At 45.8% G+C, this 72,089-nt stretch overlaps 1 protein-coding gene across 2 annotated transcripts; it reads left to right on the forward strand.

The window, feature by feature from the left end:
- Positions 1–13,411: 13,411 nt before the first annotated feature.
- On the forward strand, positions 13,412–39,712 carry LOC137418927 (CMP-N-acetylneuraminate-beta-galactosamide-alpha-2,3-sialyltransferase 1). Of its 2 annotated transcripts, XM_078773899.1 has the most exons (7): positions 13,412–13,441; positions 13,584–14,281; positions 22,492–22,688; positions 24,858–25,022; positions 33,647–33,692; positions 34,764–34,883; positions 38,699–39,712. In XM_078773899.1, the coding sequence occupies exons 2-7, from the start codon at positions 13,922–13,924 to the stop codon at positions 38,870–38,872; spliced, it is 1,062 nt and encodes a 353-aa protein (XP_078630025.1). In that variant the 5' UTR covers positions 13,412–13,441; positions 13,584–13,921; the 3' UTR covers positions 38,873–39,712. The 2 variants fall into 2 exon arrangements, with proteins under 2 accessions (XP_078630025.1, XP_067961179.1); XM_068105078.2 differs by having other exon boundaries at positions 13,419–14,281.
- The last annotated feature ends 32,377 nt before the right edge of the window (positions 39,713–72,089 follow it).

Consider the following 72,089-nt stretch of genomic DNA (forward strand, 5'->3'; position numbering starts at 1 on the left):
CTCCCTTAAAAGAGCTTTCTTTACAAGCAATAACCGGTAATTGGCGTCATTGTTTTCATGAGCCAATTTACTCTCCAATTGTAGAATATACAATTCCAACCGGGCCATTGTAATGTGCTTGTCGTTTGTGCTGTGTGATTGGAAACATTGACAAAAAACCCGAATTTGAGATTTCATGTTATCCCACCATATGCTGGATGAAGAAAAGGAAGATTTCTTTGCTACTAGACTTGCCCAGAAAACACGAAAGGCTTCTTTAAACATACCATCTTCTAGAAGTCTAACATTAAACTTCCAATAAGCGCTCCTATTTGCGGGTTGAGGAAAGGAAAGGTTTAGGGTTACCATATGATGGTCTGAAAACACGGAAGGAAAAAGATTTGAAGAAACCGCAGTATTTTTAAAGGGTACGTTGATGTACCATCTGTCAAGCCTTGCCAAGGATACTCGACTGTTGGCGCATCGACACCAGGTGTACTGGGATGTGTTTGGGTGGTGCAACCGCCAAACATCAACGAAGCCCATTGTGCTAAAAAAATTGGATAAGTGTACATGGGACTCAGGATGGGGTTCGACAGAGTTTCTGTCAACCGATGGGTCGAAGGTGCAATTGAAATCACCTCCGACACACACACAATGATCAAAATCAACCGATCTTAAGTGATTTATCATTGAGGTGAAGAAGGACTTACGCTCTACGCTATCACTTGGCGCATACACATTAAAAATGGTGTAATGGAAGTTATGGCTTACTAGTTTGAGAGAGCTAAGCCGACCATTTATTACCTCCTGAAAATGGCATGACTCACACACGAGGCCTGGCTTCAGCAAGAAGCCGATTCCAGCAGATGAAGCTGATAAATTGCTGAAATAGCATTGGCTCTTAAAAAGTTGATGCCAGTTATGTTCCACATTTGGTGTGATGTGAGTTTCTTGAAGTAAGATCACATCCACCTTTTTCCGTTGAAATATGTTTTTTACTTGAACCTGGCGGAGGTGGCTAGCACCACCACCGTAAATATTTAAAGTTGCAAGTTTTATAGTTTTCATCCTGTATTGATGAAATCAGCCTGTGGCTGGGAACACTCTACACCTGCACGTGTGATGAATTTTCTTAACCTGTGGTATTGTGACTTATTCAGGTCAAATTGTTCAGGCGTTTTAATTATGGATTTTGCAGTGTGGATGAATGCAACCAAATCGGCAAAATAGTCTTTAATGACTATGTTACGCTGTCTGTACGTTTCGGCTAGAAACGACACGATGTGTTGGGGGGGGTATCTGTGACTGAGATGCTGATGACTGTGACAGCTCAGTCACTTCCACCTCGTCCTCAGACTCTGACAGGTCTGATAATGTCCCACCTGGATCTTGGGCCTTACTTGCAGATCTCACGAGCTCCTCTGGATGCATCTCCTGAGATTTCGTTGGGTACTCTGGTACACACTCACGAGCAGACTGGTGCTTACTTTCTTTATGTGTGCTTTGGCAAATGGCTGCAGATCTCTGCGTAGCCGGGGTTACGATTTCTGTTTGTAAGACAGAGCAATTTGTTTGGTCACCAGTCCGCTCAGCTACTGGAGGGGGAACCGGTAGGGCTTCGCGTTCAGGCTCAAAAATGGCCGCATTGTTCGGATCAATGTAGGCTTTATTCTCAGAGCCTGGGAAATCAGTAACATCCTCTTTTCCACTTTGGCGTTCGATATTTTCGTTTGCTGTAAACGTTTTGCCCTCTTTTGCAGAGACAGTGTCTCTGCCCAAGACAGCCTTCTTTATCGCACCATCGGGGCTATTTGTTAGTGGTGGTTTCCGTTTTTTGGTCAGTATGACAAGTTCTTCATTCATGGGTTCGCCAGCAGTACTAGCATCACCAAGTGCCATCTCACTGGGTTTGGGTAGCACCGGGGCGTCGGGAAGCACGGTCGGGGCGTCGGGAAGCACAGTCGTGGCGTCGGGAAGCACAGTCGGGGCTTCGGGAAGCACGGTTGGGGCTTCGGGTAGCACGGTTGGGGCTTCAGGTAGCACGGTTGGGGCTTCGGGAAGCGTAGTCGGGACCTCGGGAAGCACAGTTGGGACATCAGGAAGCACAGTCGGGGCGTCGGGAAGCACGGTCGGGGCTTCAGGTAGCACGGTTTGAGCACCAGGAAGCACGGTTTGAGCGTCGGGGAGCACGGTTTGAGCGTCGGGGAGCACGGTCGAGGCGTGAGGAAGCACGGTCGAGGCGTGAGGAAGCACGGTCGAGGCGTGAGGAAGCACGGTCGAGGCGTGAGGAAGCACGGTCGAGGCGTGAGGAAGCACGGTCGGGGCGTTTTCTTTTTTACAGCCCACTTTGGTGTGTCCCAATTTGCCGCACTTCGTACAAGATGCTTTGGGACAAAACCTTTTAACGTGTCCGAAGGCTCCACAAAGGAAGCACGTTAAGGTGCCTGACGAAGCGTACATTTGATATTGACGATCATTTACCGAAATTTTAAACGAGATGTTTAGTCCTGTATCGTCGCCGCGATCAGGAAGCACCATGAATACTTGTCTCCGGAAACTCATAACATGTTTCACTCGTTCATCCCGACATCCTAAGGGAATCATCGAGATTCGGGAAACAACAGTTCCATACCGGGTCAGAACAGCCATTGGCATTAACTTATCATCTGTGATAAACGGAGCGACATTTGAAATAATAACTTTAATCGCCGGTGTGTCCATCGGAGAAACCATGACGAACTGCCCACCTTTCAATGACAGACCGGTACTAACAACATCATGCACGAACTTCTCGTCCGACACGAAAACAACAAACTTTTGGTTCATCCGCGACGCGGCGCGGACATTTCCATCGCCGATAACATTCCCTACAGCTAGGATAATGTCCTCGGTAGGAACACCTTCGGGAGGGACACACACGAAAGCATGCTTCCTTGTTAGGGTTTCAAACCCTTCCTGCCGTGCACGAACACTCGCCATAACGGCGATGTCTCACCTTTCCACCTTGACCAGGCGGAAAGGACACAAAATAAATAAAGTCGAAATGAAATAATGAATAATAAAGTTCTCACGACGCGAGTAAGGTAAACAGCACCGACGGAGCAGATAAACTGAACCGAACGGGTCTGCTCTCATCTTTGGGCTCTTCTCTCACTCTCTCTGTCTCAAGGGAGGGAAAGGGGCACAGGTGGTAAAGAAGGACACGACAAAGGCGCGATGGGAAAGGAAGGAATGGGGGGGTGGGGGGGGGGACAACACAACACAAGCATGGAGCTACAGCACACGAACACCAGTGCACGCCATCTTGCCACGCCCAACACACGAAAGAGAGAGAGAGAGAGAGAGAGAGAGAGAGAGAGAGAGAGAGAGACAGAGAGAGAGAGAGAGACAGAGAGAGAGAGACAGAGAGAGAGAGACAGAGAGAGACTTGACTTTTGTATCTTTTTATTATAAAAGTATAAAACCATTCCACAAAGCAGTGTTAAACCAAGCAACGAGTTCAAAGAAACATTGTATAAGGATCATAAACACACCAAAAAAGAACAAAGGATATTCAAAAGAAATCAGCAAGTATAAAAATTTTACCAACCAAAGGTGAGGACACAAACAGTAACCACAAACAATTTTAAAGGAAATGCTCACACAAGAACTATGAACACATCAAGAGCAAATTAAGCGTTTGATTAAATAAAGTGAAAAATTGAGAAAGGGAAAGAGAGGGGGGGAGAGAGAGAAGGGGAGAGAGAGAGGGGGAGAGAGGGAGGGGGAGAGAGAGAGAGGGAGAGAGACTTTTTTCTTTCTTTTTTTTTTTTTTCTTTTTTTTTATTGGTGATCCCAATGCGATCCAAATGGACAGACCAGGAGACAAACCTCGCACAACCAGTAGCCAGGAGCGACAGAGCATCTGTGTCCTTCCCAACCGTGTTCCTTTCTGAATGCACCATGTAACACGTCACCATGTTCACTGTTGGAGGAATGTTTGTGAACGCATTACATCATAACACTTTTCAGATATGTTTTCCTTGATGAACCTGGGGACTTGTGAGCCACTCCAGAGGTGTTGAAAAAAGGCCGATCATAATGGGCAGGTGCTCCATCTTGGAGGTGCTCCATCTTGGAGGTGCGCCATCTTGCAGGCACGCAATGTTGCAGGTTATTCATCTTGCAGGTCATCCATCTTGCAGGTGCCCCATCTTGTAGGTTCTCCATCTTACAGATGCTCCATTTGTATGAAGCTTTGGAGTTGCAAGCTTTCTGGGGCTACAGCGGTGATCAGTTCACTCATTTACCCCCGGGTCGAGCTGTAACCCCCCCCCCCCCCCCCCAAATTTGGAGAGAGAGAGGGGGAGAGAGAGAGAGAGAGAGAGAGAGAGGGCGAGGGGGAGAGAGAGGGAGAGAGAGAGAGAGAGAGAGAAACATTCGACATTTGTCCCCGTTTGTTGCCAGGAAAACATTGTTCACAGTGAAAACCCAAAAAAACAATTCAAGGCGATGGCTGTACAAGTTTAAAAAGGGAGACAAGATAAATCATAAATTCATTGCAAGAGAACCATCAGCCAGTTGACATAAGGATGCCTTGACACACCACCGTTGAGAACACTGTGCAATCATTCGATTGAAACTCGAGATTTACACGCGATGTGACGAAGGCTTTAAAGAGATGAACAGCATCATCAGCAGAATTACAGGCATTTTGCATCCTGTGTTTTCTCGACAAGTATATGGCAAGTTTTGCTTCAGAAGACAAATAGTTGGCTAAAAGGCACTCATCTTTACACAGGCGGGAAGTGGTGAAACCGAAGATAAAAACACAATGCGTAAAAATTAGGCCAAGCCCCCGGACCACACGCGATAAAACTGTAAAAAGGGGTGCCAACCGAGGACAATCAACAAAAATGTGAGAAATGGTTTCCGTCGCACCGCAAAACGGACATAATTCCGTGTTATCGGAACATATGCGATGCGATAAAACATTTGATGGTAAAATGTAGTGCGCCAGCCGCCATTGTAAGTCTCCGGAGCGCTTGGCGATGGGGGCCTTGTACATAGTAAGCCAATTGATGGTGGTGAAAGGAGTGGTCCGGAACATTCTCCCCCAGTGCGCTTGCGGTTCTGCGGGTCTATCATGAACAAGGGTTAAAACACACAAAGCATAAACACAAGATTTCTCCATCAAATGAAAAGAGGTGAAGCCCTGAAAATGAAGTAGAAGTATAGGAAAGAGAAATTCGGATAAAGAAGGGCTAGCTTCCGCCTGTGGGGCCCATTTTAGCCCGGTTCCCTTGAAAAAACGCAGGATCACAGAAAAGATCCTTCCTATGACTCGAATGGATCGAACTCCGGTGGCTACAGCAATGTCAGCAGCTGGCTTCCATTTGTAAGGAAAAGGGGTTCTGAGATGTTTAACCTTGATGCATCCAACGTCGATAAACTTTTGCATAAAAGCACGGTTACTGCAGACCCCTTCAAATATGGGGTTTAGAAAGATGGGCTCGTTTAAAAACAGCTCAAGAGAATAGTTCCTGTTGTCACGGCGAACAGGAACCGCTTGCCATGCCTTCAGCATACTCCTATAGAATAGAGGAACTGGTGTTACATCAACTTTCGTGGTGTCTATAAGGAACAGTTCTTGGTCGTAGTTGAGTTTCCCTGCTTGCTGAAGCAGGCAGTGAGCCGACGCTTTCCACGAGACGTCGGTGTACAGCAGCCTACGAAGTGAAAGGAGGCGAAAAGCCATCACTTTGCTAGAAACAGCAATCAGTCCATGTCCTCCCTGAGCAGCAGGCAGGCTGAGCACACCAGGTCGAAGCCAGTGCTTACCTCCCCAAAAAAAGTCGATAAAAGTAGCTTGTAGCTTTTTGAGAACGGGATCCGGGGGCTGCAGTGCCATTAAAACATGCCAAAGCATTGATGCCGCAAGATTATTTATAACAAGGGTTCGGCCTCGATAAGAAAGTTGACAGAGTAAACCCCTCCATTTCAGCAACCGTCTCTCAGTTTTGATTATAAGAGACTCCCAGTTTTTTTAAATGAAGTTTCCAGGGCCAAGAAAAACACCGAGATAAAGGATTCCATCCCTTGTCCATTCAAGTTGTTCGGGCAGAGTCGGAGGAATGGCTCCATTTTGTGGACCAAGGTAAAGAGCACTGCTCTTCTTCCAATTGACCTTTGCAGAGCTTGCCAAACTAAATTCATGGACACATTGGACCAAGGCTGAGACATCTTCATCCGAATGAACGATTACGCAAAGATCGTCCGCATAAGCGATCACCTTAACTGGGTGCGCCGTTGGTTGCGGAAGGAAACCGAGAAGACGTGCACGCAAGCGAACAAGCAAAGGTTCAAGTGCGAGGGAGTACAGGAGGCCAGACAAAGGACATCCTTGGCGAATGCCTCTACTGGCCGGGAAAGGTGGACATAAAATATTATTAACCTTGAGTAGACTAAAGATATTATTATACAGTAACTGTACGTGAGAGATAAAATTTTCTGGAAACCCAAACCCACGTAAAACCGAAAAAAGATAAAAGTGATCAATGGTGTCAAAGGCCTTTTCTTGGTCTAAAAAAACCAAACCAACATTTCTTTGTTTAAGATCACAGATATCAATTAAATCACGCACGATAAAAATACTGTCATGTATTGTCCTTTTCGGAACACAGTAGCATTGATCGGGGTGTATGATGTCGCCAATCACGGGCCTGAGCCGGTTGGTAAGAGCCTTGGAGAAAACTTTGTAATCCGTACAAAGCAGTGAGATGGGACGCCAATTTTGCGGTTGCTGGAGGTCTCCTTTCTTTGGGACCAGGGCGAGTACCGCCCTACGACAGCTTAGCGGCAGTAAGCCTAATCGTAGGCTGTCAACCAAAACTTCGAGTAACTCTGGTCCCAGGAGGTCCCAGAAAGCTTTGTAGAATTCTGCAGGTATCCCATCCAAGCCAGAGGCCTTACCTGAAGGTAAGGTTTGTAAAGCAGCATGGAGTTCTTCCATGGGTAGCTCCTTGTTCAGTTGCAGGCACGCAGACTCCGACAAGGTGGGTAACGAGGAAGTCAAGGATCCCGTGATCTCGTTATCGATTCCCTTAGCGCGATACAGGTCAGAGAAGTAGTTCTTGAGGGAATACCTGATGTCTTTTTGATCGTGTGTTATTCTTCCTTCCTTCGTCCTTACTGAAGTTATCTGCTGACCTCTCTTAGTTCGGACTTCCAGTGCAAAAAAGAACTTGGAGGAGGTATCCAAATGACGCAGGTTCTCCATTCGGAGACGAATCAGCGCTCCTCTAGCTTGCTTTGCACATAGATCAGCAAGAAGAGCTTTTTTCTTCGCCAGCAGAGAGTTCGTTCTCTCAGTACTAGAAGCCAAGAGGTTGGATTGCAAGGATAATATTTCCTTGGCAATCAGGGATTGAAGGGCAGAGTTGTGTTGAGTACGATAAGCTCCATATTGTTGGCAAAACAATCTCATCTGTACTTTGGCATTGTCCCACCACTGCCCAAAGCGGGGGAAGGATGGTTTACGTTGGAGCAAGGCCCTCCAGAATGAATGAAATGCATCAACAAACATTTTTTCTTCCAAAAGGCTCACATTAAAGGTCCAGTAGGCAGCACCACGATTCCGAACTGGTAGGCAAGCACAAAGCGTAACCATGTGATGATCTGAGAAGCCACTCGGGACAATGTCCGCGCCACTCACGATATTCAGAAAAATACTGTTAATATAGAACCGGTCCAATCTTGCGAGCGAGAGGCGACTCTTTGAGCACCGACACCACGTATATTGGCGGACAGAAAGATTGCGGATTCTCCACACGTCAACAAGGGAGAACTTGGACAAGGATCTTAACAGAGGCACTGCGCTTGCTGGGTGAGGCTCCTCTCCATTACGATCAAGGGCAGGGTCCACGGTACAGTTAAAATCTCCACCCAAACAGACAAGTCCATTAAAATCAATGTGCATGAGAGATGTTTCCAACTTAGTATAAAAGGCAAGTCTTTCTGTGCTATCACTAGGTGAGTAAATGTTCAGTACCGTGTGTTTAAAACCATTGTGTGTAAAAGTGACTGAAATTAAATACCCTTTGATTATGTCATTAAAAACTATATGAGAGCTACAGAAGGAAGGCTGTAAATAGACAGCTACCCCAGCCCTTGGGTGTTCCAGACTACTAAAAAACCATTTTCCTTTCATTATCCTTTGCCACTCCCCCATACAAGAGGGACTACATCTTGTCTCTTGTAGAAGTAGAATATCGATGCGATTTTCCTTAACAAATTGTTTAACTTCAATTTTCCTTAGGGAAGAACGTCCCCCATTAATATTCAAACTGGCGAAGGAGAAAGCCATGATATAAGGGTGTATATAACCGTGTCAAACAGCTTGGCTGGGCTACATCTGCAGCTCCTTCTTCGCTTTCAGGATACATTTCCAGAGACGATAGACCTGTGATTCAGTCATGCCAAGCTGTCCGGCTTTAACAAGCAGTCGCTTCGCAGAGACCACAAAGCCGATTAGGTCAGGGAAAAAATCTTTAATTTTTACCCGTTTCTTCCGAAAAGTGTCCTGGAGAAATTTTATGATCTCGGAGGGTGGAACACTGGTCTCACCCTCCAAATCTTGGGGAAAACCCGGGTCATTCCAAGCTTCGACACTCCCGGCAGAGGCGAGCGACGAGGTCCCGTCCGAATCACATTCCGAGTGTCGGTCCATGTCCATGACATCAGTTTCATGCTCCTGATATGGAGCTAGTGGCTTCACAAGGGAAACGTCACATTCCGCACCCAAAGCAGAAGGAAGAGGGGTATGTGGGGGAGGAGGAGGAGGGGGGGCGGGAGGAGAAAGAAGGGGGATGGGAGGAGGAAGAGGAGTGGGAGGAGGAAGGAGAGTGGGAGGAGGAAGGAGAGTGGGAGGAGGAGGGGGGTGGGAAGAGGGGGAGGAGCGGGAGGAGGAAGAGGGAGAGGAAGAGATGTACTATCAGGAGAAGTTTCACATTCTGCTGGGGGCAAACCCAGCACGTCATCAGCTGATGCCTTACACTCTGATTCACCTGGGCTCGAGGTTGTCTGCAACTCAGGAACGTCACACACCTCACCCCCAGCAGGAAGAGGGACAAGAGTGGACTCGGCGTTCACATACACGGTGCCTGTGACCATGGGAGTGGTCACATGCGCTTCCTGTTGCACCACACCAACTTCCTGTTCGAGTTCACCAACTCCACAAGCAGAAGCATTATCATCCTCCAGAGCAAGAACGTCGAACCGATTTTTGGTTTTAAAAACCTCAGATATTGCTGCTTCCAAACGGGACTCGTCATGTTCGTCAGCCGGTGCCATCTTTTTTGGACAGCTCGCTGCCACATCCTGACTGTTATCAGTTAAATGTTTTAATTTATGTTTCCTTTTATAAGGAACAACGGTAAACCCCTCACCATCTGCCTGGGGTTGAGCCACCCCCGCCGCCGACGGCTCAGGTAAATTACTCGTGTTTGAGGCATCACGAGGGTCCCCGACTCTAGATGGACCACTTTTTGTGTTAATGGTCTTCACCGGTATCGATGCATCACCGGCGGTATTCTTGGGGCAAACGTTTTTTAAATGCCCCGATTCACCACAATTAAAGCAAGTTATAGTTTCCGTTGCAATATAGATTTGATAATTGCGGTTTTTATATTTCAACGTCATAACTGCATTGAGTGATTGAGCGTTATCTTTTAAAATGATATAACAATGACGTCGGAACGACATAACATGCCGAACCGAGGCGTCAGTGCGAAGACGAAGCGGAACCATCGAGACCCGCGACACAACTGTGCCAAAAACACTTAGTGCAGAGACGATCTCTTCACTAGTGAAAAAAGGAGGAATATTGGACAGAGTTAACCGAACGGCCATTGTGTCCAAAGGATTAACGTTAACAAAAATATCCGGCGGGACGGTTAAACCGATTTCAACCGCCTGGGCCACGTGTCGCACGTCCGACAGGAAAACCACGATGCGATGATTCATTTTTGAAGCTGCAAGAACATTCTCGATTCCAACAAGGTCTCCTAAACCAATCACCACATTCTCAACACTAACTCCATCAGGTGGAGTAATTATCACTCCCTCCTTACGAGTGAGCGACTCGTACACACTATTGGACAAACGTCCGTTTGCCATAGCTGAAAAAAATATATAAGGGAAGTTTAAATTTAAACAAAAAGAAACCTGTCACAAGCAACCAGCAAGTGGAGGTAAAGGAAAAAGATAAGGAAAAGCAATATATAAATGAGGAATCGAAACCACCGACGAGCAGTTCGACCAGAAAAACAAGGCAAATGAAACGCAGGCCCAGAAACCGAAGGTTTCAACAACAACCTGCGAAAACACTTACCGTGCGCTCTCCCGCTCTCTCTCAAGTCTCAACACACACAGGAAACAAGGGGAAAACTTTACAATCAGAAACAGGGACACAATGGAGTGAATAAGGGAAATAGGAAACAGCCAACACAGAGCACTCACGACACGAAGCGAGCAGACGCCATGACACCGCACCCAACGCACTGACAGCCAGCAGATGGCGCGCGAGAGAGAGAGAGAGAGACAGAGAGAGAGAGACAGAGAGAGACAGAGAGAGAGACAGAGAGAGAGAGAGAGACAGAGAGAGACAGAGACAGAGAGAGACAGAGACAGAGAGAGAGAGACAGAGACAGAGACAGAGACAGAGACAGAGAGAGAGAGAGAGAGAGAGAGAGAGAGAGAGAGAGAGAGAGAGAGAGAGAGAGAGAGAGAGAGAGAGAGAGAGAGAGAGAGAAAATTCTCCCACCAAACGACGCGTCGTATTTGTGTCTGTAAAGTATAACTGTATTTTCGTGTAAATACTCTCTGCAAGATTAGTAATAAATCTCTATTTAAACTGAGTGAGTCTCGTGGAGTCTGCTTGACTTTTGGCTAAGAGGGGTGTCCAAAAGATGACACAACACCTTCCATGAGGTGAAGGCAAGTTGCTTCATGGCAAATGCCTCACCACAAGCTTCAGTATACCATGGACGGGTGGAAAGGTATGACAACTGAAGACTAGATGGGATAAATCTGTGCATGAGAGAGAGGAGTTTACTTTGGGAGAATTCCCAGGAAGAGTTGATGTCAGAGGCAGCAGAGATGGGAGACTAGTCCAGATGATTGATGGCTGCTTGAAGACCTTGCCAGTCAGCCTGAGTGAAATGCCAGACTCGTCGGCGCTGAGGAGGCTCTCTGAGAATGACCAGAGAGATATCCACTTTAACAAGGAAATGATCAGAAGAACCGAATGGTGCAGAAGAAGAGCAGCAGACATTTGCAGGGACGTTAGTCATAACCAAGTCTAGAAGAGAATATGCTCCGTTGACTGAGATCCGGGTCGGGAAATTGACAGATTGTGTCAGTCCTAATGAGTCGCATATGTCCTTTGCTGAGGTGCCATAGCTGGTGTGAGAGGAACCCACACTCAGCCAGCTGGCATGATGGCAGTTGAAGTCGCCAGTATATGAGGAAGAGAGAGTTGAGATGAGTGGATGGAAGTTGGTCCATGTTGCAGATGCAAATGGAGTCATCACTGTTTGGAGGACAGTACAGAACACATATGAACAAAAGGTGGGAGCAGAGAGGAAGCCATAGCCAGAGGTACTCCTGGGGGTGGGGTGGAGAGAGGGCAGTGCAAGGAGAGTGAGGAAGAGAGGTTTTGATAAAGATAGCAACCCCACCACCAGGACGAGGCTCAGGTCTATCATACCGGAGGAGATATTTTATAACCAGGAAGAGATATTAAAGAATCAGAGACATTTCGAAGGAGGAATGTTTCTGTTAAGTAGATTTCGTCTTGTTTGTCAGAAGCAACCTGTATGGAGAGATCAGTCAGGTTTAAGCGAAGGCCCCGGATGTTTGAGGTTCATACCGTTAAGGAAGAGGGAGGAGGATTATCGGGTACATGACAGGGGAGGGGAGGGGTAGGGTAAGATGAGGGGTGAGAGTGGGAAGTAGGGAGGGCTGTTGATAGTGTGTCGGAGATTGCAGAGAGAAAGGAGATGGGAGAAAGGGAAGGATGAGGAGGACAAAAGGTTTGATGGTGATGGGAAGAGGCACAGTGAGGTGTTGTTTTGTTGACCTTTTGGCCTATGTTGACCTCAAATATACTTGGTGGTTGAATTCAGTGACCAGATATGCAAGTCCTCTTCAAATTTCAAGTCAAACGGATGAAAATTGAGGATTTTAGAAATTTGGCCTATGTTGACCTTTTGGCCTATGTTGACCTCAAATATACTTGGTGTTTGAATTCAGTGACAAGACATGCAGGTCCTCTTCAAATTTCAAGTCAATCGGATGAAAATTGAGGATTTTAGAAATTTGGCAAAGTTGGTGACCTTTGGCCTATTTTGACCTTTTCACCCCAAAAAACAATATGCTTCTCAATTGGGACGACCTATACAACTTGATGAAGTTTCGTGACGATCGGTTTAGAATTGTGACCTGTAGGCCGCTGACAAACAAATAGACAGACAGACAGACAGAACCACAAACGCAACCAACCAATATCCCTGAAAATTTTTCGATTTTGCAAGTAACAAACGGACTCAAATGCAATACCCTGTCCTCTGGCGAGGGTAATAAAATAATGAGCGGAAATTTGACAAAGACACGAATGGGAAAACACTTAAACTTTGATGCCGTGCAGAGGTCGAAGTCGCTTCCTTGCTCAAGGGACCGGAAGCGGAGGTGAGGGTGTTTTGGGTCGAGAGGTCTTTTGGGTCTTCGGGGAAATTTGGTGGTTCAGGGTCTTTTCGGTCTTCGGGGTGTTTTGGGTCTATTGGGTATTCGGGGTCTTTAGATTATTTAGGGTCTTCATGGCTTTTGGGTCTTAAGGGTCTTTTGGTTCCTCAGAGTCTTTAAGGATCTTTTGGGTGTTTTGGGTCTTCTGGGTATTTTGGGTCTTCAGGGTCTTTAGGGTCTTTAAAGGTCTTTTGGGTCTTCGTGGTATTTTGGGTCTTTGCAATATTTAAGGGTATTTTGGGTCTTCAGGGGGTCTTGAAGGTCTTAAGGGGTTTGGGGGGCTTAAAGGGTCGTCAAAGGTCTGAGGGGTCTCAGCAGTCTGAAGGGTCAAAAGGTATACTCCAATAGTACAAGCAGTCGGGTACTAGTAGTAGTACGTCATTAAGAGTTCACGGATTGTGTTTTGGGTGTTAATTTTATTTGAAAAAGAAGAAGACGTTTTGTTCACAAATATACAAACGTACAAACAAACATCACCAAATACGTTTTCTCTATTATAATAAGATTTCCTTGACTCCAAACTAGTATAAAATTGTGGATCCAGATGCATGTAGTATTGTAATGAGCAAGAGCAGAAAAGTCGCCACGTCGTTATATTTTAATGTTCTGGCTGCTGTTCGTATAGTGAGGTTTGCATGCATGCATGCATGGTCGGTATTGCGCATGCGCGAGCTGGCAGGTACGTTGGCAAGTACGAGCTGGCAGGTACGTTGGCTCGTCGATATTGGACCGATGTCGCCTCGTTATGTAAAAGTGTGATGATTAAAAGCTGATGTTACAACAAAACCTTGAGGTGTTTCGCTTGGATATTCGCTCTGAAGGAAGGAGAGGAGTTTACCGTTACTGGTGTAGGGAGGGAGCGGTGACCAACACTTCAAAATGGCACACCGCAACTTCCTGATCCTCTCCACGCCATTGAGCACGTAATGGTGAAGGTGTTATGACGTGAACTGCAACATGGTCAGCCCGGATCTCTCAGTAACTTCTTTCCCCTGCAAGGATAACCGTTTTGTGCGGTTTGGTGAACGATTTATATATATATTTTTTTGAATCGTTACCTCGTAGATTAATAAATAAATTAATAAAACGAAGTTTAAACGATTTTTTTTTAATTGTGGTTATTTTCACGGTAATTCGTTCTACAGACTGTATAAGCGTCATGGCGATCAGAGTGAAACTGTTCTTTGGGATTTTGGCCATCGGCACCTTTTCCTGTAGTTTTCTCTTCTTGATGGTGAATCGATATTACGGGTTGAATATTTTGAACAATGCGATCGTGATGTCGATATCTGGAGAGAGAAACGACGAGACGGGATTTAGCGAGAGTAGCCCGACGGACATGACGAACTCATCTCACCTGTCCGGTTTCTTTAAACGGCTCTGCAACCGGGACACCTACGAGGAGATTCGCAATAACAGGTCGTCGCCCTGGTTCGTGAAGAGGTTCAACCCATCCATCCGGCCATTCTTGTCACCTCTCTCACAAGGAATCGCTCGGGAAGACTTCGACTGGTGGCAGGTAAGATTGTTTTCACTCCTTTAATGTACGAGTAATATGCCTGGAGTTTACTTGAAAATAATTATGGTACAAGTGTAGTGTGCGTCGATTATAACAAGTATAAATGGTGTGGATGGATTATAACGAGTATAAATGGAGTGTGCGTGGATTATAACTAGTATAAATGGAGTGTGCGTGGATTATAACGAGTATAAATGGGGTGTGCGTGGATTATAACTAGTATAAATGTCATATGGGTGGATTATAACTAGTATAAATGGAGTGTGCGTAGATTATAACTAGTATAAGTGTCATATGGGTGGATTATAACTAGTATAAATGGAGTGTGCGTGGATTATAACTAGTATAAGTGTCATATGGGTGGATTATAACTCGTATAAATGTCATATGGATGGATTATAACTAGTATAAATGTCATATGGGTGGATTATAACTAGTATAAATGGAGTGTGTGTGGATTATAACTAGTATAAATGGAGTGTGTGTGGATTATAACTCGTTTAAATGGAGTGTGGTGGATTATAACTCGTATATATAGCGAGTGGGATTGTGGGTGGATTATAACTTGCATAGAGTACAGGTGGATTATAACTCGCATAGTGTGCGGGTGGATTATAACTCGTATAGTGTGCGGGTGGATTATAACTCATATAAAGTGTGGGTGCATTATAACTCGTATAGAGTGGGTGTGGACAGGGCCGGATTTAGACATGTGGAGGACCCTGGGCAGCCTTCAGTAGTGGAGGCCCACCCTACCTTAGAATACTAAAAATGTGACAAGACATAGTTAGTCATCCCTAAAGTATATTTTTCAAGTACAAAGAATCTGAATAAGAATGTACATCTATAAACATCATGATCAATCTATATAAGAATCTAGTTCCTATGTTTCAAGCAGAAAGAATTTGAATAAGCAAGCAGGCACATCGATAAACATCATGATCAATCTATATAAGAATCTAGTTCCTATGTTTCAAGCAGAAAGAATTTGAATAAGCAAGCAGGCACATCTATAAACATCATGATCAATCTATATAAGAATCTAGTTCCTATGTTTCAAGCAGAAAGAATTTGAATAAGCAAGCAGGCACATCTTTAAACATCATGATCAATCTATATAAGAATCTACGAAGTTCCTATGTTTCAAGTATAAAGAATCTGAATAGTGAATAAGCAAGCAGGTCAATCATGATCAATCAGAAGAATCTAGTAAAGTACCTAATACCTATATTTACAGACCAGGCAATTTATGAGACTTGACCCTTGCAAAGTCTTGGATCAATTTGTCGAAGTCGATCTCTCTGAGAATGTCACATTCAATACTCATCAAGGCCAGGTGACGGAGGCTATCATGACACATTGTAGTACGGAGTCTGTTCTTGATGAACTTCATTTTACTGAATGAACGTTCTCCAGAACAGTTTGCGACCATGAGCACCAAGTACATCCGTAGCATTATCTCGACATTTGGAAATGTATCCGCAACTTTCTTGTCCATCAACAGTTTGTAAAGGAAATGTTCTGTCCCTATCTTATCATCTTCGTATTCCAGTAAATGAGTGAGGAAGGCTGCAAACTGCACAAGTTCAACACCAAGTGTTTGACTAGATCATCCTTGTACTCGGCAACCAATTTTGCTGCAGCCATTGGCGTACCTAAGGTATGGCAGGTATGGCACGTGCCCTGGACGCCACTTGAAGGGGGGCGCCACTGAGCAGTTTCTATTAAAGTCAGACAAGCCATCCTCGGATAGTGAAAAAAGAATTTTCTTCATATGTATGATCTGTCTTTGATTATCATGGCTGAGAAGCACGAGGATGGCTAGATTGTTAAACCACTTGTATAAATTATTAGGTAAAAATACAGTGCTGGGAGCTACATGACCACATACCTCACAGTACCACTGCTCAGTGCCAACTGGCAGTAAGACCATTCTCCTGCGCAAACTAGGGAGGTAGTCTAGAATTTTGTGCAAAATCTGTGAAATTTAATGTTCTTATTAAAAGTGCCATTTCCTTATTTCAGAGAATTGTGTAAGAAGACCATGAAACGTTTCTTCATGAAGAAGAAGGAAAGTGGAGCTGAAGGACGGAAGAGACGAAAGTTGGAGACAGAGGAAGCCAAGAAGTCGAGCAAGTTCTTCATGCCCTTCTTTGAAAAGCCCGGAACAAGTTGTTTGACACGTTCCATGGAGTCGCCTGCACCTGCTACAAGTTTGTTAGAATCCGAAGGTGGATCAAGTACAAAAGCGTCACAAGCTGAGGAGGAAGTCAAGTCAGATAAATCCGAGTATGATGAGATTAAAAGTGAGGCTGCCAGAGAGAACGTGGACATGACAGGAGGGGAAGACGATGGTGGTGGTGGTGATGTTGAGTTTATTGACGAGATTTTACCTGACGAGATTGAACCTGACGACACTGAACCTAGTGAACTGGATGGTGTCAAAGATCCTCGAACTGTCATACCAGAAGTGATTGAACAGCATGACATTGGACTTCTGAAGTTCGACAAGGATACTGGAAAAGCAATTCTACCTGACGCGTTGAGAACAGAAATAATAAAGCTGGGTTCGAAGTATTTCCAGAATCTTCGCATTGCTATTCAGATAATGCTAACCATCGCAGTTTCCATCGCCAGCTGTGAGAGATTATTCAGCAAGTTAAAACTAATACTTTCATATTTGAGAGCCTCAATGGGTCAAGGCAGACTCTGTGATCTTGCTCTGCTGAGTGTAGAAAGAGAAGAAACTGAAAAAACTGACTTTGAGCACATCATAGACCAATTTTCACCAGTGAAAGCAAGGAAGGTGCAGTTGTAATTTTCATGTAGTGCCATAATTTGTTAATTAAAAGATTAACGAGCTTGACTTGTATTTTTGAGCTGATTTTATGGTAACGTTATCTAAAAGATGGGTGTCAGATGTTTGGACAGGGGCACAATTTCAGTGCTTGCCATAGGTGCTACTTTCCATAGATACGCCCCTGGCTGCAGCTGCTTCGATTTCATCGCAGTCCAGTGATTCCAGTTTACGCAAGAAGCCGAAAAGAGAACAGGTGTTCTCATAGGCTTCCAATCGTTACTCCAATGAACTCAGAAACTGATAAATTACTGGAAGAAAATTCTGAACTCGAAATTTTCCGACAGTGAGAGTGCAGTTTCTTCTGATCGTCCATATGTGGAGGCCCACTGGTTGTGGAGGCCACTGGGCAACTGCCCAGCTTGCCCATTCCTAAATCTGGCCCAGGGTGTGGTTTATAACTATGATGGAGCTCACTGTGCTCTTGGGAACTTTCAGCACTCCAGAAATTGTTTTATACCCTTACCCAGATATGTGCCTCCTCACAATTCTATCTCTGAGTTATGCGAACAGTTCCATGGACTTCATGTTTTTGTTTCTGCTCTGACATGCACTGTCAACTGTCAACTGTGGGACTTTGTATAGAAAGGTTTTTTTTTTTTTTTTTTTTGGATACAAGATCGAGGCTCGTGAAAGAGCGAACATTAATCACACAGAAAGACAAACCGACACATAAAACAAATAACATCGGGAGCGGTAGACAAGATGGGGAGAGAGGGGGAAGGACACAAACACAACATTTGAGAGCAGGGACCGATGTCAAATCAATTGAATTGCCACAGATGGACTCCAATCAAGTTGCAGAGGCATCTCAAGGATGATTGCAGGAAATTGGATGCACTTGAGCTCAATTTGAAGGGTCATAGCAAAGGGGTTGAATTCTTATTGACTCAAGACATTCTTGGGAAAAATCCTAGCGGCATAGAAAAGACCCCTTTATATTGTTGCTTTTTGGGGAAACCGCTAAGAAGTAATGGTAACGACCATACAGGTTCCTTAGAATCGTTATTTCATAGCAGAACATTATCTTAGTCCCTTCCCCTTATGGGTAAGTATGTCGTTATGCATTGGGGAGGGAAAGACAGGCCCTCCACTCATAAGGGGATAATTTGCCAGGCAATGTATACAGGCTCAAAGGCACATCATCCAAGCACCAGGTAAAGTCCCTTTGAGAGGGCTTGTGGGGGCAGGGGAAGCAACACTCTACCAATCAGCAGCCCGGAGAACAGCCTCAAACAGCCCCCGCCTCTCGCCAGGGCTGGACAGAAAGGCCTGGGACTTTGTTCGCTCAGCACGTGTTTTTCGCTCTCTGTGCACGTGGCCTGCCGGCCAGTCTCTCTCTCTGCTCCCTCTGGCTGCACGTGTGCATGACGGAATCTTTCTGCATGAGGCCACGGCGTTCTCTTTACTCTCCACGAGATCATGACGTGCTTACTCCACATGTCCTTGGCACTCTTCCCTGCACGGTTTCTGACGCACTCACTCTGCTGAGTTCCTGACGCTTTTTTTACCTGCTCGAGTTCGTGCTGAGGATCGCCTTTACCCGCTCGGGGTGCTCGATGGTGACATTAAGACAAAGGTCGTCGTGAGGAAAAGCATCGGGTAACATTGTAACCATTTGGTAGCAGGATCCCGATGTTCGTTTTCCCCTCCCCTCCCCTGTGAATGTGTGCTAGGTGCCCTTGTTGTGTTTATTCGTAGTAATTGTCATAAGGCATAGATTAAGCTATGTTTCTACCTCTTGTCCCTTTTTCTTTCCGACCGATAAGTTGCACTGTACATATTTGTAAATAAATCAAATCGTTTAACGTTTCCTTTCCAATTGTCCGCGAATGTCCTTTCTTTCATTGGTCAGCCATTGCTCGTACCTAGAGTAATGATCGGTCATAACAAAATTAGCATCAACCCAGCGGGTACCAACGGTTGCTCGGCCGTCTAAATATCCATCCAGGAACAAAAGTGGTACACCGCCGTAGACAGGTATGTTCCCCGATTGGAACCGTCACATCGTACAGGTAAGCAGCGTCAGACGATTGGACCGTGCTATCGCGTGATGGACCAATTGGCATTTGTAGTTGCTGGTTTGCAACCTGCCGAAGTACGAAGTTATTCGTGCGTGGCAGCCTCAGGTCCGGTAAGTTCGGGAGGGAAAGGAGGCTAACCCTTTCCCTCAGGATACCCATACGTTTGGGGATAAGCTAACCCTTTCCCTTTATTTATCCCATCTCGTCTTCAGTTGTCTTACCCTTCCTCCCATTCATGGTACACTGAATCTTGTGGTGAGGCAATGGCCCTGAAACAACTTCCCTTTGCCTCTTGGAAGGCAAATCCAACTGAAGGCAATCTCAGTTCCTTCCACCAAGCTCGGAACAAGTGTGTGTCTACCCTCAGGAGTGCCAGGAAGCACTATCTCTCCACACTCAAGAATGAACTCTCAAACCTGTCTCCTTCCTCCAAATCCTGGTGGCGTCTGGTCAAAATCCGTTTCTGTCATTTGTTCCCCCTCCATCCCCTCCCTCACCTCAAATGGCTACACAGTTGACACCGCACGTGACAAAGCCGAATGCCTCAACTCTGTGTTTGCCTCAAAATCTTGTGTCCCAAACCCATATCTCTCTGTTCCCACCTTACCCAGTCGAACCCCACTGCTCCTGGACTCTGTGTCCTTCTCTCCTGACAAGGTGGAGAAGTTTTTGTCAAACCTCGACTCTGATTCTGCAACTGGACCAGTCGGCATCAGCCCACGAGTCCTAAAATCCTGCTCTTCCGCTCTATCTCACCCTCTCTCTGTTCTTTTCACCCTCTCTTTTGCTCAAGGTCATCTGCCAGCATCTTGGAAATCAGCAAACATTACTGCTTTACACAAAAAATGTGCAAAAACAGATCCTTGCAACTACAGACCAATCAGCCTGCTCCCAATTATCAGCAAAGTCATGGAATCCATCATTGCTTTGGATATCAAATCCTTCCTCTTCTCCAATGGCTTGATTTCCGATCATCAATTTGGATTCAGACCAGGTCATTCTACTCTGGACATGTTGCTTCTGCTGTCTCAACAATCGATGGAGGTCCTAAATGCCAAACAGGAAATCAGAGCTGTCTCCCTTGACATATCATGTGCCTTCGATACGGTCTGGCACCCAGCTCTGCTTACCAAACTCTCCTCCCATGGTATCCATGGAAATCTCCACGCTTGTCTTGCGGACTTCCTCTCTGGTCATAGTCAACGTATGGCCCTGAATGGATTTCTCTCATCGCCCCTTCCTCTTCTGGCTGGAGTTCCCCAAGGTAGTGTTCTGGGCCCTGTGCTTTTTCTGGTCTTCATCAATGATCTCTCTGACTCTCTGGAAAATCCTCTCTATCTCTTTGCTGATGACTCCACTCTCTGCCACTCCATTCCTCATCCCTCAGATCGGCAGTCTGCAGCCTCCTCGCTCTCTGCAGACCTGGACAAAATCACAGACTAGTCAAACAAGTGGAACATGTCTTTCAATCCTGACAAATCTCACACTCTTACTATGTCTCTCCGAAAAGACCGACTGGACAACCCTCCCATCTACTTTCTCAACAATCCTCTCCCAGAAGTTCTGTCGCTCAAGCTTTTGGGTCTCACTATCTGCCATGATCTTTCTTGGGAAAACCACATTTCCAAGCTGGCCTCCAAAGCCAGTCGCCGACTGCGCATCCTCCGTCGTGCGAAGTCGTTCCTTGGCACACCTGAGCTCCTCACCACATACAAGGCTTTCATCCACAGCTCAATGGAATACTGTTCCCCCCCCCCCCCCCCCCCTCTGGGCCTGTGCTCCTCCATCACACCTAGCTCGACTTCACGCTGTTGAAACCAAAGCTTTCAGAATCATTGGAATCTCCCAATAGCCAAGGAAACTGCTTCGGCAGCCCGATGCATCGTCACGGTGCAAAAAGGAATGGTCATCATCATCATCATCATCATCATCATCATCATCATCATCATCTGGTATGTACCATGTGGCAAACTATAGAAAAGAAGGGACATTCCATAGTTTGTAGAAAATGCCAAACAATAGAAAATAAGGGACATTCCATGGCTTGTGGAAAATGCCAGACGATAGAAAATATGGGACATTCAAGAAATCTCTTATGCATGCTGTAATACCCTTGTTCCTAGGAGGAACCAAGTAATGCTCTAGAAAAGTTTATATAAAGGGGCGCCCTACATCTGGCAAAGGAAATACATTTACTTCTTCATGCATCTGTATAAATCAAATTGGTGCACCTTTTTAAGTCATAAAATCTTTAATAATCACAATGACTAATACCAAGATACTTGGGAGGGTAGATGAATGAATGAATGATCGTTTTAAGGCCATTTTTCCCCGCTAGAGCGGGGGTTAGCCTTGCGGGCCCCATGACAATCATGGCTCCCTGTTTGAGGCAATGTTTTTATGGCCGGATACTCTTCCTGACGCCAATACCCTCAAAAATATATCATGAATCTTTAAAGCAGGGGTTCTTAACCTTTTTCCCTGTCAAGCCCCCCAACGGATTGTCCACGATGTCCCCATACCCCCTTCGTCAGACTGTTGACTGACCAAGGCGCACCTAAGGTGCGCATAGCTCGGGGGGCCTGGGGGCATGTCCCCCTAGAATTTTTTTGATTTTTAGGTGCTCTGTGGTGCATTCTGAGGGGTGTTTTTACTTTAATTGCCTATTTTTTTGGATGAAAATTGGTAACTTGTTACTCAGAAAATGGGCCACGTTCGGGGATCCGTGCCTGATTACCAGTCCCATTAGGTTCTAGTGTGACTTCAAAATATCTCAATAGCTTAGCTTAGTTATATATTTATTATATATTTAAAGTTGATATTTCATTGATTTTATTAAAATTTAATATTATAATTTATTACGAGTCCCATACCCCCAGATTTTGGTCCCCATACCCCCAAGGGGTATGGATACCCCAGGTTAAGGACCCCAGCTTTAAAGTGTAATTTGTACGATAAATATAAATTATTGATTTATGTTTCAAAAGCTTTGGATGTGTCTTGGAATATGAAATTGGTTTCTGAATGGTCAATGAGGTTATGCAAGAAGGTAGGTCATTGATACAAATGTTTATGGTTCTGGTGGGAGTTATGGATTTTAAAGTGTATTGAAATAAGTTCACTTTTGCATTATGTATTATTCTCTGATAATGACTATTATTTACTTGTTGCATACAATTTCTAGCCCGATAAAGCGATGGTAACTAGAGTATGCACATGGATCTAGATTGCATTGTATACAATGAAATATGATGAATTGTGCAAATACTGAATATTTGGGTGTTACCCTACCTCACCCCCTTTCTTTCCCCCTGCCCCCACGCACCCAGAGTTTGCAGGTACATGACATCAGCTATGAAGCATTTCTTGCTTTCCTAAGAAAATTGGACAAGCTTCTGCCAAACTCAGAACTGCTGTTCAAAGAGAAGACGCGCGAATGTATAAGTTGTGCCGTAGTAGGAAATTCTCAGAATCTAAATGGATCAGCTTTTGGAAACGCTATTGACTGCCATGACTACGTGTTCAGGTAGCTACCTATTATAGGGATAGCTAATATAGGGATTGGAAAATAGCTGTGATAGAAAGCATGATTTTCTGGGGTACCCGTCGTTGCTCGGGAAAAAAGTACCTAGTCACTTTAAATTATTTAGAAGATTATATGTATAAGAAGGCGAGGGTTTCATGATGCTATGGACATTGAAAACCTATGGAGCTATTGCCCTCATGGTAGTTACTTTTTGCCTGCTAGCTGGCAGCAGCACTACCTGAAGCCACATCCCATATACACTTTATAGCGGCTTTTGGTGGCCTTAAAACAGCCTTCATGGCCAACATGAGGCAGCTTTAAACATTGCCCAGATTCTGAAGTACTTTCACCCAAATTTGGGGCCTCAAGATTCCACGGTTCAGCTGTGAAAGAGTACCGCACAAACAAACACTTGAAAATATGTATATACAGGGTGTTCCAAAAAGACCTGGCCAACTTTGGTTGTTGATATATTTAGTACCATAAATGATGCAATAATATCCTTTGTTTTATATGATGCATAAACTCAAAAGTTTTCTTTCGTTTCAGGTTTGGTGGTTTAATGTAACATAAAATGGCGACGCCACAGGAGAAAGCTCCGTGCGTCGAATGGTTCATCGAGACGAGATCCGGCACGCAAGTTGAGCGTAATTTCCGTACAAGGTATGGAAGGAATCCACCATCATGGATTAGTATCAAAGAGTGGTAAAAGCGGTTTAAGGAGACTGGAAGTTGTCAGAAACAGAAAAGTATCGGTCGACCAAGCACAAGTGCAGCAGATGTTGAAGGAGAGCGTGAATCATTTCAACAAAATCACAGAAATCAATCCGACGTGCATCCAGAGGACTGGGATTACCAACCACCGCTGTACACAGGATTTTGCATAAAAGACTGAAGCTTTATGCCGATAAAGCTGCAGATTCTGCAGGAACTCAAACCAAACGACGGACCCAAATGCAAGGTGTTTTTTTTTTTTTTTGTATACAAGATCGAGGCTCGTGAAAGAGCGAACATTAATCACACAGAAAGACAAACCGACACATAAAACATACAACATCGGGAGCGGTAGACAAGATGGGGAGAGAGGGGGAAGGACACAAACACAACATTTGAGAGCAGGGACCGAGAGACATGGAGACATCGAGAGATCTGTGAGAGGGAGAGGGCTTTGGGGGGGGGCATGGGAAGGGGGGCATGGGAAGGGGGGGCATGGGAAGGGGGGGGGTGTTTGCCTTGGAAATGCTCAGTCACATAGAGCATGACGAAGATTACCCGAAAAAGGTCATGCTCGCAGACAAAGCTTGCTTTCTTGTATTGGGGAAGGTCAACCAGCACAATGTGAGGATCTGGGGTTCTGAAAACCCCATTGTGGTCATTGACTCCATGACTGTTTGGTGGGTCCTTTTTTTGTTTGTGGAAGATGCATTGACCTCAACAATTTACATGAACATGTTGGATGGATTCGCCTTCACACAGATTGAAGACCTGCAACCCAATATCATTTTTCAACAGAACGGCGCTCCCCTCATTGGGTCTTAGTCGTTTGAGCTGTCCTAAATGAAAAATTTCCATGACGCTGGATTGGCCAAGACAAACCAACCACCTTGCCCCCATGATCAGACATAACACCCCTTGATTTGTTTTCTTTGTGGGTTTGTCAAAGACGTTGTCTACAACACCAGGGTGGCAAATCTGCAGTATCTTCATTCTTGGATCACAGCCACATTTGCACTGGTGGACACAAACATGCTTAGCCGAACATGGCAAGAACTCATGTATCTCCTTGATGTCCTGCACACAGCAAACGGAGCTCATATTGAAGTGTATCGATGGTGTGCACAAAACTTTGAGTTTCTGTATCATACCAGAGGGTATCGTTATATCATTTGTAGTTCTGGGTCATTTGTAGTTCTAAATATTTTAACAACCAAAGTTGTCTGGGTCTTTTTGGAACACCCTGTAGATTGTGCTTCAATGCGTATGTCCAGGCCATATCATTTTTACAAATTGATATTTTATCATCAAATCTTAACAAACCTTTATTATGAAAATATGTTGAACACATGAATAAAATGTACAAAAAACTTTAATCTGTAGTTTTCATCAAGTTTTGTTCGAGTACAAAGCAGACGTGGACCGCCTTTACATTTCTATTTTTGTTTCATACAGAATAAACTTCGGTCCAGTCAAAGGCTTTGAGAATGATGTGGGGACCTTCACCACACATCGCTTTATGTTTCCTGGGACTGCCACAAACGTTGCCCAAGGAACAGGTCTCATCCTCGTCCCTTTCAAGATGGAGGATCTGAAATGGCTGAACAACACACTGACGAAGTACGCTGATGCTGACTGTATTCTCGAAAGTGAGAATGTTGTTTTCGATTTGCTGAAACTTGTAGAGCTGTTATAATTCAAGGCTCAAGATATTTTTTCTCAAAATCACAATATCTTGGGTTTCAATGTGTCTTTAAGGGTTCCGACAAAATGGGGGTAAATTATTCTATCAAAATTAGGAGAATTTACACAGAGCAGCACAAACATAATGGTGTTACGATTCTTGTCTTGGGGGTAAAATTGGATAGAGTAGAATCGTTATTTCTTCATGCATATCAGTGTAAGTGTACTGTAATTTCCTGTGACAGGTAAAGCATTTACGCAGCTCTTGTCCTTCCCACCCAAATTCCTGCTTCTGAGCCCCACTTCCCCCCACACCCCACATTTTTGAATCTTCCATAATGTTTCTGTCCATACATGGTGTTTTCCTTTCAGTGATCAGCCAATCGGGGCACCCCTCCATATCCTCCCTCCCACCCCACTCCCTGCCCCACGCCCCCTCGCTGGGGCAAGCGGCAGGATGCCAGACTAGATAAGTGGTACCAGATGATGGCATGCCTGGTGTGTGTCCAATCAGCACACAGCAGAAATGTGCTCAACCCGAGCGGCGGGACTATAAAAGGAGCAACCCAGCACAATATTGTGCCTGTAGTTCTGGGTGGTTGTGCTCTGGGCTTCCTGCTGTGTTTGTGGCTTTGCGGTTCTGCTATAGAGAGTTGGTGCTGGTTCTGTTCACGCTCTGATTCGGGCTGGTTCGGTCCTTGGTGCCTGTGCAACAGCGATCCCTCACAGCTCTCCGGTGCCTCCTCATAGCTCGGGTGTGGTTCTGTCTCTACCTGGCTGGCGCAGAGAGCATGGCGAGCCCAGCGCGGGAAGCGGCCTGCACGGACCACTGTAAAAAGCCACCACCATGTGGCAATCATTGCCATGTGGGGCAGGTTCCATTCTCTTGTCTATGTCATGTCTATCCCCGGCTGAGTCCCATGAATGCTTTGTCATTAACCCCACGCTCTTTTAAAGAACTAAAAAAAGAAGTACCATACTCTAGTCACAACCTGCAGACACAATCCAAGGATGGGCTGATTGGGAAATGCGCATTTAAAGCACTCTTAAAAGAAGAACAACCTGATTGGGAAACAAATTTAATGCACGATTAAAAGATTAACTCGACACCTCTTATCCATGTCACCCTCCCCGCAGTTATATCAGTACGAGCTGATTTGTCACATGGTCATGGATTGCTTTACCCCAATATAGGGCCATTCAAAAATTGTTATGCTATTTTGAAACTACATGTTATAGCCATGACAGTATAGTTATCAATAGCTTTTAAGTTGCTTTGCGTAACACAACGCTTGATTACGTAATGCTCGAGCTCGATTACCTTAATTTCGTCTCGTGCTATGGTGGGTGGAGTCAAGCGTCAGATGTGGGTGTGGTCCGGCAGCTGTCCGACCAATGGGTGCATATTTCAAAAATCGACCCCAGCATGAATCCCACCAACAGAAACGCGAAGCTCTTGTATACCTGTGACATGTCGCACGTAAAAACGGGAGGATATTGTAATAGGCTCCATCTGTCGGTCTGTCCACTCATCCATCTATCATGTTATCTCCTCCTAAATGGTTGTGCAGAAAATCATACTTGGTAGTTATGATCACCACATGGCAAGAAGGTGCAAGAACGGTATATTTTGGCTCCGTCTCCTGTGACCCTGGGGTGGAGTCAAAAGGTCAAATACCAAAAAATGCAAATACAGCCAAATTGTAAAACACTTTTAATGAAACTTTGTACATGCAATCATCATTAACCAACCATTCCTTTCACGTCTTGGGGTGAATTGGGCTACCGAGGCAGTTTAATTGGCTAAGGAGTACAATCCTGGATGGGTCGCCCCTCCCCACCCCCAAACCCTCATTCCCCCAACCGCTCCCCCGGTTCATTCTCTATGTGTTGGGGACCAGCTGTCAAAACGGAAGATCTTTTTTCAACTCAAAATTTGATGTAGTGTCATTCCTGGTGGAACATTTTGCCATCTTTCAATTCTACTACAAGTAGGGAGTGTGGGGATTTGTGATGGTGCGCCATCGACTTGACTCCAGTTCATTATTCGAGTTACCTCGTGGTTCCGAGGAGGCGTATTTGTTTTAGTATTCATTTGATCGTTTTGTTTTACCACATCAGTGGTCCTGTCTTCTTCATCCATGACCCATTTTCTTGTAAATAAATCTTGTTTGTTAGTGAGAACCTATGTGCTCATCGAGAAATAGGCTACATAGCGTATAGATAATTGGGGATTTATCCTTAACAGACAGTTGGGTCTCCCACTCTAACTGTGCACGGGCATTATAAGTCACTAGAAAAGCGAATTGTTTGACTGTTCATGTTTGGCCAAATTTGTCAGGCTAATTTGCCACAGTCTTGTGGTTTTGAAACACCGATTCATGCCCACATTATCTGGATGGACGTGGAGACCTCTCATCCCTTACCTGCGTGGCGGCACTAAGGTCTTTAAGACCCACGACTGTAACAACAATTTAAGAGGAGTTCCAATGAAAGTTGCTCTTTCATTAAAAGGACAGCCTGTTGTGTTTTTTGATTATCTCAACACACATCCTTCATGTGATAAATGTTTGTCCAATATATTGCTATGTGACCGAATAGAGATCTGCAGAGACGGTATGTGGCGAGACTGTCTTGGATAACTGTATAATTGTTTATTTATCAACCTTTGCAAAATAAAAACAGTTTATAAACAAGCTTTGAGCCAAAACACAATGTATAAACAAGAAAAAGAGCAATGAGAGATTGCAAACCCTCACCGGGATGTATTTTCAGTGGTTTATTTAAGGCTTTTGTGTTAAAACAAATATTGCGGCCGAACCACGTGACTGATGACGTCATTATTTTTCTCTAAACTAATTTATTCCTCGATTATTCTCAAGAAATTTCATCTTGATCGGATGAAGTTTTGTACTTGTCGAATTATGACGTCATAATGGAGGCACTTATGATATCATCTTTAACATATTTTATTCCCCATGGAGAGTTCTTTACAATGAGCCATGTCTCAATTTTTTATATTCAGCACTTTCAGAGATATAGAGGCGCAGAATTTTTCGGTTTTTCCAAGATGGCGGCCGAACCACGTGACCGATGACATCATCATTATTTTTCCCTCCACCAGTTTATGTCGACATGGCGCCACTGGCGTCACTGGGTGGGTGCGGGTGGTGCGGACCGCACCGGGTGACACTATCAGAGGGGGTGACACCAATTTTTTGCAGTGTCAAGGCTTTCCGATCTTGCGATATTATCAATTGTAAGTGAGTTGGCGTAAGGCATTGATTTCGATGAAGTGATTCACAAGTTCGCAGATTTGAAGGGCAGGAACGGAAAGTTCTGAATTAGTCGAGATGTTCACCAAGTGCTGAAATGCTGTGTATTTGTTCCTGTTTATTTTTATGGTATTATTTCATTATGAGTATATTTCCATATGCATTTGTCTACAAGTTCTACATTATTTGGGCCGTTATTGATTATTATGCAAACCTAATCCATTAATGTATCTCATGGAACAATAAAGTTTAACGTTAAAATCAACATAATTTTGATGTAGTTCTTAAACGTTTTTACTTCGAATTATATTGTTTTCTTACCGAATTTTCATTTTAACCACAAGAAACTATGTAAATGTAAATACATTTAGGCTGTGCGTATGATATTGTAATTTAAAGGTGTAATTTTAATTTTGCTCGTTGTTTATGTCACATCTATTGCCATTACATTCAGTGATTATACAGAAATTACGATTTACGAGTAACATTAGTACAAAAACATTACTAAGGATTCTGTAGGGTCTGGTATGGGAGGAGGTCCATGTAGTCAGGTTCATTATGTTTTTTCGTTCAAAATTTTGGGAGATTAGCAAAACTATACATTGTTTGGAACATTCAGAGCATGAGGAATCCGAAAATCAATGTTGGCATTTGCACAGACACCTGCATGGCCGCAATTTTGGATTTTCAAAATCCAAACAAATTTTTTCGGGAAAAAAATTTTTTTTCAACTTCAATTGTTTATAAAAGGTGATATCACGTATATTACAAATACATTTCTGCAAAATAATTGTTTGAATTATGATTGGTGTACACCATGACAAAACGGCAACTCGGGTACGGTCATTTATCGATATATCTACACATCTGGGCAGTGTCTGTGTTGTCACTTAACGACTCCCTCAAACTTTTGTTTCCGTGGTTGTGGTGTTTTTAAGAACGTGGTGGTGGTTTTCAATCACGTGGTGGTGAGGTATTTTTAATTATGTGGTGGTGAGGTGTTTTTAAATGATGTGGTGGTGAGGTGTTTTTAAACCACGTGGTGGTGAGGTATTTATAATTACGTGGTGGTGAGGTGTTTTTAATTATGTGGTGATGAGGTGGTGTTTTGAATTACTTGGTGGTGAGGTGTTTTCAATTATGTGGTGGTAAGGTGTTTTGAATTACTTGGTGGTGAGGTGTTTTGAATTACGTGGTGGTGAGGTGTTTCAAATTACTTGGTGGTGAGGTGTTTTTAATTATGTGGTGATGAGGTGTTTTGAATTACTTGGTGGTGAGGTGTTTTGAATTACGTGGTGGTGAGGTGTTTTGAATTACATGGTGGTGAGGTGTTTTTAATTATGTGGTGATGAGGTGTTTTGAATTACGTGGTGGTGAGGTGTTTTGAATTACTTGGTGGTGAGGTGTTTTTAATTTCGTGTTTCGTGGTTGTGAGGCGTTTTCAATTTCGTGGTGGTGAGGTGTTTTTAATTTTGTGGTGGTAAGGTGTTTTTATTACGTGTTTTATGGCTGAGGTGTTTTTAATTTTGTGGCTGTGAATTGTTTTTAATTTCGTGGTGGTGAGGTGTTTTTAATTTCGTGGTGGTGAGGTGTTTTTATTACGTCCGTGTTTTATGGCTGTGAGGTGTTTTTAAATGACGTGGTGGTGAGGTGTTTTTAACTTCGTGGCTGTGAGGTGTTTTTATTACGTGTTTTATGGCTGTGAGGTGTTTTCAATTTCGTGGTGGTGATGTGTTTTTAATTTCGTGGTGGTGAGGTGTTTTTATTACGTGATTTATGGATGTGAGGTGTTTTAAATTTTGTGGTGGTGAGGTGTTTTTAATTATGTGGTGGTGAGGTGTTTTTAATTATGTGGTGGTGAGGTGTTTTAAATTATGTGTGGTGAGGTGTTTTAAATTATGTGGTGGTGTGGTGAGGTGTTTTAAATTATGTAGTGGTGAGGTGTTTTAAATTATGTGGTGGTGAGGTGTTTTAAATTACGTGGTGGTGAAGTGTAATCGTTCCAAATTTCCAGTCTGCACCTACCCCTCCCCGATGTACGTGCTGAGGGGTTCTTTCTTGAAAAAAAACATTGAACCTAAATCTTCAACCTAAATTGCCTATAAAAATGTAATATCACAAACACTACAAATAAATTTGTGCAAAATAATTGTTTGTATTATGATTGGTGTAAATCATGACGACACAGCAACTCGGGTACAGTCATTATCCTCAGCTAAAATAAGCCCGTGCCTCAGTAACAACGCGTGGTGAGGCGAGCGCAGCGAGCCGAGCCAAGCTAGTATATATATATATATATGTATATATATATATATATATATATATATATATATATATATATATATATATATATATATATATATATATATATATATATATATATATATATATACATACATCAGTCACTATGCGACCCCCATATCATCAGTGGAGAACCGCCAGCAAGGTGTCCCATACAGCTGCTGCTGCACCTTGCTGGGAGCGATAAGCACCGCCTGCCACACGGTAACGTTATCTCTGGTATCCACTCATCATATGGAGTCGACCTGGTTGCGGTTGGGAGTTACTAATAATGGTATCTGTAATCTGGTTCTCCAACCTAATATATATATTTATTAGGGGGCTCCCATACCTAATTTGGTAGTTATTGAGACTAGTGAGATATCCGTGCTGCGCATGGGTGGGAGGCCAGAAGCAAACAGGCAATGCAGATACGGCGAATGCTAAAGCATGAAACCAATAAATTCCACATTCCTGTGGCACCCTCAGTCACACATCAGACATGGACAGCAAGTTTATTTTTATTTTTTGTTTTTTTTGTATACAGAGTCGAGGCTCGTGAAAGAGCTAACATTTATCAAACAAACAAATCAAACAAACAAGCAAACAAAGTATATAAAAAAGGGAGCGGTCGACAAGATGGGGAGAGAAGGGGAGGAAGTACACAAACACAACATTTGAGAGCAGGGACATCGGGAGATGTGTGGGAGGGAGAGGGCCTGGGGGGAGGCAGGATAGGTATAAAACGCAAGGACACCAAGGACTTCCAGGAAAGAAGTCGGCACCTCAAAAAAGTGGATTTGGGGTGAAATTAGCGGGGGTAGAAAAGATCAAGATTTTGGATTGGGGAAGATAAGAGATGGTGGTGAACAGCCGTTTTAAAGACCTGGAGGGAGGAGTGGGATTGAAGAGAGTGAGGGAGTTTGTTCCAGAGGCGGGAGAAAAGAGGAATGAAGGAGTGAAGGTGAGCAGAGAGTCTTGATTTTGGCAGTTTAACCATAAGAGGGTTGCAGGCAGATCTTGTGCGACCTGTAGGAATATTTGGGGGACAGAGCCCAGAGAGAGCTGGGGGAGCAAGGCCGGAGAGGAGTCGGTAGAAGACGGAAAGACCACCAAACTGCCTGCGGTGAGTAAGTGAAAGGCCCTCAGAGATAGCGTCATCGCGGGAGATTCCAATGATTCTGAACGCTTTGGTTTCAACAGCGTGAAGACGAGCTAGGTGTGAGGCAGGAGCACCAGCCCAGAGGAGAGAGCAGTACTCCATTGAGCTGCGGATGAAAGCCTTGTATGTGGTGAGGAGCTCAGGTGTGCCAAGGAAGGACTTCGCATGACGGAGGATGCCCAGTCGGCGACTGGCTTTGGAGGCCAGCTTGGAAATGTGGTTTTCCCAGGAAAGATCAGGCAGATAGTGAGACCCAAAAGCTTGCGTGACAGAACTTCTTGGAGAGGATTATTCAGAAAGTAGATGGGAGGGTTGTCCAGTCGGTCTTTTCGGAGAGACATCGTAAGAGTGTGAGATTTGTCAGGATTGAAAGACATGTTCCACTTGTTTGCCCAGTCTGTGATTTTTTCCAGGTCTGCAGAGAGTGAGGAGGCTGCAGACTGCCGATCTGAGGGATGAGGAATGGAGTGGCAGAGAGTGGAGTCATCAGCAAAGAGATAGAGAGGATTTTCAAGAGAGTCATAGAGATCATTGATGAAGACCAGAAAAAGCACAGGGCCCAAACACTGCCTTGGGGAACTCCAGCCTGAACAGGAAGAGGAGATGAGAGAAACCCATTCAGGGCCACACGTTGACTATGACTAGAGAGGAAGTTCGCCAGCCATGCGTGGAGATTGCCATGGATACCAAAGGAGGAGAGTTTGGTGAGCAGAGCGGGGTGCCAGACCGTAGCGAAGGCACGTGATATGTCGAGGGAGACAGCTCTAATTTCCTGTTTGGCATTGAGGACCTCCATCCATTGTTGAGACAGCAGAAGCAGCATGTCCAGAGTAGAGTGACCTGGTCTGAAACCAAATTGATGATCAGAGATCAAGCCATTGGAGAAGAGGAAAGATGAAGTTCGTGAAGGACTTCCATTAAAAACGTATAGAAACATCGATCGTGGGTCCGTGGCAAATCTGCATATGGTGATCCACAAAGTTCACGTTTAGGAAGTAGAAACCATCACGGCGTGTCGTCATTTACTTGAACTCGATATCTCTTTTTTCATTCCAAACAACATAATTCCAATTACAAATTAATCACCAAATAAACTTTTAACAACATTGTTGATGTTTCCTTCATTGTAAAAACTACCAAGTCAACAGTTAAAAGGATTTTGAGCCGATTTGTGTTACGGCCTTGGCAAGATCGATGGAGACAGCGATCTGTTGGCCTATACACCGCCCAAATAGCTCAGTGGAATTCTCTCATGTAGAGATTAAACTCACGTCGTTTGAACTTTGGCCAAGGTCATTATTTACTTTTAATGATGTTTATATACGAATCAAAAAGAAGATAATTGGTTTTGGGTCGTCCTTTCCGCATATCTCGTGGGATTGTGAGTTGGAGAGACGGCCGTGATGGCGGGGAGGGGTTTGGCATTCTCTCAAACAGGGATTCAACCCATGTCCTTATAAAAGGTCTTTGTCCGAGGTCACCGAGTCCGATCGGTGCAGCCGTGCAGCGATCGGTGCAGCCGTTTGTGCGGCACCTGGGAAAATAACATTATGCTGGAGTCCAAACCTGAAAATGCTGGAGGCCAAAGCTGAAATTCGATAAACAATATAGCCTATTTTACTCCAGGAGATCCCAGGATTACCCACCCAAAATATTGTTGGGATCGGTTCAGCCGTTTTTGCGGTACCTTCAAACGGACAGACAGACAGACAGACAGACGGACGGACGGACATTTGGTGAATTATAGTAAGATGACATGAACATCGTTAATACTCTTATAAAAATTGTTGTCACAAACCAGCCTTGTATGAAATGTCAGATTGAGAATGTGCTTTTGTTTGCAGAATGTCCAACAAAGAGAAGACTATTATCTCCACAGAAAGGAAAAAGGTGAAACACCAAAAGCTAAGCTTTCTGTCTCATAATGTATTGTCACGTCTGGGGTCATCACAAACGTGTTTGCCTCTGCACCAGAGGTCTTCTGAATGTCTCTGTGAATTTCGGAAACGTTCACTTACTGCTGCGTTCAGCGAAATTAATCCACTCTTTTCAGTTCCCCAAGGTCACCCAAATGAACTGAAATTGACGGCACACGCACAGGAGACAGATGGATGGAAGACGTTTTCTTACCTTTTTCGGGTTTATCTATGAAGAGTATAGGGGACTAAGGTGGACAGGACGAGCAATTTGAAACAGTGAAAGCTAAACAGAAGGACACAAACAGGGAAATGTGGACACACAAACCTATGTAAAATGATGAAATGAAATAAATAAAACCGAACCCACACGAGGCGCCACAGATCGCATTTTCACAAACAAGAGGATTGCATACGAGGACTTCACTTTGCGATGCTTTGAGCGTAGAGCGATGTTGCATCCCGATATGGAAGCATGATCGAGAAAACGATAGCCAGTGACGATGTGAGCCAGAGACGAGGAGCGAGAGGAAACAGAGCATGATGTTTTTTTTCCAAAAGGTCCCACTCTAACTCTGTACAGGCTTGCAAGACCCAGCCCTCATGTCCCTGTCCCTTGTCCACCGCTTTGCCTGCACACCGGGAGCTCTTGTGTGCTCTCCATACCCTTTATGTTGGCACTTTCCACTTTTTCAAACAAGTCCTTCTGGTCTGCCCTCGATCCGGTCTCAAAGCACTCCTTCAAGCTCCCCCTCCCTTCTGGGAGGAGTCCTCCCCAGGGCCGTCCTGACCAATAAAAATCGAAGTATATTTCCTCTTCTGGGTCACACAGCACACTATGCCATCATGGTTGGCACACACTGACCAGACAAATCGTGATGGTCCTTTTGGAGTGTGCAGCCTCCGCCCTGTTTTGGAGTGTCCTTTTGGAGGGGGGGGAGGGGTTGTTTTTTTCACTGTCAATATCTTTTTCATCATTGTGGAAGAGTCTGCTTTGATCATGCATGATTATAATTTTTTGAAAATTGAATGGGTGTCTCTGCAGGTGATTGTCTACAATCCAGCCTTCATTCACTATGTACACAACAACTGGGCAGAGAAAATAGGCCGCTACCCTTCCACAGGTTTTTTGGCTGTCGTTTTTGTTCTGCACTACTGTGATCAGGTGTGTACCCCAAAATGACCTCCGCCACCAAGGTGGATTGAAGTTATGTTTTCATCCCTGTCTGTCTGAGTTTCTGTCTTTCTTTGAGCGGAATATCTCAGAGGTCTACCGAGTGCCCTTTCTAGTTCTTATCTAAATTCCAAGCCCCATCCTATTCCTAAATATTGCATCGTATTATTATGGCCACCCAGTCGTCACAGTTGCCCGATTCAAATACAGCGAGTCACCTCAATGCGACTAACGGTCAACCGTTTTGGGGCCTTTCCCGCTGGATTACGTGTCTAATGCCACGATACCATATGGAATGGAAGCCTGAATCGGCACACAGCATTACGCCGATGAGGCATCTCACGTCTTTAGGCTGAATGAACTTGACACACAACAACAACAAACAACAACATGCATTTTAAAGGCCATTTTCCCTACTAGAGCGGGGGTTAGCCTTGCGGTCCCCATGACAATCTTCTCCATTTTGCCCTATTTTCTGCATCTCTCCTTGTTAACCCCCTTGCCCGCATTTCTTCTTCCACCATCTTCAGCCAAGTCTTTCTCGGTCTTCCCCATCCTCTACTTCCTTCTACATTCATTTCCATCACTCTTCTCAACCAGTCACTTTCATCCTTCCTCAACACATGACCAAACCATCTCAACCTGTTCCTCTTCACAGCATCAATCACAGGCTCTATTCCCATCATCTTTCGCAATTCATCATTTGTCTTCCTCTCTCTCAACGATACTCCGCACATCCGTCGAACCATTCGCATTTCCACCCTTTCCAACCTTCGTTGCTGCTCTACGTTCATTACCCATGTCTCGCTCCCATAAATCATAACACTTCTCACACATGCAACCCTCTTATGGTCAAACTGCCAAAATCAAGACGTTCTGCTCACCTTCACTCCTTCATTCCTCTTTTCTCCCGCCTCTGGAACAAACTCCCTCACTCTCTTGAATCCCACTCCACCCTCCAGGTCTTTAAAACAGCTGTTCACCACCATCTCTTATCTTCCCCCATCCAAAACCTTGATCTTTTCTACCCCCGCTAATGTCACCCCAATTCCACTTTTTTGAAATACCAACTTCTGTCCTGGAAGTCCTTGGTGTCCTTGTGTTTTCTACTTCTCCCTCCCTCCCTCCCCCCCCCCCCCTTCCCACGCCTCCTCCCCCCAAGCCCTCTCCCTTCCACACATCTCCCTGCTCTCAAATGTTGTGTTTGTGTGCTTCCCCTTCTCTCCCCATCTTGTTTTCCGCTCCCTCTTTTTATATATTTTGTTTGTCTGGTTGATTTGTTTGTGAAGTAAATGTTAGCTCTTTCACGAGCCTCGATTCAGTATACAAAAAATAAATAAATAAATAAATACACCTTTCCCTTCAGCTTCAACGACACTCCCCTCATCATCAGCACGCCACTCAGTTCCCGAAACTTCTTCCATGCACATCTCACTCTAGCAACCGTTGCCGAGTCTGATCCACCTTCTCCATTCAGCATGTCTCCGAGGTAGCAAAATGTTTTCACACCTTCCAGCTTCACGCCATCTCCAAGATTCAACTCAACATTTCCTCCATCTGCAGCTTCCTCTGTGCACACCTTACATTTGAATGTAGCTGCCACACTGGTTAATGACCCTCTCAGACCACTACATTTTTGATGAACCCACTCAGCGCACATTGTACACTGAATAGAGTTCACTCCGACACCCTTCCTACACACAGCACAGGGCCACTTCCCAGTTCTTTCCACCTCACCACATGCTTTACCAGTTGTAACCACTTGACACTTGTAACCACTTGTAACTTGTGACACTTGTAACCACTTGTAACTTGTGACACTTGTAACCACTTGTACCACTTGTAACTTGACACACAACGCGGTCTGCATATACAATTATATGCCGCCACCAATTATCCCTCAACGGGTCATTCTTCATCATTAAGGAGGAACCACAACAGGCAGAATTCACCTCCATTATTAGGTATATTTAATCGAAATAGCACATAAAGGGGAATATACAAGAAGCAATCAGTGTGTCGTGAATAAATGGTAACAACTTCTTACCCCTTACTGATACACTCCCACATACCAAACAAGCGAACGGAGATCTAAGTCCTTAGGGCCCAGTCAGACATTGTACAATAGATAGACAATTGCGGGGGGGGGGGGGGGGGGGGTGGGTGACGAGACGGAATAGAGTTGCGGACAGACCTGACAAAGTCTGGAGAATGGGTACATGCAGTGCCGGCACTCAAAAAGCGTGGACGTCTTGTTCCGCTGGCTGAGAGAGCGAGAACCAAGGAAGGCTCCAGCTCGGTGGGGGCGTGGCTTCTGTACAGAAACTATCAGTCAGATGCAACCTTCATCTCGGGGCCCCCGGGTTTTTCCTCCCACTTCCTTCATTGCCTCCACCTTTATGGACTTGAGCAGGCACGTCATGGATGACACTCCACGCCCTCTCCCTCCCATGCCTGGGTGGGAATACTCCTCCATGACATCTCATTCCGAAGCAAGATGTCTTGAAATTGCCAAAATCAAGACTCTCTGCTCACCTTCACTCTTTCATTCCTCTTTACTCCTGCCTCTGGAACAAACTCCCTCACTCTCTTCAATCCCACCACTCCCTCCAGGTCTTTAGAACAGCTGTTCACCACCATCTCTTATCTTCCCCCATCCAAAACCTTAATCTTTTCTACCCCCTTTAATTCACCCCAGATCCACTTTTTTGAAATACCAACTTCTTTCCTGGAAGTCCTAGCAGTGTCCATGTGTTTTATACCCCAATCCCCTCCCCCCAAGCCCTCTCCCTCCCACAGATCTTCCGATGTCCCTGTTCTCTGCTGTTGTACTTGTGTACTTCCCTCTCTCTCCCCATCTTGTCTCCCGCTCCCTTTATTATACGTTTTGTTTGTCCGATTGTTTTTTTTGTGATTGATGTTAGCTCTTACACGAGCCTCGATCTTGTATACAAAAAACAAACAAAATAAAAATGTGAACCACGACATCTCATTCCGAAGCAAGATGTCTGTGAGCTCATATCTGTGAACAAGATATCTCAAAATGTTGTGGACGGATTCTGACGAAATTTTGTGCAGAGGTTGCGTATGTGAAAAGGAAGAATTGATTCAATTTTGGTGGAGATTCGAATCCAGATCCGGATCAGAGAATTTTAAAAGTGATTCTTTACCATTGAGTGATAGGGCTAAAACCGACATATAGTAGGATATCTCAAAAAGTAATGGGCAGATTTGGACGAAACTTGGTGGACAGGTTGGGTGTGTGACAAGACTGAATCGATTCGATTTTGGTGAAGATCTGAATATGGATTCGGATATGACAGTTATTGAATTTTTAAAGTGATTCTTCACCATTAAGAGATCAGGTGAAAAGCGATATATAACATGATATTTCAGGATAACTCAAAGCAGAAAGTAGGATATTTCAGGATATTCAGACAGAGAGCAGGATATCTCAAAAAGTTATAGAAGAGTTATGACTAAACTTGGTGGACGAGTTGGTTTGGTGACAAGAACAAGCCGATTACATTTTGGTTCAGGTCCGAATCCAGATCCGGCCTATCAGTGGGATACAAAACAAACTGTTCACCAGGTGGAGGTATGCTCTCTACCGAGTACCATTCTAGTCTTTTTTTACCTTAATTATGTTATGCTAGCAACTGTCTTATTTTGCCTACAACTATTTTGCCTATTACTCTTTGCTAACAATAAAGTTGACTTTTCACTGAAATGTATGAAGGAAAAATGTTTTACAATATTGATTCTTCAATCTAACTTTGCCATTTTCATTTTGGTCTTACCTGCAGGTGGATTTGTTTGGATTTGGCCAGGACAGTCATGGAACGTGGCTACATTACTGGGACAAAAAGCACAAGGGAATAGGGCCAGAGCACAGTGCTAACAATGAAAGGGTAATGCTTGAGAGGATGAGGGATAACGGAATTATTCGTATATTCAGGAAACAGGAGAGCAGAAGATAAAATGGTTGCCATTTCAGATGATGAATGACATGGGCCAATATGCAAAAACAGGTCCACTAAAGGAGTATGACTACTTTGTCTGTTGTAAAATTTTAACTGCTACTAAATGTTAGGTATATATTATGTGAGGGGCATCGCCAGGGTGGATGTGGCTCCAGGAAGTGGTACAATTATTTATTTATTGGCTTTGATGGATGAAAACATGAATGTCAACTACAATACAACACAGGCTGGTTTCTGTGAATTTTTTAAATTATCAAATCGAATGTTTGACCTCAGGGTTCCAAGCTGATTTATGTGACACAAATGTAAAAGCGAATGTGATCATTTATAAATATCAAACAAAATTTTTGGGTTTCAAAAATCGATGAATGATCCAACATGCTCAAGACTTCTACGAATAATTCACTTTGGGAATAAATGTTTCGCAAAAGGTTAAAATTTCTCTTTGTCTGAATGTTTTTTTACAATTAAAATAACCTGAAACGCTTTCTTTTCAATGACTTGCATAATTCCAAGTGACCACTATTGTCTCCATCTTACTATAATTCACCAAATGTCTGTCCGTCTGTCTGTCCCAAGGTACCGCAAAAACGGCTGAACGCAATGAAATTTTGGGTGGGTAATCCTGGGACCCCCTGGAGTAAAATAGGCTATATTGTTTTCCCAATTTTCCAGTTTTTCCAAACACGATGGAATAATATTTACTGATATGAACAGTGATGTGGCTTTTATTGAAATTCTACAAATACTGTTTAGATTTTGATGATTTGCATGTGATATGATTTAGCAGATGTTTGTATAAATCGTTTAAAATAAAAAAAGCCTTCAATTTCTGATATTTTGCCTTTTCATTTTGGCCTCCCAATTGAAGCCCCACCCACCCGTAGGGCAGGTACTGTTACTAGTAACCATAAAACGAAAATCTGCTCACAGCAATCCTTATGACTATCCCTTGCATTAGCCAGGGAGGTCAGTATCTTACTGCAATGTAATGTAATCAAGATAACAAAGGAGAATAAGGTCAATGAGAAACATTTTCAAAGGAATCCTCATATGGGATCATACGGTAGAAACGCAACAACATGATTTCCTCTCACCTTAGTTAGCTCCTGTAAGACTTATTAGAACTGGTATGACCAATAAAATGAGATCATCGATTCCAAACACAGGTAGTATGGAGCATCAGTTCTCCCACAAATTTGTCACCTTTTGCAACAAAGATTGTCACAGATAATTTCTCAAATGTTTGCTCATCAGTGATGGTTACATTTTCTTTCATCGTAATTCTGAAGGGTTTAAATGTGAATTTGCTAATCTTCAGAATCAGTGTTTAGTTAGTGTGTACAGCACTCATGCTGCACATTTCAATGTCACATAAATATGCATCAGAGCAGATATTGTCATCTTTCAGGCATCTGCACGATATGATTATGTACTTGCACTATGTACCAGTGGTAGGGGCACCAGCCCAGAAGGGAGAGCAGTACTCCTTCAAGCTGTGGATGAAAGCCTTGTCGGTGGATAGGAGTTCTGGTGTGCCAAGGAAGGACCTTGTACAACGCAAGATGCCCATTCGGTAATTGGCTTTGAAGGCCAGCTTTAAACTAGGGTTTGCCCAAGAAATATTACCACACACGAGTTTGTGTGACTGACCTATTACATCAAGAGGATTGTTAAGAAAGTAGATTGGAGGGTTTGCTAGACGGTACTTTGAGAGGGAAAGCGAGAGCGAGAGAGCGAGACAGAGAGAGAGAGAGAGAGAGAGCCTTGACTTTCAGGGTCTTTTATTACAAAAGTATAAAAGCAAAACAAGTACTACAATAGCAGTCAACAAAAATAATTAAATCAAGGAACAGAAAGACATGAGATATTAATTAGAGCACCAAAAAAGTTCATCTCCCTCCACTTTACACAGGTCTTCAGCTTTGCACCATTTCTCAACAAAGTGATTAACCCGAGAAGTCTCTCGGTAAAAGTGAAATTCAGTTTTAAGACGGCAAACACAAAGCCTTTAAAGGCTAACAAAACACTGCATTCCTGTGAACTTATCCCAGAAACCCTTCTCTTCCATGTAATATATATCGCGAGTTTCGCCTCAGCAAGCAAGAAATTAACAATTTGAGATCCGACATTCTCATTAGATACAGGCATGCAGTACACAAAATGATAGAAGGAAAAACAAAAACCGAAATTCTGGAAAGTATATTTCAGGAGTTGAAAAAGTGGAGCCAGCCTTTGGCATCCGACATATGCATGGAAAGTGTCCTCGGAGTGATGGCCAAAAGGGCATTCATCAGATATCACGAGGTTCAGTCTTTTGAGAAACACGTTGGAAGGCAAGGAATAGTGTGCAAGCCTCCACTGTATGTCTCCGGCACGTTTAGACACAGGTGACGTGTACATCAAGGACCAGGTAGGAGAAGATGGAGCCCCTGCAGGCAGAAGCTCTTTCCAGTGGGTGGTCAGTGGGCTATTGGGGTTTTTTTTTTTTTTTTTTTTTTTGGCAGAAATAACAACATTAAGACATTGCACGTACAGAGTAGCCTTTGCACAGGCTTGTAGAGGCTTTGTGGAAAGAGCGCCAGAAAAACAAAAATCAGGGAAGTCAGGGTGCATCGTTTTTGTGTTTTGAACATCGTGCAGTAGAGGCCACGATAAATTAAGAGTTAAACACCTTAACAATTGAACGAAGAAGTTGTCCAATTAGTCAAGCTGAGGTAACATTGCAAACTTCCAAAATCTGGTTGGGGGTCTGCCATCCAGAATAAGTATGATTAACAAAATCCTTGACAAGAAAAAAACCAGATTCAATAAAGGATTGAATTAGGGACCTACTTTGGCAATCATGACAAAATAGGCTGTTGTAGAAAACGGGTTCACACATTAGGTTCCAAAATTTATACGTATCCTTGTTTCGCACTGGAAGGAGGCACTGACCGGCATTCACGAGACTTCGATAAAAGGAGGGCAGCAAGGAGAAGTCTATTCGCTGCAGATCAAGTAGAAAGAGCTCGGGGCCACACCTGAGCTTACCAGCTTGCTGCAACAAGCAAGAAGCCAGGGGCCGCCAAAACAGGACTTCCTTGTACAGAAGTTGGCACAAGGTGGTTCGTCGAAAAGCCAGTATTTTACTGGTAATGTCCACAAGTCCTTGACCCCCTTTATCCGGAGGGACACTTAGAAGATCAGCTCGAAGCCGGTGCATACCGTTCCAGAAAAAATTAACAAGGATACGCTGCAAGTTAATGACTAGCGATTTGGGCGGTTGTAAGACAGCCATCCGATGCCAGAGTTTGGAAGCAGCCAAGTTATTAATTATTATCAGCACTCGACCTCTATGAGACAGTAGGCTGGACAATCTTTTCCAACAATTAAGGATATGGGAGATGTGATCAACCATCTGATCCCAGTTCTTTAAGGAAAAGGTCTCATTCCCAAGAAACACACCGAGATGTTTAACACCATCATACCTCCACTGCAAAGCATGACAGGAGAGGTGGGACAAATAACCCAGAAGGACCAAGACACAAGGCTTTATTCTTACTCCAATTGACAGTAGCAGAAGATGCCAAATTGAATTCACATGGAACTCTTGTGAGGGCAACAATGTCAGACTGAGTGAGGGCAACAATGTCACAATCACACACAGATCGTCAGCATACGCAAGTGTCAAGAAACAACTCTTGGCTCTTAAAAGAAGTTCCACCAATAGCCTGAGGATGACGGTCTTTATTAAATACCAACTTATACAGATCCGGAGGAAGGCGAACATCTACAGCACGACTTGCCCTCATGCCACGTTCAGCCCTTCCTGAAGCACATTGATTCGCAGTCCGTATAAATAGGGACAAGTTTATCAGAAAATCTCCGAGAGAACAAAGCGACTGGCGAGAGTCCCTCACCGTCATCCTAGCCCCCACCGTCATCCGTCCCTTATCTGGACCAGATGTTTCTCTGGGCTCCGAGGAGACAGAAAATATAACTCATTAAAGGGAGGGTGCATTCTTTGGCTTCGATAAGGCCATAAAATATATGGGTTTGTTCAAATGAGTAATTCAAAGCATGTTTATACAGAGTCAAGCGTCGCTGTGATTAATACAAAATATATATGGTTTTAACGATAGGTTTATGTCTGCAATCTAATCATTCTACTAGCGTTACACAAAATCACGCGCATGTGAGCGTGATTTTACGACCGGCCTTATCTAGCCTCGAAAAAGCACACGTATACAATTGTCCAGCACGACCGAAGCGAGCCTTTCCTCATTTTAGACTAAAACGAAGCAAAAACCTTTTATTAACTTTATGAAAATAGCATTTTTAAACAACATTTAAATCATAACACATTAGCAACCAACGTCTATAACTGAACTTTAGGCAATAACAAATCTACGACTTGACATTCCTTCCTCTTGTCTCGTCGAGACAAAGTATCTTTAGAGACAACGTGCCACATCGGGCTTTATTGAAAGACAATCGTGTAATGCGGGTATCTCCCAAGGGCATACCGTGCGCCCATAGCGCCTCGCCCGTGCATTTAGGGAACGTGTCGTGTGGTGCGTGCTTTGAACCTGAGGGCTCAGAACATGAAAGTCCATTAACGTTTCGGATCCACAACGAAGACGTCTGGTCCAGATGAGGTTCTGCCCCGCCAGAGGGCCCACAACCTCCCCTGCGGAACTTGCTCCCCCCACCCTTTGCAGACGCAGTCCTTGCAGATCTTCGAAGTTAATCAACGGTCATGCCCATGAGGTCCCTCACGTGCTGCTGTTCTGGGGAATACAAAATGTCGTCAGTATCTTGTGTCTCAATTTCCTGATCAGGGTACAGAGCGTAAAAATCCGATTCACTTGAAGCATTTGAACTTGAAACATTTGGAGAAAAGAGAGGGACTTCCTTTATGTCAAAGTCTCCCATGGGCGCCTGGTCGGCTTGCGGGTCTAGGACATCCGCGTCGGGTCCCTCTACCGCCAGACCCAGTGTCGCAATCAGATCCATAGTTGGGTCGGAAGGGGGCGTGCAGCTGTCAGCTTGTAATACATAAGAGGCGTTAGCCAGTACACGCAAGGGGTTTTCAGCACAAGTATCACAGTCATCACAAACATCCATACAGGCAGCAGCCAGTTCCCACATGGGATCCACACAAGTATCACAGTCGTCACAAAATTCAATACAATTTTCTGGAGCGTTGGTCGCAACTGCCTTGTTGAAGGACCCGTTCAGGTCGACGGCCTCTGTGGTCAGAGCCATAGTCGTTGTCAGCGGCTTCTTCACTTTCCATCCTGTAAAATACTTTCTCATACAGAGGAGGACTAGAGATTTCATTAGTGCCCCCCAAATTACTACCCCGATTATCACAGCCAGTGCGGTCAATAACCACTTCACTATGGTGCCCGTCCATCCCCGGAACCAGTCAGTGAGCCAGCTAAATGTATAAGAATTTTTGCGCGCGATCCGATCGATCGTCAGGGCGTGGCTAGTTTCCCTTAGTCTCACTATTGCGGCTGACACTCCTTCAGATGGATCGGGTATGTAAGTGCAACATTTTCCCTCTATAATTCCGCATACCCCTCCTTTCTCTGCCAAGAGCATGTCCAAAGCCACCCGATTCTGCATCACCATTGTACGCATGTGAATTACCGTGTCCAATAGTATGTCATGAGCCGTGGCGGTGTCGTTTGCCACCTTTTCTAGGGCCAAAGCCAATTTGTCTATCCGGAAACTATCCATGACTGTGCCCGCTCCTGGGAAGAAGAAACCAAACACCTTTTCCCATAGGCTCCCGTGTAGTTTAGTGGTTCCATCTTCGTTCATGACTGACCTCTTATAACGCCTGTCCAAGGACTTTGGGTCTAGCTCATCCAGTATCTCAACGTCAGGAAGGACTGAACCCAGATAACATGTGCCCCCCCAATTATTTGGTAAATAGGGGTAAGCCTTGTCGCCGCATATAAACATTGTCCCATGGGGTGGGACCAGGTGGGTGGATAAGCACTGGAGTCCCCTTACCACCCCATTAATCCTACTAACCCCCCTAGAGAATGTTATAGCCGTTATGTTGTGGTTGTGTTTATCTTGCAGTACTATTCGTAATGTAATCCCCGAGCTCCCTTGTCCCAGCTTCCCCTAGCTACTGTTGCTATCAATAGTATCGCACCTATGATTAGGCCCATCCTTACTGTGGTTGCTGTGGTGTAGTGTCTGGTGCTTGTATGGCCAACTTACAGTGCGTGGCGTGGATCCACGAGGTCTTGCCCTCGCAAAAGACAGCCGTTGGTGTAGTCAGCAACACCTGGACTGGTCCCTTCCACCTTGGTTCCAAGGCGTTCTTGCAGGTGAAGTGCTCCACGAACACCTGGTCTTTTTCCTCTGGTGGAACACCTGGTCCACAAGTCTCCTGGGAACACCTGGTCTACAGGTCTCCAATTCATAGATTCAATTCATTCAATTCATAGTTTCATAGAACACCTTGTCTCCAATTTCCTAATCCACTTTTTTCAAGTGGATCCAATTTTATCCAATATTCAATTTTAAATTCAATCCCATTTAATCCAGTCCAATTCAAATTAAATTCAATCCTTCTCTCAGCATCCCATTACCTGTTTCCAACATCAATAAAAATAAAATTATAAAATAATAAAAATCAATCATCTCAAATCTCAAATCAAATCAAAAAATCAAAAATCAATCAAAATCATAAAAATCAATAAAATAATAAAAATAAACGAAAATTACTTCAGCTAGAGTTTCAACTAGAATTAACACAAACAAACCACCATTAACCTCCATTAACACAAACAAACCACCATTAACCTCCATTAACACAAACAAACCACCATTAACCTCCATTAACCTCCCCCTATTATTTATTTATTTTCACGAATAAACAAATAATAGAAATAACCTGGTCTACTTCCAATTTCAATTCTGGTCAGTTCTGGTGTCTGGTCACACACAATGTTTTCCTCACCCACTGTGATTCGCTCAAAATAGATTCTCACTGTTATGTCTGAAATTCGTCTCATGAAAACCCATTCAAGAGTCCGGTGTAACAGACAGCCAAACACATAGACACGCCGAAGACCCCAGGGTACCCATCAAACTAGCTTGTCCCCAGATCCACAACACAGCGAAACATGTAACTTTACTAAAACTAGAACGGGCACTCGGTAGAGCGCATACCTTCGCCGCAGCTACTTTTGTTGCCAAAATAAAAGACTACAAGATCTGTGTAGCAAAGCCACACCTACGTTGTCATGCGGGAAGATTTGTTTCAAATTAAACCATTCTATCCCGCCAAAAGTTTGATATTGTAATCACATCCATGACCTTTTCATGACCTTGACCTTGACCTTTGACCCGGTCGATTCCAAAATCTAATCAAATGGTTCCCGGATAATAACCTATCATCCCACCAAATTTCATGCGAATCGGTTGAATACCTTTTGAGTTATGCGAATAACATACACATACACACACACACACATACAAATAAATACACAGCGATCAAAACATAACCTTCCGCTTTTGCGAAGGTAATAATCACTTACTCATAACTAATACTCATAATAACTCATAATTACTTATGTAATTACTCATGCCAATACTTACTTAAAATAATGTAATATCCCAATCTTCACCCTTTATGCAAATCGAAGCACCCCGGACAATCCACAACCAATATCAACCACTGTAGCCGCCTTCCCGACTCCAGGCAGCCACACGCAGCCACATACATCTCCATCCACGTCACACAAGACAACAGCCAACGAGTGTGTCCACCACACAGAAACCTTTGGCAATGCAACAACCGAACTCCCAGACAACCAACAACAAAACCCAATCCATCTCCATGGCTCATCAAGCAGTTCCAACTTAATCCAGCTTCACATACCGATTTCCCCAAAAACTCGTGAAACTTCACCCCCATTCTGGAAAAACCCTGGACTAAACCCTGACACCCTAAATAACTTCAGACCCATCTCCAACCTACCCTTTCTGTCAAAAGTTTTGGAACGTGCTGTGGCCACTCAACTCAAACATCACCACTCTGGCTCCGGAATCCCAAAAGTACTCTTCTCTACAATAAACAATCTAAATAAACAAATAAATAAACAAACTCTACAACGTGAACAAACTCCTCAGCGCCCTGGATACCACCACCTTGCTCCACACACCTGTTGGTGCACACCTGTGCACTCACACCTGGTGCCACCTGCACCCTCCTTCCTTCCTGGACCATTCGGTCGATCCACCACCAGTCCTTCACAGTAGAAACTGCATTTCCTTTCTTGCATTCAAAGCAAAATTGACAGCATCTACAACAGCTTAATCACCACAATTCGCTCTATCCTGACAAACTGCATCACTGAAATAAAATCCTGGCTTCAGATCAGCAACCTCGAACTTAACTACGCTAAATCTGAATTAATCTTCATTACCCCCAAAACCGTTCACCGAATCCACCCATAACCTTCCCCCCAACATCGACGGTATCCCAGTATCCACATCCACTCACAACCGGAATCTTGGCACCATCTTTGACCAAACCCTCTCCTTCGACACTATATTGTGACATTTACAAAGTTTAAGAAATGCAAGCAAAAACTATTTTATCCTGTATATTATGACACATTAAAGAATTTCACAATTAAGCTAGAACAGCAGCATAAAGCATTATATTGTAGCAGACTATTATTTATACTACACAGTTAACTATTTTCAGTATAATAAATAACAAAACACCTTACGAACATAAATCTGTATTAACATTAATCATACAATCCAAAATTATTTTAACTCAACGCGATAGCATGTTTGACTGTCAAATAACAGACCTGGCCAACTGGTTCGTGAAAGACCTTGGACAAGCTTCCCCTTGGCCAACCCCACAATAATGGAGGAATAATTGTGCCCGTTAAAGAAGACGATAAAATGTTTGACTCATTTCAACATTTTATTGCAATTACAGTGTATATTGGTGGTGTTATACTTTAAGAGTATAACAGTGATGTATTAAGAGAATCGGTATACCCATCCTACCTGACTGACCTCCTCTCCAGACACACTGTAATTCACAGACAGACAGACAGATAACAGAGGCGTATCACAAGCCCCAGCAAAGGACATCACCTCTCCTGACAGGCACAATATAATCCACAGTATCGAAATGCCAGCTTCTACCTGGAGCCTCGCAAAGCCAAAAATCGGGCATGTTCACTGCATTTCAACCTCCAACCACACGGGGTGTTCCACCCTGCTCCATGTTCCATCATGCAACCCGATCTGTACTTGGTGCGCCCGGCGCCCCCTATAATCAGTGAGTTATAATAACCACAATACCTCTTGATACCACAGCTTAATCCATGTTACTTGCATCTCTTCATCCTCCCAAATGTCCTCCTCTTAACACGACTATCCCCACAGCTCGATCAAACACGTCACTGTGCTCGGCCCGGTTAAATTAAATTCCAAGCGTACTGTACCTGACGCTTCCACAACAACAAAAAACTCGATATTCTCTGTTCGCTAATTACGTACATGATTTCAGTTTTATCCAACAATATATGTCCCGATATTCTCTCCAGATTTAAGTTCTATATCCTGTCGTTAAAGCAACACCCTGTAGACTGACTCCACCTGTCGTTCTTCCAAGGTTAGTGAATTGCCTCTGACCTCTTACCCTTACATATCTCGAACAAAGGTCAAATAAACTTCGAAAGGTCAAACTTCAAATTGGGGTAACCAGCGCTTTATTATCCCACAAGTAATGCAAGTCCGGCGACAATGGACAAATGACCATTAATGTGGCTCTACATAGCATAATGCTAACTTCTACGAATCCAACAACCGTCACAATCCGCCCAGGAACGTCCGTACGAGGCGTGCTTTACAATGCAGCACCCTTGCTACCTGGTGCACCTTTCGCACATCCCTCCTCGTTCGCACAACGCTTCATCAACAAACCTCCTCGCGCCCACACAACTGCAACCCCCGTGTCCACCCAGAGTGCCCAATCTGCGACCCACAATCTTCTCGGGGCACACACCTCCTCCTTGAAATCCATGCCTCAGAAATATAACTCCACAGAACAGACAGCAATGAAACCACAACCTCCGACAACCATTCGACGTACCTTATTCACACATCTAGGTGTCTCCTTGCCCCCCGTCATTGCAAGAGCATCTTGTCTTGTACCTGGAACAATATCCTCCCAAGTACACTCATTCCGCTCCCATCCCACTCCTGACACTGGACAAATGGCTTCGTTACACACCTGACCACCGCACACCTTGGCACAAGCCACACCACATACCGACAGTTGAAACTGAACGTCCGACATCCAGCAAAGTCGAAATGACCCTCAATGCATTTGGGCACACATCCTCCTCTGAGAGTGGGCGAGTTATCGCCGGCACTCTGAGCAAATCTCATGCTCTGAACCCAATTCAACAAACTCAACAACAACTGCTCTTATTTCCCATCCTGACAACAACAATTACAACGACAACTGCCCAAAACCGAGAGCCCCCATTCAGCGCACACGTGACTCGCGGTTCGCTCGGCTCCTGCCCGAACGCACAATAACTCTACCCAAACTTCCACGGAGCCGCACGGCGGAAACACAGGTTTGTACCACACTTTAATTAAACGAACATCGCCAGGATTCTCGGATAGACGTTAATTTCACAACACACACGACAAAAATCCGATTTAAATTCAGAGATCGCCGATCGACCTGGCACAACCATCTCAACGCGACGACGCCTCGCCGCCCTCCGTCCTGGCGCGCACCCTCGTGCCTCCACACGAATCCCGACACTCCCAAACAGATGAAAATCCGGACTCAGTTCAGGACCTCACCTGTTCCCTCGGATAGTCGCTAGGGAATGTCAAGTAGACCACTTACAAAGCTTCACACCGAAACCCTCTGCTTTGCATATGTCATACAGACAAATACATTGGCCAGATACACACGTCAATTAACATCCCAATATACATTCATTCCTCATTCATGTTACGTCTCTCATTCAAGGAAAAGGATTTTTGGGACGGGTTGGACGGGGTGGGTTGAGGTGAAAAAGGGAAGGCAGGGCGGGGTGTTGGGGTGTTGCCTAGAGCCCCGGGACTGAGCTCAGGTCTTGGGGGGGTGGGGGGTGTTGCCTAGAGCCCCGGGACTGAGCTCAGGTCTTGGGGGGGTTGGGGGGTCTTGGTCTGGCATCTGGTCCAGCGGCATCAATCGCTGATTTACTTGCTTAACTGCTTACTTACTTGTCAAGCCTACCTACTGCGCGTTTTCCTTTTCCTGGCCATGTTCCTATGGCCCTCTAAGTTAGCCACAGCCCTTCGTTCCCTGGCATGCAATGGCATACCCCATCTTGTCTCTGGGCTGTTCCTTCCTGGAAAAATCTTGGCCACCTGGCTTCAACCTATATGGCTGTCCGACCTCATTTTCCCCTCCTGGTGCTAACTGTAACTTTAAGCTTACTGTTAAGTCCTTACTGGTATCCTGCGCAAAATCTATTCTTAGCTTTACCCTTAATGTTTATCCTGGCTTTAACAAAGCCACGTCATTCTGAGGCCTAAAATGAGCCTTTACTTACAATTTCTGTTCGAGTGCAGGCAGCGCGGATGACAGGGAAGCGGACTGAATCCGTTCGAGGAAGCAAGGTACAAATTTGGAAAGATAGCCCTCTGGTATAAAACAATTGCTCACCTTAATCAAATTAGAGTGCCAGCGTCCCGGCCTCGGGCAGCCTTCCTCCTGTCGCCCGGGTTCCGCTTCCCGTCCTCCGCGTCTGTTGCGACCCCACTCCTGGTACCATTTGTCAAGAAACAACTCTTGGCTCTTAAAAGAAGTTCCACCAATAGCCTGAGGATGACGGTCTTTATTAAATACCAACTTATACAGATCCGGAGGAAGGCGAACATCTACAGCACGACTTGCCCTCATGCCACGTTCAGCCCTTCCTGAAGCACATTGATTCGCAGTCCGTATAAATAGGGACAAGTTTATCAGAAAATCTCCGAGAGAACAAAGCGACTGGCGAGAGTCCCTCACCGTCATCCTAGCCCCCACCGTCATCCGTCCCTTATCTGGACCAGATGTTTCTCTGGGCTCCGAGGAGACAGAAAATATAACTCATTAAAGGGAGGGTGCATTCTTTGGCTTCGATAAGGCCATAAAATATATGGGTTTGTTCAAATGAGTAATTCAAAGCATGTTTATACAGAGTCAAGCGTCGCTGTGATTAATACAAAATATATATGGTTTTAACGATAGGTTTATGTCTGCAATCTAATCATTCTACTAGCGTTACACAAAATCACGCGCATGTGAGCGTGATTTTACGACCGGCCTTATCTAGCCTCGAAAAAGCACACGTATACAATTGTCCAGCACGACCGAAGCGAGCCTTTCCTCATTTTAGACTAAAACGAAGCAAAAACCTTTTATTAACTTTATGAAAATAGCATTTTTAAACAACATTTAAATCATAACACATTAGCAACCAACGTCTATAACTGAACTTTAGGCAATAACAAATCTACGACTTGACACAAGCACCTTAACAGGATTAGCAAGAGGTGTCATCGAGAACCCAGAAAGTTTGTGGCGTAAGTGAATCAGCAAGGGTTTATATTTGGTGTGTCTTTCAGGCCCACATGTAGAGACGTGGGTGTTCTTCTCAATTTTTTTGGTTGATGTTGCAAAATATGCAATATATGTGTCAGAAAATTAAAATAGATAATGGCTATGGCTCTGATGCTATTTCTATTTTTAAAGGGTTTGTCTCAACACGACAAGCTAGAATTTGATTTCTTCTTCAGTAATGGAAACGTCCAACTTTTTGAGAGAAAGTGGTGTATTGGCAATGTTTTGTGTTCAGTCGATGATTCAAAAGTGATAATTACTTTATAATCCCTGATTGATTTGACTTTTTCTTTGGAACTGATTGCTTCCACATATGTTTCTTCCTGTGTCCTTGAATACATTTATTTCTCTTTTTCTCTTTCTTTCTTTCTCTCTTCTCTTTCTCTCTACAAAGAAAGGAAAACACGGGGAAAACTCCACAAACACATACAAGACACAAAGGAAGTGGAATGGGGATAGGAAAGACCACCAACACAACACAGTACTCACAGCTCAACACACACAGCCGCCATGATTACCACACCCACGCACGACTCACCAACGTCCCAGGAGGGGCGAGAGAGAGAGAGAGAGAGAGAGAGAGAGAGAGAAAGAGAGAGAGAGAGAGAGAGAGAGAGGACTTTTGTGTGCTTTTATTATAAAAGTATCAAAACACACACGTAAAACACCACAAATTTTTTACCAGAAAAGGAAGTTGTGCAAGCAAAAAGGATGTATTTACATATATATGTGGACATTGAGCTTAAGTAAAATTTACAAAAGCAAACAACGCCTCATCTGTAAAAAAAAAAAATTGTCGTTCACACTGCCGAAACTCAAATGGTAAAACTGCTCTAATTTTATCCGGGCCGACACTATTCCTTTAAAGCAAAAAAGCACATTTTCATCTCTGCCACTCAATTTGATCTTCCTAGTTTTATAAATTGCAAGTTTAGCAATTCCGCACAGAAAATTCAAGAAAGAGACCGCTGTCTTGCTCTTGGTGCTCCTTTCAATACCATACACAAAAATTGGAACAGAAAAAACAAACTTAAATTTATAAAATAACTGTTGGAGGAAACAAAAAAGGGGTACCAATCTCCTACAATCCACGAAAGCATAGGTCACATTTTCACCCTCTTCACAAAAAGGACAAACGTTCTGTACAGGGAGATCAAACTTATGAAGTAAGTCTTGGGTGACCAGGGCCTGATGAACTAATCTCCAATTTAAGTCTCCGGTTCGACCTAAAGTTGGAGACCGATACATCTCTTCCCACACTGGAGATAGGAAAGAACTAGCCGGAATGATCTCCCACCGAATTTTTAAAGGTTTTGTGAAACCCGGTATAAGCACCTCTTGGCATATCCCATAAAGAACTTTTTTCCCCATCACATGAAACACACCGCAACCATCTGACTTTGAGAAGACACACTGTTGTTTTTTTGAGGTGATTTGGAGCTCGGGGAAATAGAGACGAGAGTCCACCACTTCATCTGCCCCAGTCCACCCAATATTTAATTCCCTGAAAGTTTTAATCACAACTCTCAATACTTTGTTCACCATTTTAGATGACCGAACACCCACTTTTGATGTGAGAGAGCCAGCAGATAACCATCCATTTAAGGAAGGCTTCATCAGGTCTCGCACTCTGTTTATTCCATTACAGGTGAAGCAATGCATAAATGACCTGGAGGTTGAAATTTCAGGGAATAAAGGATTCAGAACCAATGGCTCATGCATATATTTTTTGGCATCGTAGGACACCTCTAATCGTTGTATTCCAAGGACTTGCCAGGTATTCAAAAGGCTCTGATGAAACTCGGGGAGCAGAGTCGTGTTGACATGTCATACTTCAAATGCTCTCGGTCATACTTCAACCCATCTGCTTCTTGCAGCCAAGCATTTGTGAGAGGCCGCCACGGGACACACTCACAAAACAATAAGCACTTTATTGTCAACATGCGGAAAGCCATTATCCGACTCGGGACATGTATCAAGCTTTGGCCACCTGCATTTCGGGGTCTGCACACCACGTCTGGTCCAAGCCAATGGTGGCCTCCCCAGGAAAACTGAGTTAGAACCCTCTGAATGCCTGTGACCAAGTATCTAGGTGGTTGGAGGGGGATAACTTTATGCCAAATAAATGGAACCACCAGGTTATTTATTATTGTCACCCTTGCCTTAAGCGATAGAAGGTGGTGCAACCGTTTCCACCCAGTGAGTTTCTGCGTAATTCTTTCCAAGTGACCCTCCCATTTTTTTGTTCATATGCTTGGACTCCGAGAAATAACCCTAAATATTTAAACCCCTCTTTATTCCACTGCATTCCTCCTGGTAACACAGGCAGAGCTGAGGAAGGCAGACTGGGCCCCACCCATAAGGCAACACTTTTGTTCCAATTTACTTTTGCCGTGGAAGTGAGCTCAAACTGGGACAGACATCGAGAGACCTCACCCACATCATTTTGGCTGGAAACAGCAACACAAATGTCATCCGCATAAGCTGAAGTGACCATTTTGTAGTTTTTTGTTAAGGAGACTCCTTCCACTGAGTTGCGGAGCAAAGCTAGTAAAGGTTCGACCGAGAGACTGTAGAGCATACCTGAAAGCGGGCAGCCATGACGGATGCCTCGCTGAAAGGGAAAAGGGCGACATAAGCTGTTGTTTACCTTCAACAGACAGGATGCATTTTCATACAACAACTTAACATAGGAAACAAAATTTTGTCCGAAACCAGCTCTCCTTAATACAGCAATCAAAAAAGAATGGTCAACACTGTCAAAAGCTTTTTCTTGATCTAAAAGAACCAAATCAAAACCACGAGATGCAGTACGACAACACATGCACCAAACCAACATATCAGCCAAACCAACACATGCACCAAACCAACACATGCACCAAACCAACACATGCACAAACCCAACACATGTGCCAAACGAACATATCCACGAAAACAAAAGATCCGCCAAACCAACGCATCCGCCAAACCAACGCATCCGCCAAACCAACGCATGCGCCAAACCAACACATTCACCAAACCAACACATCTCCCAAACGAACACATGCGCCAAACCAATACATCTCCCAAACGAACACATGCGCCAAACCAATACATCTCCCAAACGAACACATGCGCCAAACCAACACATTAACCAAACTAACACATGCACCAAACCAACACATTCGCCAAACTAACACATGCACCAAACCAACACATGCACCAAACCAACACATTTGCCAAACTCGCACATGCGCCAAACCAACACATTCGCCAAACGAACACATGCGCCAAACCAACACATTCGCCAAACTAACACATTCGCCAAACTAACACATGCGCGAAACCAACACATTCGCCAAATTAACACATGCGCCAAGCTAACACATTCGCCAAACAAACACTTACGCCAAACCAACACATTCGCCAAACTCACACATGCGCCAAACCAACACATTCGCCAAACGAACACATGCGCCAAACCAACACATTCGCCAAACTAACACATGCGCGAAACCAACACATTCGCCAAATTAACACATGCGCCAAGCTAACACATTCGCCAAACAAACACTTACGCCAAACAAACACTTACGCCAAACCAACACATTCGCCAAACCAACACATTTGCCAAACCAACACATGCGCCAAACCAACACATGCGCCAAACCAACACATTCGCCAAACCAACACATTCGCCAAACCAACACATGCGCCAAACCAACACATTCACCAAACCAACACATTCGCCAAACCAAGACATCTGCCAAACCAACACATTCGCCAAACTAACACATGTGCCAAACCAATACATGCGCCAAACCAACACATTCGCCAAACCAACACATGCGCCAAACCAACACATTCGCCAAACCAAGACATGTGCCAAACCAACACATTTGCCAAACCAACACATTCGCCAAACAGCACATGCGCCAAACCAACACAGGAGAAACCGAGAGAGAGCAGAATACCATGGAAGCAGAGAGGAGACAGAATGCCAAGGAAGCCGAGAGGGAATGGCACACCAGGGAAGCTGAGAAGGAACAGGACATCAAGGAAGCCGAGAGGGAGCGAGATACCGGGGAAGCTGAGAGGAGGCAGAATGCCGGGGAAGGAGAGAGGAAGAGGGATGCCATGGAAGCCATGAGGGAGCGGAATGCCAAGGAAGCCACGAGGGAGCGGGATGCTGGGGAAGCCAAGAGGGTGGGCGATGTTGGGAAACTGAGAGTGAGGGTGAAGCCGAGAAGGAACGGGATGTCAAGGAAGCCGAGAGGAGGCGGAATGCTGGGGAAGCAGAGAAAAGGCGGAAAGCCAGGGAAAGAGAGAGAGGAGGCTTGGCATACCAAATTCGTCTTCTCTCCCTCCTAACCAATCAAATTTGCCATTTTCAACTGAACATCAAAATTTGCCATCACCAATTCATCATCAGTCCCTCCTAGGGAGGGAGAGATGGAATCACCCCAATGTCTCATCCACGTCGTGATGCGTCTCACAAATCCTCACAACAATTCTTACTTCCTGCAACACAAAACAAAGAAAACACAGGTGTGGAGTCATCATCATCACCACAGGTAAGTGGCTGCGTATGGTGCGACAGGTTCATTAATCCGAACTATTTCCTAAATGACTTTAACAACTTTACACTACCCGGGGTCTTTCTCCGGCCAAACCATTGGCCCTCTTACACTATGGGTTCTAAAAACCAATTCCCATTGGCCAAACTGTGGTGCTTTTCAATTTGGGGTCTCACTCCCCCGATTCATCTCCCGGTGCCCTCGTACAATTTCTGGGCTGCGACGTGTACCTCTCCCAGCGGGTCTACCCACCTGCACACCTCCACCACTGCAGTTGCCACCCGAGCTTACCTAGCTCCTCACCCTAACCTAACTACCTGGGGAAGGCCCTCTGGCACTCTCCCCACTCGGTGCCCTCTCTGGCACTGGGCTACCCGGGTCCGTCCTCCGGATCCTCGGGCCCCATCCACAACTCTACCGGCTCCCAGAGCCCACCTGCGGCCTCACCTGGCCGACATCCTCACAGTGGTGGAGTGCCCAACCAACTACACACACTAACAGGCTACACGCCCAGCCATTTCCACAACACTAATGCACCCATCCACAACACCATTCTGCAACCGCACCACAAATGCCAATATCCAACCACAATTTACCTGTACCCTCTACCTAACACTTACACTACCCGCCCCGGGTATCCGTGATGGGGGTCCACTCTTCCCCCATTCACACCTTCGCACCATGCACACCACTCCGTACCACTCACTCCAACTCTCTCCACACACCTGTACCTGCACACCTGTGCTCTCACACCTGGTGCCACCTGCACCCTTCTCTCCCCAAGCGCATTCGCGCTGATCCACACACTCACTACTCATACACTGCTCCACACACCTGTCCAGTTGCACACCGGTGCAATCACACCTGTTCAATTCTCACACACACGGCATCATCTCAGCTAACTACTCCCTTCTGAAACTTGCGCTTCCCAGTCGTCCCTTTAAACTATTGCGCTCCCACGTCATTATCATCCACACTAATCTACCTGCGTCCCCACTACAGGTATCAGTCACTAACTAACCTTAACGTTACCTAAGGTCATCTTCTCTAGATCCCTACACTATAACCTAACCCACCCGGGCTAGTTTTCACTGCCATACACCCCATAAGCTATTGCTCCTTTGCCCCCCCATGGGCAGGATGGTGGATTTGCCATCCCACCACATCGGGGGTCTCTCACTACCAATTTCGCACATCAAATTTCAACAAATTAAAAATTTGCCAATCACTACCCATCATCTGCCAATCACTACTGCCAATCCCTTGCCAATCATCAAATTTTGTTTTTCTCTAATTTCGGGGCCAAAACACTAACCTCATCACCCAGTCTACTCACTACTGCCTCTCGGTGCGCCAATTCCCGTCCAAAGCCCGGCTTCGTAAAGCCAAGCAATGGATGCTGGTTGTTTTGTGCCAGCGGCTGGATGCGTCCGGCACTCGGTGCAGGGACGGGGGCTTACCCGGGCCGAGATCCCACGCATCACCTCGGCGTGGAGCCATCCAATGTCCCGATCTCGACCTGCCGGCACGTCTCAACAAAACGTGGTCGCCATAACGACCCTTCCTATCCAGCCGCCCGCTCCGCCTAGTGGAGCACAGACGCGGCCGTTCAAAGCGAGGCCCAGCACGCACCGAGGGCCCGATTCGGCTATAAGTCGTTCTCAACTCTACCCCATCTAACGTCGATGCTTCACCTGGACGCTTACACCCCGCAGCCCGTTCCTTGCTCACACATCCAGCCGTTTCCATGCCCCTCGTACCTTTCCTTACACACCTCGGTACACCCATTCCACTCACAGCCTTGGTCACACACCTTTCTCGCGCACACTCTCCCGTTACACCCTCTGTAACACTCACCACAGGTGGACACTCTTCCTTACTTCTGACAGCGCACTCTTTCCTCATGCACCTGTCCGTCACACACCTTTCTCGCGCACACTCTCCCATTTCGCACACCAGACCTGTCGCACACTTCACCAACGGCCTCTCACGAACACCCGGGTCTATCTCGACCCCCAAGCTTATTAAATCCCCTGGCGCATCATACGCACGACCATATTGGTCACCACTTACACCGGGTCCTCTTCCTCTTCGCTTCTCCTCCATCACCTGCGAATCCCTCATCCGGTTAATGAGCACATCATCACGATCCGAACACAGACTTTGGACCAATTCTTTTATCTCTTCTTTTATCTCTTTCTTATCCCCTCTCCGTCGCTTCTTAATTTCGCTCATCCCTTCTTCCACTTCTTCTAATTTGTGCTTCACCTCTTTTATTCCCCGGTACGTCTCCTCAAGCTCGTCCTCCAAGGCTACCTTGACCGTTTCCATGTGCGTCCTCACCTGCCGGTCCTTCGTCTCCATTACCTCTACCACCTCGTCCAACCTCGTTGTCAGTCCCTCACGTACCATCTGACATTGCCTCTGTGTCGCTATCAAGTCGTTTTTAATTTCTTTTTGTGTCGCCTTTAAACCTCCTAATACCGCAGTGTTCCTTTGAACCTGCTCCACTAACTGCCATGGACGCCGAGGGGGAGAGAATGCCAGGAATACTGAGCGGGAGTGGGATGCTGGGGAAGCCGAGAGGGTGCAGGATGCCGGGGAAGCTGAAGGGAGTGGGATATCAAGGAGGCAGAGAGGGTGCAGGATGCCAGGGAGGCTGAGAGGGAGCCGGGCAATAAGGAAGCCGAGAGGGAGCGAGATGCCGAGATCGAGTGGGAAGCTGAGATGGAGTGGGATGCCAGGGAAGCTGAGAAGGACCGGGATGCCATGGTGGCCGAGACGGAGCGGGACACCAGGGCAACCAATAGGGAGCCGGACGCTGATGGACCAGGCTGCTGGGGAGGTCGAGAGGGAAATACAACAATGTAAGATATATATATATTAGGGTGGTGCAAAAATTTGAAGATTGGATTTTCATTTCTCCATAAGCCTGCCCCTATTCCTATTGAAGAAAGTAGTTTGTGGTGAAAATTTGAGCTTGATTGGACAATATTTAGAGGTTGCTCAAAATGTTGACAAATTTTAATGAATAATAAGATACAGAATTTTTGCATCATACATCAATTCATAGATAATTATCTATTTTCAATTACTCAAATTATTTGTTATTGTTATTGTTGTTGTTTGTTTGTAAACTAATAAATAATTATATACAATGTACCATTGTACAATGAACATGTATGTTCAATTGTTCATTGTTCATTGTTCAATGTTCATTCATATAGTCAAATTAAGATTAAAAACAAAACAATAGATTAAACATTCATGTATAAATTTGACAATAAATCATTTATTGGAATAAATAAATCATCCATCAGAAAATAGAAAATATATATCAGAGACAATAAAACAAATCTATCAGAACAATTAAAACAAAGTAAACATCAGAATACACATAATTTTAATGATTTTACGTAACATTGTTTTCAGAAACTTGTGTTTCAAAACATTGCCTACTTCTTTGACAAGATGGCTTTGGTTAACACTGGAAAGTTTTCACGATGAAGTTTCACAACTCTCAACACAAATTGCTTCTGCTCTTCATTCTTGGTCAGGGTGCATGGAAAGTTTGGATGAGAGCAACACCTCGCTCAGCACAGTCATTGATAACCTTCATGCTGCGTATCTTCTTCTCAAGCTCTTGGTATGAGTTGTCTGTATTCCAGAGGTGTGGCCCGTTTTCCAGAAAACTCAGTGATACTTCTTTGTCAGACTCTGAGATGACAACACCAAATAATTCAAGAGATCGACTTGTGATGTAGGTGTCCACTGAGTCAGAAGCCTGAAGGCTTTAGCATCTATCCTATGAAGATTGTTTGGCTTTGGAGCCCGCTTGAAGTTCTTCACCATCTTTGCCTTTGTCTCATCATCCACCTGGCTATCAAAAAGAGCTAATGCAGCAAGGTGTTCTGACAAATACCAGAGGTGTCTAGTGAATGCTTTGACAGCAGTTTCATGGACAACCATATCTGGGTAAGAATCAAGGGTTGAAAGAAGAAGCAAATCATTGAGAGGTGCCTTTGTAGGTAGCGGCGCCTCATGCCAGAATCTCGCACACACAAGTGCAACAAAAAGAGCAATCTGTGTGATTCCCTTCAATTCACGTGATGTTAGCTTTATTTGGTCTTTGAAGAGAACCATCTTGAGAGCATATATGGCTTTCATCATCCAGCGGGCATTGTGCATAGCTCCTGGGGCACGGAATTTCACCTTTCTGGCCTCACATCCACCCAGAAATGTATGGCATAGTCTCAGAAGTTCTTCATAGTCATCACGCGGGTGTTGTTCTTCGAGTGCAGCTGCATAAAAATGTATCATATTCTGACGTTCAACAAGGTTATCGGAAAATAATTTATCTTCTCCTACTTGGAACCTCTTCTTGTCAATTAAAGGCCACTGTTTCTGAAACCTCTTGAACAGTCTGATCTCAGGTCCGCTAGTGGGTCCTATGACTTCAGTTGTAACATCAGAGAGCATTACTTCAAACACATGATGACGACATGCAAACCAGACAAGCTTAGCATCCAAAGCTGCTTCAATGAGGGTACATGCTCTGTTTCTCAGCCCTGTGTTGGATGCAGTGGTGTCAAACATTATGCCTTTCACCAACTGTTTGACATTCCACTCCTCAAGAAGTTGTATGCACGCATTTGCTTGTGCTACACCAGTGCCTTGGGGAATTTTTGGGACTCCAAGCAACTTCTCGGTATTTATGCCAGTTACAAGTATCGCTACCCGATCAACAGATTCTTTGTGATTGCCAGTATAATCAGGGAGCAGTTTCCCATCCCAGTGTAGTAGGAGTGGGCTATTACATGAGAAATTTGCCTTTTCTTCAGTGGCCATTATTTCCCTTCCACGAATTCAGGTACGACGAATTCCACTGTGCGACAGAGAAATGTCTTCAATGGTATGACCAAGACATTGTGCAAAAGCACTGGCCACAAACATAGCACGCCGATCTGAGAGATTTACTCTGTCCAGAGTTGCCACTATTGCTGGAGTGAGCACCTTGATGCGAGCCTTTTTTGCCTGTTTGGCAGAAGATGGACTTTGGAGTTGAATTCATTGTCCCCTGAATCGGAGCTTTCAATCTCAGACTCATCATCATCATCATCATCAACCACAGCCGATGTTGATGGAACAGATTGCATTGCTGTTGGAGTCTCAGCACCATGCTTCTTCTTTCTTTTATATTCATTCTCAAGCCTGATACGCTTTCTGTTCTCCTTCACTGCCAGAGTGTTGTCCACAGATCCCATATGTGAACTTGAGGGATCCTCACGCTGCATGATAAGGAATGCTTTGTCTTCTTCATTCGTCATTTTCTCAAGCGCATCATTTGGTGAGATATTGAAGAGGGATTGAAGATCATCTTTGAACATCTGCTCCTTCACTCTATAGTTTTCGAATGTCTTGGTTCTAGTTTTCTTTACCAGTTTGTCGGCATCATACAACTTCAAAAGTTGGCGCTCACAGGAATCTACTCTCTGCACTGGAATTCGTGTTTTCTCCCAGTATGCACACACAGCTTGTACACTAAGTTTGGCACTTTAACAAACTGTATGGAGTTCTTATATGTGATGGTACACCATTTTCTGCAATGTGTGTCCTTTGGTTGGTAGTCCCCCACATATTATTTCCTTTTCAGACTTGCCCAGCAACCAAACTGTGGAAGAGCTGCGAGTTTCTGCCATCTGAAAAAAACATGATAAATTAACAATGTTATTTTTTGAGCAACCTCTAAATAAGTTCCAATTGAACTCATATTTGGTTCATATGATCTTTATAAACATAGGAACAAGGGCAGCCTTGTGGAGCATGGATTTTTAATAGTATTAAATATTACATACTAGCAGAAGTACCCGGCATTGCCGGGCGTGGGAGGGGAGGGGGAAGGGGAGGGGAGGGGAACGGGGGGGGAGGGGAGGAGAGGGGGGGAGGGGAGGAGAGGGGGGGAGGGGAGAAGAAGGGGGAGGGGAGGGGGGAGGGGGGAGGGGAGGGGGAGGGGAGGGGGAGGGGGAGGGGAGGGGGAGGGGGAGGGGGGAGGGGAGGGGGGAGGGGAGGGGGAGGGGGGAGGGGAGGGGGAGGGGGCGGGGGGAGGGGAGGGGGAGGGGGAGGGGGGAAGGGGAAAGGGAAGGGGGAAATGGAAGGGGGAGGGTAGGGGGAGGTGGAGGGGGAGGGGGAGGGGGAGGTGGAGGGGGAGGGGGAGGGGGAGGGGGAAGGGGAGTGGGAGGGGGGAGGGGAGTGGGAGGGGGGAGGGGAGGGGAAGGGGGGAGAGGAAGGGGGGAGGGGAGAGGAAGGGGGGAGGGGAGAGGGTAGGGTGGAGGGGGAAGGGAGGGTGGAGGGGGGAGGGTAGGGGGAGGGGGAGGGGGAGGGGGAGGGGGAGGGGGAGGGGGAAGGGTTGGGGGGAAAGGAAGGGGTAGGGGGGAAGGGAGGGGTAGGGGGGAAAGGGAGGGGTATGGGGGAAAGGGGGAGGGGAGGGGGAGGGAAGAAGGGGAAGGGGAAGGGGTATGGGGGAGGGGAGAGGGAAGGGGAGGGGAAGGGGGAAAAGGGAGTGGGAGGGGGAGGGGAGAAGGGGAGGGGGTAGGGCGGAGGTGGAATGGAGGGGGGAGGGGGAAGGAGGGAAGGGGAGGACGGAGGGGGGAGGGGGAAGGGGAGGGGGAAGGGGGAGGGAAGGGGAGGGGGAAGGGGGAGGGAAGGGGAGGGCCAGTCAACAATGACGTTGCAGTTCTCATGGTAGGAGAGCAGCACAACAATCGCGACATCGTCCTGCATCTTCTCAACAGCACGAAGCGGCTTTGGAGACTCACCGATCCTGTGACGCCCTTCAGTACCGGCGTTGCCGGGTGGGGGAAGGGAGACCCGTACATTCCCAACCCGTACATTCGCCCTCTCGACTCAAGCTCACTCGGACAAAAGCCTCGCACAAATTACACCGTGAAGGCCCAATGGCCATTTATGTGCCACAAATCAAGTACGTGAGCGAGTCGGGCGCACTGAATTGAAAATATATAGAACGCTCATACTCCGTGAAATGTGAAGCCGCCGTGTCGCCATCTTGGTTAGCACGACTCGACCAACTCGCTTCGCAGATCTCGTTTGTTTTGAACGTGTCCCAGATTTTAAAAGCCAGACAACTGTTAAAATGCCATTTTGTGCGGCAATAAATTGCTTCAATCGGTTACGGAAGGGTTGTGGAAAGACGTATCACAGCTGTTTCAAAGACATTTAATTCATATCGCACAAAATCGACAAAAATCGACACAAAACACGATCGCATAAAATGTGAAAAAACGCAATCGCTTTTTGCTCTGAATTACGTGCAAACGTGTGACGGAAATCACCATCGCCCAGCATCGAGTGCCAACCAAGATGGCGCCCGGTAGCGGCATCTCCACCTATGTGGTGTGAATGGCAATGGTCATTCGTTCTATTTTCAGTTCAGTGGTCTGGCGGCGGGGATGGAACATCACGTGATCGCTCTGAGCGAATCAGCGAGCTGCTCTGGCACCGGCTGAGATTCCGTGTATAATGTTCCTCGCTGAAATGCGCTGAGGTAAATATGAATAAAAAATATGGATCTCGTCAAATATTTTTCGGTCGGCCATGTTCGTCCCAGGCTCAATGGCCATGTCTATGCCAAATATCAAGCACGTGAGCCTCTCCGTTTAGGAGTCTATCGGTAACATTACACACACACAAACTGTGTTTTATATATATAGATATCTGTGGACCACCCCAATATATATATATATATATATATATATATATATATATATATATATACATACATACATACTGTATATTTATATTGTTGCGGATCTCTGCGCCGGCCTTTTCCCTTTACCAAGGGGGGATCAATCCCCTTGTCTTTGACTAGCCGACGGGACCCGGGACCTATGACGTCCTTCCCGGCCAGCGTTAAATAGGGTTTTAGGACTAAGAATTCGCTATTACCTAAGTACTAACGCTGCCCAGAAACGAGGAAATACGCCCCGCCCGAATCACTGGTGTTGGTGGATACGCCGAGCGGTAGCGAACCCGTGACCCGAGCCGTTATCAATGACTAAACCCGATCCAAGCGGTTATTAATCGTGCCACACTTACCCAATGGAGGAAATCACGGAAACGGTCGAATTTGGAAGAAAAGGAATAACAAGGTTTATTTACACTTTGTACAATAATCAGAAGAAGAAAACACAGTGCAGCCTTAAACAGTCTTATACTTATCCTCTGGACAAACGGGCCCGTTCACACTCAGACACACTCACACGGGGTTGCAGGCGAACAGGTTGATGGTCCAGGGATGGCGTCCGGGCAGCTCGCTCTCCGGTCCCCAACTTGCACTGCGAAGCAGATGAAACAGACGGCAGGAGCTCTCCGCGTGTCGTTTTAGTGCACGGGCTTATTACAGGGCGAACGGTAGGGCTGGCTTTGGCGGTTACACTTGCGGCTGCGGCCGCATACGTAATAAGCGGATAGTTCAATATGCGCTCACAATGCGCTCTTCAATTCCCCGAAACTGTCGTGTGCACGCCGGCCCTCTGAATACAGTTCTCTTGCACAAGTTCTCACAAGCGCCTCTCCCTTCTCAACCGGGTCAGTCCTTGTAAGGGCAGTCCTTTTCCAGCCAGTCCTTTTGCATCAGTCCTGTTCAAGGGCTTTGTGCATTGTGCAGTGACTTATATAACCCTGCCCAGTGAACCCTCTGGAACTTACTAGACGCGTCTTGCCACGCCCTATCATGCCATGCCTTCCGAGCCCTGGTTGGCTGATGGCTCTTACCGTCACCGCCTCTGACGTGATGCTTGTCGCGGCCACACCTCGACCCTCGTGCTCCTCCCTCTTCAGAGGTCTACCTCGTGGTACCCGACTAGTTTCGAGCAAAACCAAGGGCAGCGAACACTGCTGGCAGCCAAAGCGTAACAAACTTGAGGGATGCCAAATGGGGCGCGGGATCGAGTTTGCCCATGATGTAATTGGAGGGTGGCCGCAAAATGAAAAGGACCTAAGCTCATTTCTTTACACAACGCAGATGTCACTAGGGAAATGGCCTACTCTTACACATACTATGACATAACTAAAACTCTACGTGGGCCTACGTGTTGCTTGTGGACTAACTATGGGGGGCAAACATTTAACCTTTAATGATGTTATATGTACAATCTCAAAACCGCAACAATATATATATACATACTGTATATATATATATATATATATATATTGTGACGGAATCCAGAGTATGGCACTCCCCTTACTGAGGGGGGTTTAATCCCCTCGTCGTTAAGCTGGCCGTCTCCGTTCCTGGACCCACCCCGCTCCTTTGTGGGATAGGATTGGCCAAGGTGATTGGTCAAGGGATTCCCGGACACCTCCGCCAATCCCTCCACAAAGCAGGTGGGTGGCCCCGCTCGAATCCCGGACAAGATGGTAATTGCCGAGCGGTTTAGCAATCCGGAATCCGAGCCGTTAGCCATTGACTAACCAGATTCATAAGCGGTTCTGCCGAAATCGTGCCACCGGTACTCAATTATTGAAAGAAATCACGAAAGCGATTGGACAAGAATGAAAACCAAACGGGTAAGAAAGAACAGGGATTTATTAATTATTTACACAAAAACCAAAACCAAGGAAGAAACGAAGGTAATTTACAGAAGAGAAGACACAGTGCAATCCTTATACAAGCTTACTTATTCCCACAGGACAACACAAACAGACTCACACGAATAGGGAATTGCAGGCAGGAACGAATGGCTGGAAGGAGAAGGTTCAGGTGGGACACAGGGCAGGAAGGTCCAGGCAAAATGCGCAGCAAAGAGGTCCGCTCCAGGTTCACTGTTCGGAAGCGAACAGCCGGCGTCTCCACACGGCAGGGCTTTCTGCAGCAGCAGGTCTCTCCTTACTCGCCGCACCTCCTTGATGGTTACGGAATCGGAAAATGCCACAAAATGCCACAAATGAAAATGTGCCTCCTTCCACAGAACTCTCAAGCACCTCCCTCCACAGAACTCTCAATTCATGCTCCCTCACTCATCTGCCGTGGGGGCTTCGCGCAATGGGTTTTATAACCCCGCCCTTGGAACCCTCCCGAACCTGCCAGATCTTTCGCTCCACGCCCTCTCAAGCCATGCCCACTGATTCCTGGTTGGTCGTAAGGGTTGGCTGACCCCACCTTTGGTGACGAGGTGGGGTCATGCCTGTGCTTCTGGTAGCTCCTCCCCCTTCTTCTCCGAGATGGAGCACATGGGCAATGGCGTCTTGGAGCGAGCGGTAAGGCGGCTGCGGCTGGCAGAGGCGCTTTGGGGAAATTGAAAAGGGGAACTATCTTATTTGTTTGATGCAACGCAGAGTCAATTATTGGACACACAGCCTTATCTGGAACACAGAATAATGAAATAACTACGAAAGGGCCTATGATTTGCTACTTGTTGCAATGTGGACTAACTAAGGTGCACTTATTTCAATTAACAGCCAATTAAGGGGAAATGTACACAGGGGTTATTTATAAGGAAATTTACTACTAAATTGACAAAGTGAAGGTTCTAAAAACCGCAACAATATATATATATTGTTATGAATTTGGTAATGCAACATCTAGAGCTAGGTAGATCTGAATAGGTAGGTATTCGGCTGTCGTGACAGGGACTCTACATGTAATAAGTTATTGATGTTCAGGCGGTTGTCGGGGTAAGATGTATGAGTGTGGATCTACCTGGAGATTCGAGTGTTAAATAGTGAGGGATTAAAGGTAACGCCCCTGTGAGTATCACCTAGTAATCAAACCTTTGTCCTTTATGGCACTGCAAACCACATAAACATTAGTTAGGTCCTTAGTGCAACATTAAATAATTCCCTTTCCCTGACATTGACTTCGTAATAAATGGGCACCACCAGGCCAAGAACACCGCCACAATACACCGCCACCGTTTACACCTCCAAGGCCTACAAACCTCGCCTGCGCACCTCAAAGGCCTACCAACCTCGCTGGCACGTGTTACACCAGGACCGCGGGGTCACGGACGGGAGATGTCAGGAGTCGCATGCCGCAGAGGGCGTGACCTGGGCGAGTTGGGAGGCTATGATTGGCTGAGGAGCGCGCCAATGTGACGTCATCGGCCACCAATATAGGCGACGGTCGGACGCCATTTCGGGAGTTCGAGTGGAGTCCAGAGTTGAGAGAGTTGAGTCGCAGAGTTCGTTGTTACAGTTCCGTACCAGAGTTCGTGGCAGTTGGCACAGGACACGGTTCGTTGCACAGTTCGTCGGAGTTGGCACAGGACACGGTTCGTTGAACATTCGTGACCACAGCTCGTTGCAGTTGGCAGTTGGCACTTGGTTTTGGTTGCTTCGTGCAGCCCTGCGGTGGACCGTTGGAGCAAAGGAGCTCGTGGTGTGTGTGGGCCGTTGGACCGACGAGGCCTGGTGGCGCTTGGAGGCGGACGCAGAGGGCCGTGGAACTTGGAGCGAGGTGTGCGATCGGGCCGAAAGGAGCGGTGTTGGACGGCAGCCACAAAGACGACGAAAGACCAGATAAGCCCGAATCCGCGTACATTTTGAACGACGTGACGTGTTCTTTTCGTAATTAATCTCCCTCGTTTTGTGTTTGATATCAGTCGTGTGGGGACGTCCCGATTTAGTTATTAGTATTACCGGCGCGTGTTTTTTTTTCACTGTTATTACTTTTCAATAATAAATCCTTATATTATTTTCTGTACATATTTGAACGCAGTTTCCTGGGTGTTTCATTTTAATAGATAAGGCTGTGGAGCTCGTTGCGTCTGGCCTCCCGCGCGTTTAACTTTGTGTTGAGCTTGAATCCGCCATTGAGTTTTCGCCTCGGGAGTGTAAAGTCTCGCAATCGGTCATCCGTGTTACCCTACGGTGTTCACCAAGGGTAGGCACGCGACAAGTGGTGTCAGGAGTGGGATTTGAACCCGTCGGACAAATTTTTTTGTCCGCGGCGAGACATCGACACGGTCGGACAAATTTTTTTGTCCGCGGGGAGACATCGACACGGTCGGGCGTACATTGCGCCCGACGTTCGAACGCAAAATTTTTATAGTTGAGGCGGAGAAATTTGATAATCAATTGGGCAAACGGAGCGCGATATCGCGTCTTCGTCAAATTTAAATTGTGTTTCAGGAATTATTAAAATAAATACGCGCGCGGGGAACGACCTTCCGAAAAGCGGATGTCGGAGGTCGACGAGATGGAAGTACGCAGCGAGGCCTCCGTCAGCGTCGGGAGTGAGCCGGAAATAGGGGAATTTGATGCAGAGGTGAGCCTTGGAGCTTCCCTCGTCCCGAGCACCAACTTATGCCCCTCCCCTACCGGGGAGTCGGGAACAAATGGGACGACCCCGAGAGACTACCAGGCTATAATCAAATTTTTTAAGGAATTAATGGATGCTCAGAGTGATCGATTGAGGGAAGGAATGAAGGAAATGAGTGATCGATTGAGTATTAAAATTAATGGGCTGGCAAATAAAATGGGGGCACAGGAGAAGCCAAAGGTGGCAAAAATTGAATCGGAACGGGGGGAAGCTAGATTGGGAACAGGAGAGAGTACGGCCCATGCAGATGTGCACGGGGCTCAGGAGCCGGGAATGGCAAAATTGGGAATTGCACAGGGAATGGCAATTGAAGTAAATGGGGAGACCGCAGGTCCACAGGTGGATGGGGAATGTCCACAGGTGGATGGGGAATGTCCACAGGTGGATGGGGAATGTCCACAGGTGGATGGGGAATGTGTACAGGTAGAGGGGGAATGCCTGCAGGTAAACGTGGAGTGTCCACAGGTGAGCGGGGAAGGAAATTTGGAATGTGAGAGTTGTAATGGGGAATGTTTCCCACATTCTGGCCTGGTTGTTTATCGGGACCGTGTGGATGTCACAACACCCCAACCGGGGGATGAATTTGGAATTGTGCAGCACCAGGGCGGTGGTGCGGAGCAAGAGGGGGTAGAGTTTTTGGGGGTCCGTGCAATGGAGCCGGACCAGGTATTTATTGGGGATATTGATCAAAGCCTGGCGGGGCCAGGAATGATTTGTAATGATGAGGATGATTTGATCCAGCGGCTGGAGACCTGTGACAGTCCCATGGAGGTAGAGCTTGTTCAGGCCCAAAGGAGGCTGGGTGATGAGGTGGTTGGAATGACCGAGGGGACGCTCACTGTACACTGCTATTTGGAAACAGAGGTTCCAAAATTGGACAACCAGTTGGGGGAGTGTGTTGGCTCCGGGCTGGATTTGGATCTTGGAGGATCGGGAGATAGAGCTTCTGGAGATTTGGTCCCTGTAAGGAATTTGGATCAACTGCAGGGAGGGGCAGAACAACCGGTGGTAGAGGTTGTTCCCTGCAGCTGCGGTTTGGCAGTGGGAATGAAAATTTGTAAAAGAAAATTTAAAATAAAATTACAATGGGAAATTGATTTGGAGCAGCCATGGTGGGGATTGGTCCCCGGGCTGCGGGATCTGGACATGGAGAGGTCATGGGTGATGGCCTCGGGCAAAAGTTGCCCCTTTCAAACTTTGGGTATGCCAGCCAGCTGGGGGGCTGTGATGGCGAGATTTGGACGTGGGGTCCAGCCTTGGGTGTCGAGGTACGACCTGGGTCCCACGGGGGGTCTGGTGGAGTGTGGCGTCCCTTGTCCGTCGGGGCGCCGTCCGAGCTGGTGGCTCGGGCCGGCAGGGTCACCGGACCCTGGTGGGGGTTAAGACCTCCAGGGAGGTCCGAGGTGGTTTCTCAAGCCTGGGATGGCAAATATTGAGGACCACTAGGGGGAGGTGTTGTGGGTCGCGCTTTGGTGGTGGCACTGTGGACGGCCAACTTGGGACTGATGTGGTGACCACCCGGGCATGCGGCCTGGCACTCTCCTCCAGGGACTCTGGGACAACCAGCATGTGGTGACCTGGCATGGTGGTTGGTCTATGGACGCGGGTCAAACCGAATGGACAGGGATGGAGACAGCCTGCCGGACAACCATTGGGGCATCTGTGGAACGTGATGGTGTGAGTGACCTTCCACAGATGCTCCGTTGTGATTTATGGACTCTCGGGTTGGGAAGAGAGCCATGGGGATGTGAATCGGGAGATGTGTAACGACGAGCCGAGCATATGGGCCATGCTCGGCTGGCATGTGTATGGCAAAGCATCCTTCTTTGGTGAGGTGAGTGAAATGTGACAAATGGTTGGCATGGGTAATCTGTGGGTTAGATGCAAATTTAAGGGTGGATTGTGAAATGCCATGGTGGACACTGTATAGTGACGCCATTATTGATCCAGGTGTGTAGACCAAAGTGTTGGAGGCTGTGATTAAATTAATAGGGTAGCAAGACACAGCTTTCAACTGGTTGCGGGGGCAACTGTGCTGATATTTGGGACGCGGGATGATGGGGATGTAGTTGTGTAGCCTGAGGGTCAACGTGGTGCCGTGCGTGTCCGAGGTGTGTGGACCATGTCTTCTGGGTGGGTCTCCTGGTGGAGCATGGCTGTTGACTGGACCTTGGTGTGGTCAAGTGTGGGTGAGCACTGGGGGGGGCTGCAGTTCTGTAGTCGGACTGGGGGATGATGGGGAGGTGCAGGGGACGTGGCTGTAGGGATGCCACGCACTGCGACCGTGCCCCCCAGGGCCGAGGTTGTGTGTGCGGTAGTGTGTGTTGTGGCAGCAAGTGCTCACCACATTGGCCAGCTGGGGCTGCTGCAGCTGTGTTCCTCGCAGGGGGGCCGAAGGATGGATGGTGGGTCGCACCCTTATGGACACTCATGGGCCATGTTGGCGTTTTGACTGCTCACCTTGTCCCGGTGACCCTTGCACGGTAGAGGTGCAGAGCTGTCGTGGCCACAGGTAGTTGTGTAGTGATGATCACCGTTGGATGCGGATCCACATACCTGCCAGTGTAGTGGGGACAAAAGAGAAATCTGGAAGGATTTGGTAGGCCCAATGTGAAATTTTGGGATTGTGAAGGGTGGATGACGCTCTTGGACCTGACCAACCTGCAACTACCTGCACTTGAGGTGAGTGTTTTGAGGAGTACTGTCCCAGGCTTCAGGACTTGCTTTGGAAATTGGGGACATGTAAATTGGAGTTGGGAGGCGGGTGAGAGTGATGACATGGCCGGTGAGGGGATGGAATGGGAGCCACAGTGTCTTGTGGGTGGCGTATGTTTTTGTATTGTGGTTAGGTGTTTTGATGTGGTCGTGAGAGTGGAACCTGGAGAGTGAGTGATGATTATTGGAGATAATGAGGGGCGATAAATTGTGCTTTTTGGAAATGTGCTAATGGAAAGGTGTAAGGATTTAATGATTCGAACTGTGAATGGGATTTCACATTGGCGGCAGGCCATGGCAAGCCTTGTAACACCTTTTACACCATCTATGAATTGTACTGAATTGTGCTGAGTTGTGTGGAGAATTGAATGGCAGCGGGGGAGGAAGTGTGTTTTGGGGACCATGGGTGGGGAAGGTGTGTGTGTCCGCAGGTACAGAGCAAGCTCTGAGGAGCGATGCCTGCGGGCCCCCCTCTGCGGCAATTACCCCTGGCAGCCGGTGGTAACTGGAAATTGGAGCTCGTCGGTGGAGGGTCTGGTTGGGCGCCGCGGGGTGAGGAAGTCCCCCGGTGACCCGTGTTGCTGCGCGAAAGCAGGAGGCAAAGGAGCCTGGTGTGTGTGGAGACCCTCACCGGCGAGGTAACGGCGGAAAGGGGCTGTTGGGCTGTCACGGGGCCAAGAGGTAAAGGGGGGGGGGGGGGGGCAATGAATTTGTAAGTCGGTTGACTTGTTTTTGGGACTGCGGGCACCACAGCCTGATGCGCCCCCACCATCTTTTTGTGCGGTACCTCCCCGCTGCCTAGTTGAGGAATGCACACACACGTGAATGACATCAATGCCATGGTCCTGCAGGGGGTGTATTGGGAATAAGTGCTTTGTTGATTTTTGCAATGCCTTGATGACCTATGGAATGAGAATGAGTGGTTAAGGGGTCTGTGTAGCATGAATGTGG

The sequence above is a fragment of the Myxine glutinosa genome, chromosome 3 (assembly GCF_964187855.1).
Source record: "Myxine glutinosa chromosome 3, kmMyxGlut1.1, whole genome shotgun sequence".
Lineage (NCBI taxonomy): Eukaryota > Metazoa > Chordata > Myxini > Myxiniformes > Myxinidae > Myxine > Myxine glutinosa.

Bases quoted from the DNA above. Each gene is read 5' to 3' on its own strand.
- LOC137418927 (XM_078773899.1), top strand. From the start codon at position 13,922: ATGGCGATCAGAGTGAAACTGTTCTTTGGGATTTTGGCCATCGGCACC. The intron at 14,282-22,491 runs GTAAGATTGTTT...CCACGCACCCAG, and splicing joins AAGACTTCGACTGGTGGCAG to AGTTTGCAGGTACATGACAT. The intron at 33,693-34,763 runs GTGAAACACCAA...GTGTCTCTGCAG, and splicing joins TCTCCACAGAAAGGAAAAAG to GTGATTGTCTACAATCCAGC.